Source organism: Cupressus sempervirens, chromosome 3, assembly GCF_028749045.1.
Source record: "Cupressus sempervirens isolate cs-2001-9-10 chromosome 3, ASM2874904v1, whole genome shotgun sequence".
NCBI classification, from domain to species: domain Eukaryota; kingdom Viridiplantae; phylum Streptophyta; class Pinopsida; order Cupressales; family Cupressaceae; genus Cupressus; species Cupressus sempervirens.
The window spans coordinates 171,649,798-171,721,886 of record NC_143120.1 but is presented as its reverse complement, the minus strand read 5'-3'; the positions used below and the strand labels follow the sequence as shown (position 1 = coordinate 171,721,886).

At 34.6% G+C, this 72,089-nt stretch overlaps 2 protein-coding genes across 3 annotated transcripts; one reads left to right on the top strand and one right to left on the bottom strand.

The window, feature by feature from the left end:
- Positions 1-12,453: 12,453 nt before the first annotated feature.
- Positions 12,454-35,691, top strand: LOC149565329 (delta(7)-sterol-C5(6)-desaturase-like). The gene is made up of 3 exons (XM_089818850.1): positions 12,454-13,131; positions 16,844-17,149; positions 35,243-35,691. Exons 1-3 carry the CDS (start codon positions 12,768-12,770, stop codon positions 35,539-35,541), a joined length of 969 nt encoding a protein of 322 aa, XP_089674976.1. The 5' UTR covers positions 12,454-12,767; the 3' UTR covers positions 35,542-35,691.
- Positions 35,692-57,908: 22,217 nt separating this feature from the next.
- Positions 57,909-62,367, bottom strand: LOC149565328 (peroxygenase-like). 2 transcript variants are annotated; one of them, XM_089818847.1, is made up of 5 exons: positions 62,165-62,367; positions 61,907-62,056; positions 60,068-60,153; positions 58,276-58,496; positions 57,909-58,171 (listed from the first exon to the last, which is right to left on the bottom strand). In XM_089818847.1, exons 1-5 carry the CDS (start codon positions 62,334-62,336, stop codon positions 58,024-58,026), a joined length of 777 nt encoding a protein of 258 aa, XP_089674973.1. In that variant the 5' UTR covers positions 62,337-62,367; the 3' UTR covers positions 57,909-58,023. The 2 variants fall into 2 exon arrangements, with proteins under 2 accessions (XP_089674973.1, XP_089674974.1); XM_089818848.1 differs by lacking the exon at positions 61,907-62,056.
- Between the last annotated feature and the right edge of the window lie 9,722 nt (positions 62,368-72,089).

Sequence of the window (72,089 nt, the reverse complement as noted above, 5' to 3'; positions counted from 1 at the left end):
ATGCAGGAGCTACCTATCAGCTAGCCATGACCACCATCTTCCATGACATGATGCACACCATCATGGAAGACTATGTAGATGATCTTCTTGCAAAGATCCATACCTACCAAGACCATTTGCCAATCTTAGACAAGATATTCACACCACTGGAAGCCTTCAAAGTTAGGTTAAATCCTAAGAAATGTGCATTTGGCATATAGTCAAGAAAGCTTCTAGGATACATTGTCCCGGCCAAAGGAATCGAGGTTGACCTTGAGAAAGTACAAGTTATTATTAATATGCAACCACCCAAGAACCTGAGTTAGCTATGCTCCCTATAGAGGAGACTTCAATCAGTTTGTCGCTTCATATCCTAGCTAGTAGAGAAATGTGTACCTTTCACCCATCTACTTCACAAGGATATAGTCTTCAAATGGGATGACCAGTGTTAGACAACCTTTGAACTTCTTAAGAGTTACCTGGTAAATCTACCCATGTTGGTGCCTCCAGTACCACACAAACCTTTGTTTCTCTATATCTCCCTAACCAAGAAATCAATAGGAGCCTTCTTGGCACAAAAAAAATGATCAGGGAAAAGAAAGAACCATTTATTACATCAACCAAACCCTGGTCAATCATGAGCTCAATTACATCTTTATTGAAAAGGCTTGCTTGGGCATAGTTTTTGCTTCCCAAAAGCTGCATCACTACCTGTTGACACACAAAGTTAAGCTCATTTCCAAAATTGATCCCCTCAAGTACCTTCTCAACAAAACAACATTAACTGGTAGATTGGCCAAATGCGTAATGATCCTGAGTGAGTTTGACATTGACTACATTAACATAAAGGCTATAAAAGGACAAACCATTGTCAATCAATTGGTAGATGCACCACTAGAAAGCTTAAATCCTATCCTAGAAGACTTTCCAGACATACACATTCTTTATACATAATCGATCATGTGTAAATTCTACTTTGATGGTTCCTACACACATCATTTTTTAGGTCCAGGAATATTGTTCATCACACCTCTAGGCGTCACCATCCCCAAGTCTTACAAACTACTCTTCCCATGCACCAACAATATGGTGGAATATGAGGCATTAGTTTTGGGTATCAAGCTTGCTTTAGAATGGAAGTTGATAGCATTAGAAGTTTATGGGGATTCATAACTAGTCATCAATCAGGTCATAGATATGTATCAAACCAAAGATGAAATTTTTTTACCTTACAAACATATGGTTGATACACTTAAGGCACTCTTTGTTCGCATCACTTTTGAGCAAATTCCTAGAGACAAGAATAGGGAAACCAATACCATGGCTACTTTGGCATCCCTACTTCAGCTACCAGAGCAGTATGAACGATATGAGTTCCTAGTAGAAGAGGTGGTTCAACCCGCGTTTACTCAACTTGATTCCTATACCATTTTCCATTTTAACACCCCTGACTCCCCTTGGTATGACTCCATTACCACTTACCTCCGTGATAACACTATCCCTTCTAATCTCTCACAAAACCAAAAAATGTAACTTCATTTAACATACCTCATGTTACACTTTGGTGGCTGATACGTTATATAAGAAAGGTACTTTATTTAGGTGTCTTGAAAAAGATGAGTCTAGGTTGCTCTGCAAGAGGTTCACATAGGTATGTTTGGGTCACATTCCAGTGGGTTTACACTAGCAAAGAACATTCTTAGAATAGGTTATTTCTGGCCAACCATGGAAAAGGATTCTATCAACTATGTAAAAACTTGTAAAAAATGTCAAATCCATGGTAATCTTATTCATGCACCAACACAAGAACTTAATCCATTAGCCACACTATGGCCTTTCTATCAGTGGGGTTTTGATTTAATTGGTGCAATCCACCCACCTTCCTCCAGCGAACATAAATGGATCATCACCACAACTGAATATTTCACCAAGTGGGTTGAATCAACACCACTTGCAGACTCCACCAAAAAGCATATCTCCTCATTCATACTAAACCATGTCATTTGTCGGTTTGGCATACCTCATGTCATCCTCACAGATAATGCCTTGTATTCAAGAATCAAATAGTTGACGAATTATGTGATAAGTTTCACATTATACACCATTCATTGTCAATCTACTACCCTCAAGGAAATGGCCAAGCAAAGGCCACCAACAAAAACATCATCAACATTCTCAACAGAACCATCAATGATACCAGTAGGGATTGGCACTTACAATTGAATCCTACCCTCTAGGCCTATAGGACTAGTGTTCGCATACCTACAGGTGCAACACTCTTTTCCTTTGTCTACGACAACAAAGCTATTATTCCTTTAGAAGTTGAAATCCCATCCCTTAGAGTCACCCTCTGTGACATCCTATCAAACAAAGACTATAGAGTCACCCATCTAGAACAACTAGAATTCCTAGATGAACATCAACGAACAACACATGAGCATTTCAAAATGTATCAGAACATATTATGTAGACATTACAACAAAAAGGTCAAACCCTATGTCTTTCAAATAGGATACTTAGTTCTCCAAGAAAACCCCAAAAATCAATCAATGAGGGAAAAGAAAGGAAAATGGGAAGCCAATTGGATTGGTCCCTACATCATCACAAAGTCCTTTGGAACCAGTACTTATAGACTCTTAGACTATGACGGTGAGGAACTAGTAGAACCTATCAACAACATCCATCTCAAACAATTCTATGTCTAAAGCTTTGAGGAAGCACCTTGTTGCTAAAAAATCCAAAAATCCAAAAAAAAAAAAAAAAACACCAGAAAACATTCAATTTTTTTTTTTTAAAATCTCGTATAAAAGGAGTCAGGAATAACACCTTTAGGTTTCCTAAAACAACACAAGTCTTTCAATGTTGAAATCAACAAGTCCAAGGTCCAATTTCAACTTAGGCACAAATTTTGCTCGTTTGTGGCCTTTTTCATCACTATATCTATCATAGTTGATAAAAAAATGGAATCAAGGGGTACAAAATGCCACACTTGAGTCAATCTTGCACATATCCAATTCAGAGATACTTGTGGGTCATAGTTCAATGGTTTCTTAGTAGTAGCAATAGTTCACAGTAAATAGGGGGCAACGTAGAGGAAATATGGAGTCTGATTATGTTTTGAGATACTATAGGCATGAATTGTAGGAAAATCAATGTACATCTCATCTATCCACCACCACCAGTTACTCCTACTCTCATAAATCTATGAGTGACCTCGCAAATCCTATTTTTATCCTTATGAGTCCATGTTTGGTTCCTAAAAATCCAATTTTCACCCTCATAACCCATATGTGTTCCAAATAATCCCTTTTGGCCCTTAAGTTTGCCTCAGTGATCCCTATGTTCGAACAAATCTCACTCACATCCTTTTTCACTACTTACCAGATCCAAAATGAGCAAAAACATTCAAACATTATCAAAACTATTCAAAAACATTAAGAAATAGTAAAAAATATTCAAAAATAGTAAAAAATTGTTAAAAAATATCAAAAATAGTAAAAAATTGTTTCATAAATTATAAAAAATCCTCAAAAACATTTAAAAAATCCCAACATACCAAAAATAGCCCAAACAATAATAAATACATCTCTAAGAGGCTTATTTAAATTATACAAATGAGGATTTCCTTGTCCTCCACTTTTCCACAAGAGATTAAGAAGTAGCCTAGTTATGTCTTGAAACATTACCTCAGGCTTGGAAAATCTGACACAACATAGATAGCTAAAGAGATACTGCTTGTGTCTCTTACACAAGAAAAACAACTCTCTATGGATTCCCATAGTTATTTATGTTGTAGGGACCATGATTGATCCCTTAGCCTTCAAAAAATATATCAATGATATCCTAAAATGCCCAAATATCCATTGGACTCTTTCATCGCCATCCACCAGGAGCCTAGAATAGGTAAGCATACATTTGAGAGAACACAGGGCCCCCAAGCACCCTTTTTAGGCCCTCAAGTGCCTTTTAGGGCTCTAGTGCCTTTTTCAAGGGCCAATCGCCTTTTTGGGCCCCCAATCACCTTTTTAGACCCCTAGTGCCTTTTTTAAGGCCTAGGCGTCCCTTTTGGGCCCCTAGCGCATTTTTAGGCCCTCTAGCAACTTTTCAAGACCCAAGTGCCCTTTTTGGCCCCCTAAGTGCCTTTCCAGGCTACTCTAGCGCCTTGTATAGGCCCAAATGCCTTTTTCAAGGCCCCACACACCTTTTTCAAGCTATCCAATGCCTTTTCAGGTCTCATAATGTCTTCCGAGCCCCAACACTTTTCATGGACCCCATAACCAATCTGTCTCAATGAACACCTAGAGAAACATCATGGCCTCGGTCCTCACTTGTCCACAAAGGCTATCAATATATACAAAATTTCCCAATTGAGCCTTGCTAGCCTTTCATGAGTTAACACTTCCTGCTTTTTCCACCTCATCCACTTTCACTCCCCAAATGTTGCACAAGTTCATGTTCATCTTTCATTGAAAGCCCACTGTTGATCTCCTCATCATAAGTGAAGTTTAATATTCCTCTCACTTAACACTATTTGTGGGCCTTGTCAAATGTTCAAATATCTATCAAAAATTCCAAAAACATTCAAATATCTTTCAAAAATTCCAAAAACATTCAAATATCCTTCAAAAATTCCAAAAACATTCATATATTCTTCAAAAATTCCAAAAACATCCAAATATTCTCCAAAAACATAAAAAACATCCAAAACATTACAAAAGGCCGCAACATGGACACACACACAAGCCTATAAAAAACACTCAGCCATGTTTATCAAACATCCTTTTGCCACAAAACAAACCATGCTTTTATTTATTGTAATGGCAAAAATACACATTACAACGACTATCTTTATTCTGGCCTTCCTCGTGGAGGTGGTATGCTAGGTCCTTTGTCTAGGCACATTCCCCTTGGCAAAGTCCTAGAAGATGAAGCTTTTGTTGAGGATCCTCTTGGCAACCAAATAACATCCATGGGTATCAGGAATCTCCTGCTACGCAATTGCATAGTCAACAATTGTGTAAACTCCTTATCTACAAATTGTGTCTCTCGTTGACGCTCTGTTGGGGTTGACAAATAATAAAGCCCCATGTAATAAGCACACTCCTAGTGTACCTTCGTCATCTTTTTCATATCTATGAATAGATTATCCACCAGCTTGTTGATACCTGGATCTGTAATCGCTTGTTGTGTCACATCTCATTCTTGTTGCATCTGATTAGTCACCATTTTCCAATGCTCCACCTCTGCTTTCACCTCACCCAGTCACTGTTGCAACTGTCTTACCTGTCCCTCACTAGCCGTTAATTGCTCTTGCCACTGCAAAGTTTTCGTGTTCATCTTTGCCACCGCATCCTTAAAAGACTCTGATTGCACTTGTAGTAACACCACCTCGTTCCGCACGCTCTCTAAACCAGCCTATGCTATCCTCAAAAAATCTTGTAGCCTTTGCACTCATGCTCGCTCTACCCAAAGCCCCGCATAATTTCCCTCTGCTTGTGAACTCTCCACTCACAATTCTACTTCCAACAATTGTGCTCGCGCTTGTTTTGGATCCAACATGCCTCAGAGTCTTTTGGCTTCTATTTGTGCTCCATCCTCCTAGGCCTTATCTATCAAACCTAACAAAAATGTGGCTTCTTGCTCCACATTCTTTGCTTGAATTCTTTTTGTGGCCAACACTTTCCATAACTCCTCCACTTCACGTGTCACTTCCGCCAACCTTTGATTTTGACTCAGACATGCCTACAACTCTTGTCTTCGCTTGTTGACCCGTGTATTGGGATCACGAAAATAATTAATTGATTCACAACACTTGTCACCTCAATGCCATTGACATCATCTATTGACTTACCCTCCTTTCCAATCATCTTCCCCGAAGAGCTCATTTTTCCCACACTAATTGACCCCTCGGGCATGCTTTTTGCTTCCCTGTGCAGGCTGTCCTCCACTTTCGTCACCAAATTGTCCCTCGTTTCTTCATGCTACGTTGCACTCCCTAACACCATTAACAATGCCACAAAAGGAGGCTCCTCCTCCCCAACTTTTGAGCCTCTAGGTTGCATCTACCTTGGCTCTATTTGACTTGCCTCACTACGTTCTTCCACCAACGCTTGTAGTTCAGATTGATACACAAGTCTTCTTGATGTCCATTGGGCATGTTTTGCCCTTCATCCTTGTCTCACCTAGCTTCCCTGAGCAACATCCCTTGCCTCTGCCTCTTGCTTCGACTGATCTAGTGAGCCTGATATATTGACAACCTAACACTTCTTCCAATCCGATCATCGGGAAATCTCTATGCAATATAACTCCTTATCACTTCACCATATCTCACTTCATGACCACCTACACATATCCTTATAAACATCTCTTCATTCACTTTACACTTCATCATCCTTGTCACGTACTCGTCCCCTGCAACTTGCTACACCAGTACTCAGTACACTTATTGCTCTACCTATAATAACGACGCCTTGCTTCCCTACTGACATATAGCTTCCAACACATCTGCCATACATTCTGTTGCATGCTTGCCACTAGTACACTACACATCCTGCTACAACATCACCCAACAACTTTGATCCAATAAGAATTGAACAAATTTGACACTATTGCACACAACTATCAGCACTGCTGGTCCACAAATAAGGGCTTTTCTCCGGTCATGAGCTTCTATTACCTCTATGATGCATTTGACTATAGATACTGGGATGAAGCCATGACCTTTTACTTGCTTTTGATTTTTACTATTCTACTCCAGTGATCCTTGGGTTGTGTGCCTTACTAGTATCCACTTGTAAGCGCCTCCTCTCATTTGGCAAGTCATGTGTACCTTAGCCAGTTTTGCATGACATCTCAGGTGAGGCTCATTTTTTAATCTGTGACTGTTTACGCATGTGTTTTCACTTTTTATAGCAAAAATTCTATTCCTGTTAGTTATCTTATCTTTCATGTATAGTATTCTTGTTTTGTTTGCAATAAAAGATTGACGTGATTAAGTATTCATATCACCATAGCCGAGCTAGTGGTGGTTGTACTATATCACTTGTTATTTCAAAGCTCAATGATGACATTTAATGTGCATCTCATTTTCAAAAGTGACGGTTAGTTGCATTCACTGCATTCATCTAGATTGCATTATCATATGGGTTCCTTTCACACACAGTTGATAAACACAAGGGGAATAATTTGGATATCATCTGAGGGATTAAGCACAACATCAACACATGGTAGTCAACAACCAAGGACAATGTCAATATTACAATGAACTTTCAGATCTGTTGTATCATGGATTCCACTTTTCATTACCACGTTTGATCATCTTTCACTCACTCATTGTCTCATCCATTACATGCCATCCCTTGCATTGTGTGACCTTTGTATCTCAAATAATTTTGGTCACCATTTCCTCATTAGTCAATATCCTTCATATCATCCATTGCATCACGTGACCTTCGAATCTCAAACAATTCTAGTCACTCTATCACACATCAATCAATATCAACCATCAAGTTATCCAACAAAATGATTCTATCGTACACCTATTATCGGTCCTACTCTGCATCCTAAGATAGACATGTTAGATTTCCCTACTTTGTATCTTGAGGGGGCACTTCTGTGCTATCTATCCAATATCGCCTAATTAATTTTACACATCACTTTGTGATTTTCCATTCAACTACAGACCATCTACCTATCGACTCTAATGGCCACAGATACAATATCTGAACCATGTGCTTTCACCCACGTACCTATTTCATCAAACAATCAAACAAAGACATAACTTTTCATTAGAGGTGATTATCACACATCAATCAACTATCAACATCAAGCTATCTAACTAATGGTTCTATCTTGAGCCTATTATTTATCCTACTATGTATCCGAAGATGAACATGCTAGTTTTCCCTACTCTGTATCTCAAGGGGGGTACTTTTGTTCTATCTATCCAACATCACCTGATTGATTATACACCTCACTTTGTTATCAATAGTCACTATTGTTTGATTCATTATGTGAACAAGTATTATCCAAACATCACTTATGTGACCTACATCCACTTAAATTTCTTATTAGATGTTTCAAAAATAAAATTGGAATACCCATTTTTTTTGCACATTACTTTTTTCAATTTTATTTCTGAGGGAGCAATATATAAACATCACATTAGGGCATCAAATTTTTTTGCAATATCAAAAATGCCATACCTTGGCTAAAATTTTAAACTTTAAATCACACAAAATCGGGGCATCCAAGCAAAACATCGCAATATCAAAACATTAAATAAGCAAAATCAACATCAAAACATAAAAAAATCATCAATCAGACATTCAATCATCAAAATTTGACCTAAAATTAGAGAATCAAGATAGTCTTTGAACAAATATGCTTCACATATTAGCTTAAAGAGGGGCATTTGTAGACCCCCAAAAATTGGCAAAGATCTAAACAACACAATTTTGATTAAACAACACAAATTAAGGATTAAATTAGAAGAAAACAATAGACCTTCAAATCAATTGTTACATCAAGTCATTAATCAATCAATCAAATATCAAATCAAAAGGACTTAAATCACTTTACAAAGAGGAAAAGCAATTCATAAATCATAAAATGAAATAAAAAAAAGGAAAAAGGAAAAGACAAAAAGTTAAAAATAAATAGAACAATAAATAAATCAATAAAATCCATTTATCCTCTCAAAACTGAAAATCCTCCTTTTTATGTTCAAAAGGATTGAAAAATCCTCTTTTATCCTCACAAACTAATTTTGTTGAACTTTTCCCCTTGGTCCCTTATGAGATATTTTCAGTTTCATCTCCATCCTCTAGTCAAAGGTAAAATTCTGATTCTTACCCCAACCCCCTCCTGAAATCCTATAAATAGGAGGGAGATTCAAGAGGAAAGGGACCCAAGTTTTATGCATCTACACTATAGGCATATTTAGAGTTATTCATGTTAGCATATTAACATTTTCATTATAACAAATTCATGTCATTCTAGTGTCATTTTAGCATTGTTATGTTGTTCATTTGATATCATTTAGCACTTATTTAGTCATTTGCATGCATATATCATAGCATTGTAGCATCATTATACTCATATAATCTGCATTTTCACTTAGATCTTGCATAACATTTGTAGATCTGCATTCATAACATACTCCTGTTTTAGAACTGCCACTGAGATGTTGGTCTGAGAGCAATCTTAGCTGTTGTAGTTAGGGAAACATGAGATGTTTGTGGAGTCTCTACTTGACAATGATTTCTTGGGTCTAGTTAGTTCGTTGTTATTCTATTTGCACTCTTCATTAAAGTCTCATGAATACGTGATTTAACCATGTACACTAACTTTTCCACTTTTTCGCATTTACAGAGATTTTTGTAGAACTCATAGAGTGAAAGGTGGTCTAAAAGTGTCATTTTCAAACATTCACTCGAAACTTGTTATGTTCACCCCCAAATAGCTGCTCATCAAAAAAATGGTATTCTTTGCACAAATGGACCAATCAACAATCAATGAAGTTAAAAAATGATTAACTATTAGTACATGTGTGATCGACTATTAGTGCATGTGCTATCATTTTTTGGACCTTTTTATTAGTGATAATTAAGAAAATCTATAATCATAGACGTAGCGATGGGATCGTGGGAGCTATTGGATCTCCAAAAAAACAACAAACAAGAAGGAAAAATAGGAATGATAAAATGCAAGTTATATGTCTTTCTATTATTAGCATATCCTTTAGATACAAGTGCTAATAAATATTTTTAGTTCTTGCCATGGTAGGAAACTTATGCATTCGTTAAAAGTGAATGATCTTATTAGTTTGTCCAATCAGAAGCTTTTATTTATTTATATCCACTTTCCACTATAGGCATATCTTTTTTTTGACATTTTTGCAAATTTAGTGTAATTTATTTTCATGCAATTTGATTGGTCTATGTGTGCTACAGTCATGAGTTTGCAAGTTTTTTATTTTTATTTTTTGCACATAAAATAATTTATTTTTCTCTTTTGTCAAACTTTAGATATTATTACTAAGAATAATAAATAATAATAGTACAGTCATGAGTTTGAAATTTTTTCATTTTTGTTGAGAGATGACATATGGGTCAACATTTGTCCTGTGAGCATTGATTATGGATGTCATTATATTCCATTTCTAACAAACCAACACAAACAAACAACACACTACAACATGATAAGCAATTTGAGAGATGACATATGGGTCAACATTTGTCCTGTGAGCATTGATTATGGATGCCATTATGGATGCCACAGAATATTTTTCTTTATCGTTGTGACTTATAAATTATTTTTAGGTCAACATTTGTCCTGTGTGAGCATTAATTATGAAATTCTCTAAAATTATTATTTCCTTATTTATAGTATTGGTTGATTATTTTTAATTCACATTTCTAAAAGCTTTCGTCTCTTGCTATTGGAGTACACGATATGTAGAGATTTCTCTATTCTTTTTATTTGAGATTATATTGTGTTCTAATTGTATTGTTTTTTATGATGATCATATTTACATGGAATCTTTTTGAAATGTATTGTTTAGAATATATTGTGTTGTAGTTGCATTGTTTTTTGTGATAATCATATTAACATGAAATTTATCTATGGAAGCTTGTCCAAATCTATTGTTTATAATCAATTTTTTGTAAAAGAGTTGAGTTTTTTGTTTGAAAATTTGAGATACATTTGTCAAAATTTGAGATCTATGATCTATTGTGTAGAATCAAGTTCTTGTAAAAGAATTGAATTTTTTTGCCAAGATTTGTGTAGATATTTTAGATCATAATAATTTAATGCACAAAATGGTTCAGAAGTTTGCCAAAACACAAGCAAACATGAATATGGTGAAGTTGTTGAGAAAACTCCCTTGAGAAAGGTTGAAAAGCCATTTAATGTACAAAATGGTTCAGAAGTTTACCAAAACACAATCAAACATGGATCTGGTGAAGTTGTTGGGAAAACTCCTTTGAGAAAGGTTGAAAAGCCAAACTCAATGAACTAACATAGCATCACTAGTAGCATATTGTGATTCCAGTGTGTTTGTGATTGTTGCCACTGGAACATTATGGTTCACAAATGTTTGTCATTAGAAATATCTCCAAGTTTTACGGAGATAAGGGTTGAATGAAAGAGTAGATCATTTTGTAGCGAATACAGAAGTGATACAGAAGCAGGCCTATGGAGTTTTCTACTCAAATAAATATGAAATACATGATTTTTCATATAAAATACATAAATAAATGAAAAATGAGGAATATAACTGAAATTAGAAATGAATTTTAGAGCCTTCAAACATAAAATGGTCTAAATATAACATAATTTTCTATTTGTTTAAGAAAGAATTTGGATTATGTATTTTGAAGTATTAGTTTTTATTTTGATTGAAATAAGAGATTTTCAAATAAAAAGGTGATAATAATATAGTATATTATTTAATATATTATTACTTTGAATTACTCATTAAGATTTTGCAATGTTTTATTAAATTCATATATTTAATCTACTATTGTTGTGAATTAATCATCAAGATTGATATTGTGCTATTGAAATACTAATATAAAAATTAATGTTTTAGACATATATTTGATGACATGAGAATTGTAGCAAAAGAACCAAGCTATGACTTACCAATAGTTAGATTCTACATTCCACTACTTAATATTTGTTCCATTAAAATATGTTGACTTGAGAATAGTCAGATTTTACATTCCACTAGTAGTATAGCAAACAAGATGAGAACCAATGGTTGTGAATACATCATGAATAGAGAATAGTGGAGCATCTTAAGTTTGACCTATAATGAAGATCATTTTTAAAAAAGGGCTTTATGCAATTGAAAACCTTATACGTTATTTATTGACTCCTTCTCAACAAATGGAGATTGAACAATTTCTCACAATAAAAGGTAAATATGACTAGTCACAAATTAACATTTATTTAAAATATGAAAAGCAAGTTATTATGAGACAATTACAATATACTAACATGCACAAAATGGAATTTGCAAGTATCCTGAACAACTATAAAGACATATCAAGCTATAAATAATGACAGTTACAAAAGATACTAGTGAATATAAAATAAAGTGTGTAAGCAAACAATGTATATGCACGAGTCTCATATCCAAGTACACTCTGTGTGTCATATATGTATAATGAAATAATGTATATCCATTTATATGCTATAAGACATACTTTTGCTCTATCAAATTGTATAATATGATTGAGTAGATGCTTTGCTAATATAAACTATTATTGAAATACAATGAAAAAGTGCACAATATATTTTATCTTATTGTATATCCAATATATAAAACACTATCTAAATTGTTATTTATCATATGCAAAAACTATATTTAGACATAAACTTTGACGCTTTGCGTCCTTTGTTTATTATTACTTTCCATTCGAAATCTTGAAAGCAAGCCATGATTTTTGCCCAAGATATTTCTCAAATCTAATCGAGACGACCAAAAAACGTCGTTGAGTCTAAATAGAAAATTCCGTACACGCCATTTTGTTTAATATCGTAGTTGTTGTCATCGATTGTCCTAAAAATAACATAGAGTTTATAGCTGTATTTTTGTAGTTTCGCGTGGTGTTGTTTCCAATTAAAAGTCTCCTGGTTTAGTCATATCCTGTGGCTGGCTGGTCTTGACTGCCTAGAAATCGCGACCTCATGCTGTCCTTTCAAAAGCCAGTAGGCTTAGATTCACATCATTCTTTCTCGACATTTGATCGACTTTGATCATAACCAAATTGCTAATCATGAAGGGATTTCAAAGAATTAATTTGGGTTTCCTTGTTTTCGTACTGTTCTGGTTATCTTTTTGGGATTCTTCGGCTGCATCTCAGTCTGCAAGTGTAAATGCTTCTTCATCCGACGTGAAGTTTTGGATCGTAAATGGCAAGCGGAGTTCTGAATACTTGCAGATGTTTGTGGAAGAGACAGATTGGTATAATAGCTTGGTGCTGGACTCACTTGTTCCAAGGTACATTTGGTCGCCATGGCCTAAAGTTTTACAAACATGGTTGCGCAATTACATTGCCGGGATTATTGTTTATTTCGCAAGCGGAGGCCTCTGGTGCTTTTATATATATTACTGGAATCGCAATGCTTATTTCACCGCAGGTATGCTATTTTTAAAAATCATCCTTTGAAAAATACATATTTCATTAGCCTAGTATCTGAATAGCAGGGTTTATTCAAGTTTGATCTCTAGGAAATAAGAATGGATCTCAGAAAGTGGGGAGTTTTTATTTTGAATTGTTTCTTTGCGTTTGTCATAGTAGGCCTGCTCGTCCACATGGCAAATACGATGCATTTTTTTGGCTTGTTTTATAAATGTTATTCATTCCAGCGAAATAGATGGGCATGATTTGGGTTTTGTTCGGGACAAAATTCATTGCATTGTAGGGTTGAATTTGCAGATTTTGTTTTGTGTGAGAAGATGAATTGGCCCTTTCAAAAGACTTTGTTAATTGACTAATGAGAGGGCTCAATTCTTATTAGGTCGCACATCCACATGACCAGTTAGGTGAATTATTGATCAATTCTGTTAACCTTCCAACTATATTTGAACAGTGTGAGTGTTATGTTGTTAAGTTGGATTGCTTTTTTAACCCGGTTGAGTATATAGTATATATATTCATATGCATCATTTTCAAGTCAATCTGCATTACTATCTTTCATGACTAACGGTTCGCAAGAATCCATCTCCCATTGATCCTAAATAGTCTACTTAACGTCATTGCATCTATGTGGTTCTCGCTCAGGAGATCATCCATCCCTGGCTCAATACACTTAAACATAGAGTTTCCTCCAAAATCAAGCCTACATACAACTAATTTTTTTTTCCAATTCTTGGGCTTGGGGAAAAGTTCTCTGTAGCTACATATCAAGATTCCATATACTGGAGCAAGCTCACAGTAACTATCAAAATTGCTAGCCAACCCTCCCTATTTTGATTACCACTTTATACTCTATCTATAATGTTTATGCTATGTATCACTAGAAGCAGGAATCTACAAGACACTTTTCATTGCCAGAGGTCCTCCATGAGGAACACCTAGGGCCACAATGACAATGCATATCTCCATTGCAGCCACCAAGATCTCCTTGATAATTCCGTCGGAGGCAGACTCATCCTCCTTGTCACTGTCAATCCCTTCATTTGCGTTGGTCAGCTTGACAGTGTTGTATGATGCATCTGGACATGCCAGTAGTTTGAACTCCACATGTTTCATAATTCACACCTCAGGAATAGATATGTTGTCCATAGCATAGAATTTCCCATATGTGGTGTCAACACTCATTTCAAGCTCTCTCATGACATCTGCTGGCATAATGTTCACTGCAGCCCCTGAGTCATTCATACAATTCTTGAACAACTTGTTATTTATTAACAATGTCAAATAAAAGGGATCCACTTGAGATGGGTTTTTAGTTACAGATGTCTCTATATACACTACAAGTGGTTCCTCAACAGTTTGTTTATGATCAGGGCCTTCTTTAATTGTTTCTCCCACACCAGATAATATCTTTAATGTTTCTTCTCTGTAATCGGGAAATTTCATAATTTCAAGTAAACCAAACAGCTTCTTCAGGAAAATGATGATGCAGCCAATGGACGGTTTACTTTCCTTATAATTTTCATGCTCCAGGGAAGAAGTTAATGGAAACATCTTTAACTCCCTGCCATGGAGCCACACCAATAGTAGCCTTATGGCAGCGGAATCCTTTTTATCCTTGTCCACATTCTCAATCCAAATGCATTATAGCTTACATATTAGTCCCCAAATCTTTTTACATCTGCACAATAACAAGGTCAATAAAGTACAAATGCAAATAGCACCGTGAATCTATCCATTTAGCCAAGGGACATATTCTGAGATTGGCTGTTAAGATGAATAATTTGTGCAGCAGAGTTAAGCATGTAGAGCTTGAAAGGAAATCCTTCTTGGACATTTTCCATGGAAGAAGGGCCTGTTAACCTAAATGGATACTCAAATCCAGTTTGGAATTATTTAGATATCAGAGAATGATGGTAGTCTTTAAATTAGGTTAGTGCCTTTTACTTGTCACTGGAAACAAGAGCCTACATGTAGCAGGAACATGTCCATCCAACATGGGGTGGTCTACTGAGAAGGGCAATCCATATCTGCCCCCTACTCGTGTCTCTTTATTAACCCACATGTGATTGTTTCCATCCTTTAGCTCACTTTTTAACCAACGAATGTATAGATTGGAGAGGAAGCACAATAGGACGCCTGATATCCATGTCACATAGATGAACATAATATATCAATGTGCAGATGCAGTGTGCAAATTCCCTTGCAATGTTTCTTAGTACATTGTCATTGCAGTTTCCATTTCTTACTTGTAACTGTAATTATCAAAATTGCTAGCCACCACTCCCTATTTTGATTACCACTGGATACTCTATCTATAATGCTAATGCTATGCATCACTAGAAGCAGGGACCCACCAGACACTGTTCATTTTCCAGAGGTCCTCCTGGTTGAGGACCATTCCTAGGAGGAACACCTACGGTGACAATGACGATGCACATTCTCATTGCAAGCACATCATCAGCCACTAAAATCTCCTTGATAATTCTGTTGGAGGTGGACTCGTCCTCCTCATCACTGTCAGTCCCTTCATTGCGTAGGGAACTTTTGATCTGCCCATCACCCTCATTCAGCGCAAAGCTAAACAGCTTCTTCAGGAAAATGATGATGGGCAATTTGCTTTCCTGATACTTTTCATGCTCCAGTGAAGAAGGTAATGGACCCATCTTTAACTCCCTGCCATCGCGTCGCACCAACAGTAGTCTTGCGGCAGTGGAATCTTCTTCTCCTTGTCCACATTCTAAATCTAAATGCATTATTAGCTTACATATTAGTCCCCAAAACTTTTGACATCTGCACAATAACATGGTCAATAAAACACAATTGCAAATAGCTTTGTGAATCTATCCATTTAGCTAAGGGACATATTCTGGGATCTACTATTAAGATGGATTGTTTGTGCAGCAGGGTTGAGCACGTAGAGCTTGAAAGGGAATCCTTCTTGGACATTTTCTGTGGAAGAAGAGCTTGTTAACCCAAATAGATACTCAAATCTATTTAGGCATTATTTAGATTGTAGAGAATGATGGTAGTCTTTAAATTAGGTTAGTGCCTTTTTACTTGTCACTGGACACAAGAGCCCACAAGTAGCAGGAACATTTCCAACCAACATGTGGTGGTGTACTGAGAAAGGGAATCCATATCTGCCCCCCTACTCATGTCTCCTTATTTACCCATATGTGACTCTTTCCATTCTTCAGTTCACTTTTTAGTTAATCATTGTAGAGATTGGAGAGGAAGCACAATAGGGTGCCCAATATCTATGTTACATAGATGAATAGAAATATATTGATATGCATGTGTGGTGTGCAAGTTCCCCAGCAATATTTCTTAGTACTTTGGCATTACAGTTGCCATCTCTTACTTATGACTATCCTCATTCCTTATTCATTACTCTTGTAACCTGATTTGTAATGGCATCTCCATTCCTGTACCAATACCCTCACATCTCCAGATGACTATGATCCTCAAATAACTGTACATATGGCTTCTTGATAATATTATTAGGGAATGTGCTCTGACGTTTATGTCTAAGAACTTGTCCAACATGTTATTCAGAATTTCAACTGAAGTTGGTCATTCACTTCCCATAAATTACTAACATTATTGCCATTTTTTTATCTGCACTTATGATTAAAGGTATGTGATATTTGTTTTATTTATTTGGTTGATGGGAGAATATTGAGTCTAATTGAATATTAATTATTTTACAGAGGATATACCTTCAAAAGAACCCATCTTCTTGCAGATAATGGTCTCTATGAAGGCCATGCCTTTGTATACTGCTCTTCCTACATTGTCAGAATATATGATTGAACATGGTTGGACAAAGTGTTATGCTCGTGTAAGTGATGCTGGCTGGCCTGCTTATATTGCATTGACTGCTTTATACTCAATAATGGTGGAGTTTGGGATTTACTGGATGCACAGAGAGTTGCATGACATAAAACCTTTGTACAAGCATCTTCATGCAACTCATCACATCTACAACAAGCAAAATACTTTATCACCTTTTGCAGGTATGCAGAATAATAATTTTCATTCTTTGTTTTATGAGAGTTTATGTGAACATATTATTTTTCTTATTTGAGCACTACAATGACTAGGTTGTTTCTTGATTTTCGAAGAAGAGCTGCATTTGTTTCCAAAATGCAATATTTTTGACACCTAGTTTAACATTACTTGTCTACAAGGATGTAGTAGAATGAATATGTGGTACATTGTGTTATTACTTTCAAGTGATCCTGTGTTCTGAGCTAGGATAATTAGATTTAGAGACATTAGTACAATGTTGCTACTAAGTTGAATTGAAGGGATATGCAAAATGACAATTTACCCTTACAGTTGACTGTCATATAAAAAAGGTGCTTCGTGATGAGGATGATAGCAGATAGACTTAAAAATAATCTTGCTGGACCTAAAACTTAAGGCTATAATGGATTAAAGTACTTGATAATGACACATGAATTATAACAGATTAACCTGTTGTTTTATGTGAAATGGATGGGCAAATTAATCAAGTAATATGATAGCCACTTTTCTGCTCCTTTCTGTATTCCGAGCCTGTTTTGATAGGATGTTGTGTTTGTTCCTTTTAGTGATTTTAGTAGGGTCACAACTCCCAGAAAATGGGTTGCGGTTATTCTTTAGGGTTTTGCATTTGTCATAACCTGCCAAAATTACTGTAAATAAGTTCTTTCCTATGCTAGTGGATTTGATCTGGATCTTTGTCTCTTATTTTCAGAAGTGGTAAAATTATTTGCAAACCGAACCCAATGAATGAGGAAACATAGAATATAGTCCTGTTCAGTAAGTAAGATCAAGCGAGGAATACCCAGTCAGAGAATTGACACTTAGCTATTTTAGTATGGCTTAGACCTAGATTTATAAAATTCAAAGAATTGTTTTTAAAGGACATGCCTTTTTAATATTCCTACATGAGAGATGGATAATCCATTATGTTTGTGGGCATGTGAACATCCCATTCAAACGGTGCCGTTTTGGCTCAACGCTTGGGTTTGTGGGAGATCAACGATTGGAAAAGCACTGAAGGTATATATAAAGAAGGGGATTTACAATTTTTATTACTGGCTAGGGCTGCTATGAACTTATCAACAGCCAAATGTATGCTCATTTGTTAGTATCCCATATCTATAAGTCATGTTTTAACCTCCTGCTATATGTTGAGTCCTTGTCAAGCATGGCTTTATCTGTATTCTAGTGGGACAATTATCATTTCTCAGATTACTGAGATGTGAAAAGCTATTATGAAACAAAAATTGGTACTGTGATGCATAATGGAGTCATGGATTAGAAACTAGAAATGGTGACTTTGGGATGTTTCAGTTTGGTGGTGTTGATGTAGAGTTCATAACTTTATACGCATCACAGTAAAAAGAAATAGTTCCTCTTGTTTTAGGAATCCTAGTTTACAGTGAGTTGCTGGATCACCACCCTGGACTCATTTACTTAAACAGAAGAAGATCCAGAACCTAAAAGATACTAAAACGAACAAAATGCCAATACATGATAATACATTTTCATACTGATTTAAAAATTGAATTGAAAAAAGAGTAGGGATAAGGAATAAAGATTCAATCAATGGATAATTTCCTTAATAATGGGATTTCCTTTCAGATCTCCTGAACCATAACTGGCATAAGTATTAGAAATCAAATAGAAGAAATGATGCTAAGTCTAATTGAATATTAGATCAATTACTCTTAAATGGTATTAAAAATTTAAACTAATATGAAACTGATTTTTTCAGCACTTTCTGTAGTATAAACTTGATAAACATGCAAAAGCTCATCTATTTCAGAGTTCAAACTAAACATGTAATAACCCTGTTAGGTTGTAGCTAAATCAAGCATCATTTTCTTTCACATTTCAATGGTTTGTCATTTGTCAAACACTTGGCAAGCAACCCAATTACCACTGAATATACGATGTCTTAAATTTTCAAACACAATATCAATATGTACAACAAACTGATTGTAAATTTATTTAATTTTGTCCTTATAAGTTTTGCATAAATAAATACCAAATGCCAATAAACAATTCTGAAATGAGTCACACCAGCATTTGAATTCATTCATTGACAAACCATACAACAATATAATGAAAAGAGAATTTAATTGTTGATTGATTGCTATAAATCAGAATTTGAAGCCAGCCTGTTATACTTTCAAACTATGTAATATAAACTGAATTTTACAAACTAAGAGCCTGGTCTTTGCTATAGAATGTAATTGCAAAGTCAAACTGAAAGCCGCTTGGTCCAATTTCAATCTGGTGTTCATAGTCTACCCTTACAAATACTGCCCAAAACTGATATAGAAATCACGCCAAATACAAGAACCCTTGGCATTCAAGCCGTAAATCCACCATACTAATTCTGATGCAAATCGAACAAACTGGGATATCCAGAATTACCAGACTTCAATTTGCAGATAAACCCTTGCCCATCAATAGAGATAATTGAAAATGAATTAAAACTAAATTCTTTAGCAAGCCAGTCACTTCTCAGCCATAGTAGACACAGTATGAGAAGTCTCTTCAATTTAGATTGAAAATTAAATCAATACCACTTTACCTCAGCAATGGATTGATGCACAATCTCAGTCTCAAACCCTTATACTTCAGCAAGGGCACATAAAATCAGAACTTTAGGAAACATCACAAAGACGTCAAAGCAAAATAAGATAATCAAATGATCAGATGCTTTTCTCGTCAAATGTCTTCATATTTATAATCTCCAAATGGCACTAGTTTCCCAAAAGAGCTCCACTTAAGAAGCTTCCTCTACACAACATTAAAATATAATAAAGTGCCATTAATATAATTTATTAATTGCTTTTGGCTCCAAAAAATGACCTTTTCCACCATAACTTAATATTCTGACATGCAAGACCACTGTTTCTTGTTCCCACGATTTAAAACTTTTCGTCCGGGTTCCAACGAGCTATGATACTGAGGTGACCAACATACAACACCAACAAAAATAGCAACCTTAGCGTATTTAGATGAATAATAATAATAATTCCCCCATCTTGCGAAAACAATTGAAGAAGCATCAAAATCAAAATCTGACAACACCAAAGTGATCTTGATGATGAAAGACGATGAATGAACCTGATGGGGTGACTTACTATAGAGAGACACTCCCTCCAAGATTCTTGGAGCCCAAACCAGAAGCCTGAAATAAAAACTAAGAGCATCACTCAACTCTTCTAACTCAATTGAGCTAATCAGAACCAACAAATTGACCTACTATAAATAGTAAGTCCCTCAAACGGAGCCAAAAGACACCATAGGCTACTAGAAAGCCTATAACCACACAATTGAGACCCTCAAATCCCACTCTTAGCTCATGAGGGTCACGATGGTGAACTGACCTAGCCAACTATAGGAACCTGCTAAAAATGGGTACATTACAGTGCTCCCTCCTAAGATTGCTCGTCTCCAAGCAATCTCGGAGCAAAATGAACATCACAGTCCACTTGGATCCCATGGGTAGAATTGCGTACTATCCCTGCTGTGTACAAGCAACTCCTGTAGCAACGTCACCCAAATAACTGATATCAATGATATAATCATCTGAAAATTGACCAATTCATCAGAACTGAGCCCCAATTGAAATACCAACTTTGTACACACCTGGATCCCCACCAAATTGATACTCACACCCAACTGTACTGTGGAGATAACAATGACCATATGAACTTGAATTACTATCACCAACTCCAACTTCTGATAAGCTGTCCTAGGTGTGTGGGTACATCAAGTGGTCTAACTTGCAACTGTCAATTCAATTTGAGAAAGATGGTGCTAACCCACATCGACGGGAAAACAAATCCTCTACTTGTGGGCCAAAAAAGAAGTGATGAGCACTCATAGTGTAATGCCAATAAAAACACCCAATCTCTGTCAAGGGCTCATCAACATCAATCTGGGAATCAAAAGATGACTTCAACTCCGACTCTGAATTGCTGGTTTGGTAGGATCCTAGGCAACTGTCTCAACATATCGAATCTCAAAATCCCTGTGGGGAAGCATAGTAGACAAAGTCTCTACAATCCTTCCCACCAACCTCTGAATGACATGAGAGCCTCGAATGAGAGTACCATCAGACACTCTGTATGAATCCTCCCGCACATCCGAACTCTCCAAAAGATACTCCATAAAAGACTGTGCAGTAGAAATTATATGTGGAAGCATCATCCTGCTCCCCTGCGACCCACAACTGATCCCTCTGAAAATGTGGCACCGCAAACTGTCCAATGCTATCAGCGGTATGAAATGAAGAAATAGATTCGCTTTTAGCAAAAGAAAGCTAATCAACATGAGAGCTCGATTCCACTAATACTCTTACCTCATCCATACCTATTGCACCCATATCTTGGACGAATGTGTCTACCACATCATCACGTCCTTCATCCCCAATCGTGGAAGCAAACTCACCACTAGCCACAATATGTAACTGTACAGGGCCTGGGGTTGGTGTTAACTATACCCGCTTTAACTCATGGTAACCTCATCCAATAGTGACTGTGAACTTTGTGAGCCAATTGAGTACATTGAAGAGAGTCCACCTCAAGGTTCTGGGTGAGCTCGACCACCTCCTCCTCTTTCCCTAACAACGTCTCATAATAGGTGCTACCCCACTCCAGAAGGTAATCCCTCTCAGCAACTAAGAGTAACTATGCTTCAAGATCCTGACAACCTCTCGAAGTGCATGAACCTCTGCTAGGGAAAGGCTACTATCACCATGCTTATCTGACATAGGAGTACCCCAACCAGATGTAGCTAGCATTTGATGGGTAGCAGCATAATTCTCAAGAGCTGAAGAAATGTCACTATCACTCCCCTTCAGTTGACTGGGCACATGATGCCTCTATAACCCCTACCTTATATGCAAACTCTCTATCTCACTAATTGCACTATGATAAGAAACTGAATCAAGACTACCTACCACAAGATTAGTCACTGCATGTGTGCAACTGACCTCACACACATCTGCAATCGAGGTACAACTACTCAACACCTCAACCAACATAGAGGCTCTCACAGTATCAATCTCCTTGCATGTCTCAGCTTCTGCCTTAATAGTAAAATCCTGTAAATACCGATCTTGGGACCCATCCAAAACTTCCTCTAAGTCATCAGCTGATACTTGGCAAGGGATATCATACCCGGTGCAACTCATAGAATCATCAAATGGATCATCAAATGTGTTCATACTATCTGCATCCACATCTCCTGACTTTGTTGTAACACCCATATCACCAACATCACAGTTGGTTGACTCCATACGTGCCTCAGTCCCACCTAAGGAAGCAACTGCCTCTTGCATTGGAACAACACTACGATAGCTGACATATAAGTTTCCAATAACAACTCCCTCCTCGGGAGAGTCTGAAAAGTCAGTGACAACTACATCATTAGCCGCCTTTGAACTAACTGTAGTGACTACTCTGGGAGGCTCAACTTGTTGAAGCTTAGTGCTGCTGTCCATTTAGGGCATTGACACATCCACAAGTTCTTGTGAAATAAGTCGATTATCAATACTGCAAATAGGACTAGCAGGTGTCGTACTAAATATACGTACATCTGCATCATGGACACCTGTTGGAAAAAACTCAAGCTTCCTTCCCTACAATCTCGATATTGGCCTTCTAAATGCTGCCCTCTCAATTGTCTCTGGATTTGACAAGCTATTCGCTAACCTCTGTTGACGAAACTTAAGTTTCTCCATACTCTCTTGCAAAGCATTCATTTTCATGCTAACTTCATCATCATTCCATTGACTTCTAGAACTACTAGTCCTCCCTATGTTTGTCCATGGCTAGAAAATGCTTGAGTGTTGGTCACTCCAAATGCAACAACAAATCTGAAAATAAAATAACTTTCCTACCCCACAGGATGGTAGGAAACTGCTTTGATACCACTGCAATAACCCTGCTGGTTATAGCTAAATCAAGCATCAATTTTTTTCACATTTCAATGGTTTGACATTTTGTCAAACACTTGGCAAACAACCCAATTACCACTGAATATATGCTGTCATAAATTTTCAAACATAATATTAGGATGTACAACAAGCTGATCACAAATTTATTTAATTTTGGCCTTATAAGTTTTGCATAAATAAATACCAAACGCCAATAAACAATTCTGAAATGATTCACACCAGCATTTGAATTCATTCATTGACAAACCATACAACAATATAATGAAAAGGGAATTTAATTGTTGATTGATTGCTATAAATCAGAATTTGAAGCTAGCCTGTTATACTTTCAAACTATGTAATATAAACTGAATTTTACAAATTAAAAACCTAGTCTTTGCTGTAGAATGTAAATGCAAAGTCAAATTGAAAGCTGCCTGGTCCAATTTCAATCTGGCGTTCACAGTCTACCCTTACAAATGCTGCCCAAAACTGATATAGAAATTGCGCCAAATACAAGAACCCTTGGCATTCAAGCTGTAAATCCAACACACTAATTTTGAATCAAATCGAATAAATTGGGATATCTAGAATTACCAAACTCCAATTAGTAGACTAAACCCTCGCCCATCAATAGAGATAATTGAAAATGAATTAAAACTAAATTCCTCAGCGAGCTAGTCGATTCTCAGCCACAGTAGACACAGTATGAGAAGTCTCTTCAATTTAGATTGAAAATTAAATCAATATCACTTTACCTCAACAGTGGATTGATGCACAAACTCAGTCAAAAACCCTTATACTTCAGCAAGGGCACATAAAATCAAAACTTTAGGAAATGTCACAGGCGGCAAAGCAAAATAAGATAATCAAATGATCGGATGTTTTTCTCATCAAATGTCCTCATTTATAAAATCCAAATGGCACCAGTTTCCCAAAAGAACTCCACTTAAGAAGTTTCCTCTACACAACATTAAGATATAATAAAGTGCCATTAATATAATTTATTAATTGCTTTTGGCTCCAAAAAATGACCTTTTCCACCATAACTTAATATTTTGACATGTAAGACTACTATTTCTTATTCTCACGATTTAAAACTTTTTGTTCCGATTCCAACAAGCTATGATACTGAGGTGACCAACATACAACACCAACAAAAATAGCAACCTCAGTGTATTTAGATGAATAATAATAATAATTCACCTATCTTGTGAAAACAACTGAAGAAGCATCGGAATCAAAATCTGACAACACCAAAGTGATCCTGATGATGAAAAACGATGAATGAATCTGATGGGGTGACTTATTATAAATAGACGCTCCCTCTAAGATTCTTGGAGCCCAAACTAGAAGCCTGAAATAAAAACTGAGATCATCACTCAACTCTTTTAACTCAACTAAGCTCATCGAAACCAACAGATTGACCTACTATAAATAGTACGTCCCTCAAATGGAGCCAAAACACACCATAGGCTGCTGGAAAGCCTATAACCACACAACTGAGACCCTCGAATCTCACTGTCAGCTCACGAGGGTCATGATGGTCAACTGACCTAGCCAACTGTAGGAACTTGCTAAAAATGGGGACATTACAAAACAATAGTAAAAATTCAGTGAATCTTTGAGGCTGGAAAGCATTGTCATGCACATTTTTTCAATTTACCAAGTCCACAGTGAAATCCAAAAGTTCACATTTCAAGTAACTTTTTTTGATATTGAAATAGTTTAGAGTCTACACAATTCAGTACAACATAGTCGGCTGAACAGGATTCAGCCAAAGAGAGTTATCAACAGCCATATACCAGTGTTGAAGTCAACCAAAAACTAGAACTTAGTGCCAAACAGCTAGAGAGAATTAGTGATAACGCCCAGAACAGTTTACAAAATGGGGGGAAAAGAGCAGCCTAAACTAAAGATAAGCACTAAACTTCAGACTGAGATCAACAAAATTTAACATGAATATTTTGCAACCATTCAGGGGATTGTTTTAAATGCCCCAGCCATCATTTGCCTTAAGGTCTTCAAGTTCTTTCGCTGAGAGTAATTCTCCATTACATCCAGCAATATCATAGTCCTGTTCACCTAATTCTGGAGCAGAGAAAACACTATGAACAGGCTGAGATTCAAGTGTTCCAGAAGCACAGTCTATAGGAGAGGCCTTTTCCAAGTTGTCATTCTGAGAGATTTTAAGCTCCTTCATCATCTTTTCCAACTGCATCAGTTCATTTTCATCCAGTGTGGATTTATATTGGTCCAGGTAGCAAACTGCTCTTAAGTCATCTTTATATATAAGAGTAGATCCTTCTCGAACTAAAATCATAAACAGGCTAAGTGGTATTTCCAAGGAGAGAGAAACCTGTGATATAATAAAGAAATGTGTGAGTTTAAAGTTAAAGTCGGTAAGTCTTTGATCCTTCTTTTGAAAGACTTCCTCATTTCTCGCTTTCCATAAGAACCAACACACTTCACATGGTAGAATGTGTTGGTTCCCGAAACCGCAGATTGGAATCCTACAAGCCCTTCGTGCTCGATGTTGGGATATCCAACCGATTAAGGCCAACTTGGCGAGATTGATCGATGCGATCCAAATCCCCTGTGCTTCCGGCTTTGCAAAACCGAGGCAGGTGTACCTGATCTTGGACAACAACCTTAAATCCAAGATGCTTAAAGCAGATTGGTTAGAACACGAATACAATGAAAGTTTTCTTAATGGCAAGAATTATAGAAAACTTCAAATTTGTGAATTACGAATTAAGAATAATAAAAGAATATATGAATGTTTTAAATAAAAGTACTTATTATAGATGATTACAACAAATGAATATATTATTTCTTCAAAGGAAAGATATGAAGTAATTGCCAGCGTATGGATTGTGAATTATGAAAAAATATAAAGATCAGTGCCGAAGGGCAATAGAGTAAGAATTATAAGTTTAAAACGTACAACTTTATAAAATTCTACGCGCATTAATTACAAACCATTTAATAATCAAGATGCGACAGATCAAATATATGGATGCAATTTTAAAACAGTCTGGAATGTATTTTAAATCCTGTGGTTTGGAGACAAACTAGACACAGATTCAGAAACAATTAAATATTTCTCAATATCTATGTTGTTCGATTTTAAAATGCTATAATTGATCTTGTCCACTTATCTATCATATAAATTATTTATAAAATTAAAATAATAACTATAAAGGATGAAACTATATAATATTTTGACTCTAAAGCTTCAAGCAAATAAAATAAATATTTTTTATTGATCATGCCGGAAATAAAATTGCATTGAAGACACTCCTTACGGATGATCCATCCGATGCAATTTTAACTCCAGAATCTCATAAGAATTTATTCAATAACCCACAATCCATAGACTTAGTTCAAAACTTCATTTCTCTGCCAATAAAAGAATATAATCTATCATAGTGCATCATAATATATAAAACTTTAGAATATCAATATGAATTGTCCATTGTGTTTTACATCTCATATATTTATAAATGCGAAAGGGTGCGTGGGTGAATAGACACACCCATTCGGCTCCTAATCTTTTCAAAATGATGTAACTCTTCATGACTAATAACTGACCAATATTAAGTGTTTGATATGATTTTAATTATATCCAAAGATAATTGCTGGTTTAATTATTCCTGTCCAGTATTCTTCATCGCCGTGTATTCATGCCCTTGCTAGAAACTCATTTGGTGCCTTTCCTTTGCCTTCGTATCCACCTGTTTGGGTGTTATATTGGTGGTTTGTATGACCCAAGCCTTTATCTCCAGGGAGTCGGGTGCATCTTTTCAATTCCCGCGTGCATCTTCAGACCTGACGGCACCATAAAGCGAAAATGTCACCTAACGCATCATTCTTTCTCCTGTGCCTGGGTTCGCAAATAATCTTCAACGGTATGTTCAAGTTCTCCATCCTCTGCTCGAGTGCCTGAAGACAACAATCTGTCCATACTTGCTCAATTCACCTCTTCCTTATCTGCTACAAATACAAAGCAACGTCAGATATAAATTTATCATGGAGTCACAAGTATGTTCCTCTTTTTCATACGGCTTTGGACTAAAATCCCAATGCTCGCAGAATGAAGAGCATAGACGGAGTCACACCAAAACACTTAAAAATCTCTTGGAAGACCATTCTTCAGCAACCGAGGCTCATGCTTACTTTCATATCCACATCCATGTTTACTTTGTATGCAGATTGCTTTGGGTGCTTTTTAATCCACGTGATAGAGATCCCATATTTGCTCCACAAATTCTAGTTACTCCATTTTGCACATGGTTACATACAGCAAATGCAAATAATGTATGGTTTGACACCACATGCCCAACCAATGCTATTACAGAACAAAAAGTCTGATGATTTTCCCATAAATATACTAGAAAATACTTTGATCACTTCTGAATTTCACATGCCTCACGAAAGTTTATTCCAGATATTTAAAACACAAAGTGCCTTGCCTTCAAGTCAGGCAGAGGGATGCAGATACTTTTGTTCAAACATCTCAGATTAATAATGCACAGGATGTTTATAACTGCCAGCACAAGCTTATAACAATTGTGACTCATACCCTGCCCCAAGTGTAGTATTTCCTGTAGCAGGAGGATCATATAAAAGAGCAGTTTTCCAGGGCTTCCATATTTTTGCCTGTTAGGTGATTCACTCTAAGTTTTTAACAATTCATGCAATTTGTGCTTTTACATCCTTACACAAGGAGGATGCTGATAAAGATTGCAGAAAATCTCTCTATGTTTGTTGAGTGCGTTTGTCTGAAAGCTTTTCATCATATGTATTTTATGTACTCCTCAAAATCAATTCTCTTACATTCTGCTGCTTTCTTCTAAACAGATTGAATAGAACTGCATTGTAATAGATACCGCCTGCTAAACATTGACAAGAAAGGCACATGCTAATACTGTAATCAGAGATTTTAGCTACTCTTGTATGAAAATTCTTCAGTAGACGTCATTATATAGAAACCAAACGACTCCCATCAATTGTTTTATTTTCAGCATCAATCTCTAGGCTTTAGTTATCTATTTGGCTGCCAAAGCTACAATGATGAAATATAAGAGAAATAAGACCATTGCTGTAAAAATAAGCCTGATCCAAAGGACGCAAATGGAGGCTAAAATTCTAAATTTTGGGCTCCATCAGAATGGACCAAAATTTATTAAGTCTATAATGAAAAGGTTCCACATAACCAGCAAGAACTTCACTCTAGGACAGACCAGGCAATTTCCCAATAATATAGACCAAATTTTATTGGCAAAGACACATTAGAAAAAACATGCTCAAAGGATTCGGGAACATTACACAATTTATAATAAACAGAGTTGACTCCAAGGGAATCCAAATTAGAACCAATAGCTATTTTTTTTAATAGCAGGAGTCATCTAAAACAGAGCTTCTTGGGTTTCGCACCCGGTTGCCAAACATAATGAAAAAAGAAAGACCAACCAGAAAAAGGACAATGAAAACCCCAAGCCTGGTTACTCTTTGGATGATGTCTGAATCTGAAACTAGCAATCTTATAGATCTGCTTTGTTGACACTTCACTGAGATTAGAACCATCAATCCATTTTATTTGATGCAAATAAGAAGTTGAGTCATACATCTTAGAAAGAGAAGAATTTCCCACAGCTTTCAAGATAAGAGAGTATGCCTTTTTTTGAGTTCGGGGAATACCAAATTTACTCCCGATTTCCTCCCAAGATCACAACCTATTATGAATAAATAAATCACTGATCAAAAGGATACCAAGACTGTTCCAATGCTTAGCTAAGCAGCTCTGAGTCAGAGGCAATGGTTTATCATTAAGATATAATCCCCACCAAATAAACCTATCCACCACTGCATAAGAAGGGTGGGAGCCAATTGCAACTCTGTCTAACAGGAGCAGTTTAACATGAGACCACACCTTCCATAATGACTTAAATGCTGTAGACCCAAAACGTTAATCTTAAAATCACCCAGTAGAATATCACTGAAAGGAACATTTTCCCATTTTTAACCTTTAGAAATGAAGTGCCTTTCTACATTGTTCCTATTTGGAACCTTCAAAGTTTATTTCCATCAATTGCTTTTAGAATCCATTTTGAGGCCAGAGCTATTCCATGTAAGTTGATATCCTTTAATCCTAGTCCACCATACTGTTTAGGGTTACAACACCAATTCCAATTCATACAGTGCCTCTTTTTATTGCCAACATCATCAGACCATTAAAATTCCCTAAGAATGTGTTCAATCTTATCCATATGATAATTAGCAAATAGCCAAGCAGAAGCAAAATAAATATGATGTGAAGCAAGCACTTTTTGAATCAGTTGTAGTCTATTAGCCAGAGAAAGATGATGTGTTTGTCATTTGATATATTTATGTTGAATCTTTTAATAAAGCTACTCCCACATAGCTTTAGCAGATGGCTCAATAGAAAAAGGGATGCCTAGGTATCTCACAATAGAATTAGGGCCTTTCCACTGCCATCCATGGTTTGTTAACCAACTAGGAGGGGACTCCGACCGCCCTAAACTAAGGACTTATTGGAGACAACTTTGGCTTCATAGGCTTTACAAAAGAACCTAAGTCTATCCATAGCATTGCTAAAATTAGCTTCCAACAATTCCAAAAACAATGAGGTATCATCAGCGAACTGAGAATTAATGCGTTCTTCACCATTTGGTAGAGAGAAACCTGTAAGAGGGCGGCCTAGAAAAGGAGTCCTAAGAATATAGAACAGAGCATCAACAACAATGAGAAGAGGGAAGGGGCTATAGGACAGCCTTGACCGATAGATCTCTGAAGGGGGATAGGGTCAGATAAACTACTATTAACATCAATAACTGTAGAAGAGTCCTGAAAGAGTACTTGAATCCATTTACAAAAATAATCAGGAAATCCAAATGCCTTCAACATTCCAATAATAAATGGCCACTCAATCTTGTCATATGCTTTTTCAAAATCTAACAATACCATAGCAACATTTTGATCTTGTACTTTAGCCCAATGCATGGCTTCCAATCCTATTATCTGGTTTCTAAAATATATCTGCCTTTTATAATTCCTGTCTGAGTCACAGAGATGAATTTGTCTAATATGTCTGAAATTCTCTTTGCCAACAATTTGGAGAAAATTTTATAGGAAATATTTAGTAAAGTAATTGGCCTCCAATTCTTGACTAAAGTTTTGTCTCCAATATTAGGAATTAGTTTGATTAACCCCATATTAATAGTAGGACCCGAAGATCCTCTAGAAAAGGCATCTTCATACAAAGCTAAGAGATCCTCACAGATCCAGTCCATGTTGATTCTATAGAATTCAGCAGTAAAGCCATCTTGGCCAAGGAACTAATGGCGCTAAATGAAAATGAAATCTGGGCAAGGATATAGGCCTTAAACCCATTTAAATCCCAAATTTTTAAAGAAATCAAGTTCAAGCTAGGAGATTAAGGCCATTTTGTAAAAAAAATTCAGAATTCCAAGATCTTGAAGTTGTCCAATTTAACTAAGTCATCTTTTAAGAAAAGACTTTGGCGACCTCATTATCGTGCTAAGCAAGGTCATGGGAGAGCCATAGGGATCCATTTTTGAACCTTGGATGTTCTACTCCATGGACAAGATATCTGCATGAGAGGTTATGATTGAATGTGCTAAGATAATTTGTAACAACCTTGATCTCCAATTGAGGATGATAAAGAACACATAGACATTTCACACAACTTCCTATTTCGGCCATGGTATCTAAGTTTCTAGGTTTGACTAGCTTGGGACAATGTGGAGCTGCAATAGGTGAACTCCATGTACATGAGTGCTATCCATAGCTACTCCTTCATAACAACAAGCACTTCAAGATCTTCAACGATGCATTTGCTATGAGTTGTAAGAAGACTACATGAGGCTCCACATAGAAGATTATCCGAGGAGGCGGAGAAGCTAATCAAGAAGCAAGGATCATGATAATCCAATATCCCAAATTCACATACATTCAAGTGTTGGGAAATACTTGTCCTAGGAAGCTACCAAGGTACCCTACCAACAAAATTGGTGATCATGGAACTGGCAATGCAACTAATTGCCTATGATAAGTTTCAAAAGCACAAACACAAGCTAGGGGTTGGATTTCAATTTAATCTTGGAAGTGATTTGCTTGTCCTAAGTAGTAAGTAAAGCTGTAGAGAAAGAGTTTGAATTCTAAGGCTTGTGTTATTATGAGACGAAAGAAAAATTTGATCCTGAAAAGAAAATCAAGAGAACATATGGAAACAAATACCTTCACATCCCACACATAGAAGATTATTGGGCAGATGCAAACGATAATTTGGAGATCAGGGAGAGAATGTTCTCAAGGCTAACATTGGATATGATCAGAAATTACAAATGGAAGCAAATCCAATTCCTTGATTAAATGGAGGAAGATGATAGAGTTACTAGGAGTGGTTTTGGAACAACTACAAATTAGGAGTTGGAAGTTATCAATTGGCTTGATGATAAGAAGATCAACCTAGACGCCTTAATGATCCCAATTACTCTTTTCCCCTAGGAATGGCGAGATACAAAGATGACAAGTTCGGAAAGGAGGGTAATCCCATTGACATATGAGAAGATGAAGGAGGTAGAGGAAGTTGAAGAAGAATCATCTGGGCAGCCCCGAGCATCAAGTGAAAGGCAACAAGGTGAGGTTAGCTAAAAGAGAAGGAATCTTGGTAAGGCCCTGCCCATAAGGATTCAAGACATAAAGATATTAGGATTGAGTAGCCACAAGCTAAGAAGCAAAGATCAAATGCTCCCCCATCAAAGGAAAGCGCTACTTCTAAACAAGAAAAGACTATTCCAACAGAGGGAGAAGAAGTGAATCAAGTGTTTACTTCTGAATTAGCGGACAATGTTAGCTGAAGTTCATCCGAATATTCTCCTCTAAGTGTAATTGAGATAGTAGGAAACCTTCCTCTACAAGGTAAGATGGCAATGGAATCATAGATATTGAGGATTCTCTTGAAGAAGGTGAAATCCCAGCTTCAAACGAAGGTCCAAGCGAAGATATAGCCATCATACCAATTGAAGAGAATGCACAAAACCTACCTGGTTGAGAGGAATATTGCATGAGAAGGAGATCATAGATCTAGACCCAATTGAAAATATTGAAGACATCGTGCAAAATCTTAAGAAGGAAAAGGAAAGTCATCTTGCAAGGAGGTTAGTCAAAGTCATTAGAGAAGATTTAGGAATTTGCAGGGTCTAAATTGCCATTCCAAAAGTAGATAAAGAAAGGGGTAACATTGTTCTACAAGATTATGAGATCATTGAACATGATTTGTGAGTTACTACAATGAAGCAAGAGTTCGAGGATGCCCATGGTGCCATTCACATATTATAGGAAAGAGTGAACAAAGAGGTAGGGAAGAAGAAGAAATACAAGGAAGAAAGTGGAGGATTTAGGGAACACCTCAAGCACATCTTCAATCCTATCCAATAGAGAAATCATACATTTGCACCACCTCTCACCCTTGAGAGAGAATTGGTAGACAATTTGGAGAACTTTAAGATGTTATTCTAAGAATCAAAAGCGCAAATGGAAGTTGTTGTGCAAGAAGTAATTACCTTCCTTTTGGAATTCTTGAAACAATATCATTCATTTACATCAATTAGAGCAAGACTCCAAACCTTGGATACACTTTGTGAAGGATTTCTTTCTATTAGAGAGAAAACCATCCTTCAATTGCAAACAATGAGAAAAATTCTTGAACAACAGTTGGAGAATAGCAAGGTGATAAAAGCAAGCGGGATGCAAGATGTTAATGAATGGTACTTTGCTTTGGTCTTTAGGCAGGATAGTTCAGAGAAGACAAGGAATGGTTGTTACCACCTCAAATCCACCATGCAAGCAATTTGTGATGAGGCTGAGGAAGAAGTGGCAATAGCATTTTCTCTTTTGATGAGAAAAGAGAAGAAATCATGAATTTGTAAACATTGAAGGAAAGCTTGAGAGCTCTCAACTTTGAAGATTATAACTCCATCAGGAGGGAGCAATTGAGAAATTTTGCAGCGTTCACAACTTTCAGGGCTTCAAGACAAGAAATCATGCTAGATTGGGAGTAGACTATTTCCACAAGTACAAATGAGTTAAACATGGTTGATTGGAATTTGCAAAGACCACCTATGCCTCCAATGGATGAACTTAACTATGTTTTGTCGAGGTTGGTTGAGTTAGTAAATAGAGAAAAGAACAAAGTAAATTATCTTCTAAAGGAAGATTTGATATAAGCCTAAGTGGCAATTAATTTTCTCATTGAAATGATTGGCCCATTGTTTGGTGCCTTTTGATTAGTTGATAAAACTTTGTAATTTTCCTATTGGCCCGTTTGAAGGTGCTTTAACTTCGTTGGATAATGGGGTGGAAACCCTAATTAGGGTTTGCATTTTCTTAATGTTGGCTATTCATTGTAAGTAAGCCCCTTATGTATGTAAGGCTTGCACTCCTCATTTGTAAGAAAGAATTGTTGCTAAAATACTGCCAAATTTGCTCCACTATTCATTGTTATGTCTTACATGGTGAATTAGGTGATTAAATTGGGAGTATTACATGGTGATTTACATTCCTCACTTAGAATAGATTTGATTTCAAGTTGTTAAGTTAGAATTTGCTTTAAGTAATTTAGTTGGATAAAAGCAACTATGAATGCATACTTGCTAGAGTCAATCATGGACAAAACCACTAACTACTTAGTGATTGCGAGTCTTGCCTTGTGTGGACGAACGACATTTGAATGCATTCAATTCATTTGTATTTGATCTTTAATTTGCATCTATTGATGGGATTGAAGAAAGTGCATTGATATGAAAATCATTTGGACAAACCCTAGAAACTTGCCCTAGGTGAGTGAAGTCGATGAAAAGACTGCATCTAGTAGATTCCAAGTATATTTTCTCTTCCCTGTATCCTTGGATAGGAGTAGAATTAGTTAGATTCCCAAGTTTAAGCCAACCTCCATAAGTTGAAGATCAAAATATATGTTCACTGCACATCATGGAGCCAAATCTTTAGAATCAGTTGACAAGCCTTAGAAAACAGCATAAGTCCCCTTAGTGATCTAGTAAATTACATCATTTCAACTGAGCAAATGTCCACATTAATAAGGAACCTCAAAGTCACCTTATGATATTTCATTGCAGTCTTAGCATAAGAAGTATCTTTATGCAAGAGAGAATTGGATAGTTGGCGTTTCACCTTGAAACATGAAGTGTTTGATTCTGTACTCAACAGAACCAAGAGTGGATATCATCCCTCGTCGTCATCACGTGGCTCTTGCTATCCATATGAGGGGGTGTACCTAGTGAGGAGTCCATATTTGGTCAATCCTCTACCCTAGGCCCAAGATTAGATATCACTTCTCTTGGCCATCATGTGGCACTTTAACATCCATATGAGGTGGTGTACGTAGTGAGGAATTTCATAGCATTCCCCCTATCATTGCCACCCTTATCGTTCTCCTTATGATTAGAAGTTTCTTTCATGAGTTTTAGCTACTTTGTGTGCTAGTATTTTTTGAATTATTGATTGATTGACACACTCAAATTCACACTCATTGAAGAATTACATACCCATGGCCTATATACTGATAATGATGTGCTATGCAGAGCAGCGATTTTTAACTTTAATGTATATTTCTTGAGTTTTGTCCCTTGGGTCAATATTCTTGTGGGGGAAATTCTGTCATATCAAGACTATTATTTCCTTTGAATTAGTTGTGGCTTATTTTGCTTTGATTTTTCAGGTTACTTTCTAATCAGATTTTGCTTGACTGCATTCTTTTTTGGTGTTTATCTTATCATGTTAGAATATATATTCTTTGTTTGAATGAGCATTGCAAGTGCTGCAAAGATTACATGATAGATAGATATATTCTTCTGAGGTTCGAAATAGCCAATCCTGTTTTCTGGTGGAATTTCTTTTGTCTGATTGTTGAATATTGGAAATAGTAAATGCTTTCTTGTTTCTGTTGTTTTATCATTTTGTGTCCATGTTCATCACAGTTACCCTGGCCAGCTTATTTTGTTTTAAGTGCAGTCTCAAAATATGATGAATGTATGAACTGACTTGAGCGATATTTAAAAGGAATGCTTTTCTAACTGCTAATAGTCTTCTCCAGGATTGGCTTTCCATCCTCTTGATGGGATTTTGCAGGCTATTCCCCATGTGATCGCTTTGTTTATAATTCCAGTACACTTTTTTTCTCACGAGTTTCTTCTATTTTGTGAGGGAGTTTGGACAACTAACATTCATGACTGCATACATGGTAAGGTCTGGCCAATTATGGGGGCTGGTTATCACACTATCCATCATACAACATATCGACACAATTATGGTCACTACACAATTTGGATGGACTGGATGTTTGGAACACTTCGTGATCCAGTTCTTGATGCAAAGAACTTGAAGGAAATGTAATGCCTGACAATCCTATATATAATGGGGATTGATTGTGTCTCACTTGGCTGTGTTGTTTTCAGTATTACACATTTATTTATCAGATTTATGTTTAAATTTGGAATTAATTTGATCATTTTACTATAATATGTATATATGATTTTTAAAACATCTGCATGGTTGCATATGTGAGGCTGCATAATGCATGTTGCCACTTCTCATGTTTTTGGCAATGACTCCTTGTGGGATGATTAATTTTAAATTTTCAAATGTCTGTAGATGTTTGAAAGAAGGTAGCTGGAAACTTGAAAGCATAACAATTAATATATATCAAGCATATAAAGAAAAGTTACATGAGCTTGGCTTAAAAATTCATAGAATTTTATGTAGCTATTTTATAATACCTCCAAATTTGGTCTAATGACAGACATTTTTCTCTGTCACAGCAATGTATAAAATAGCTATCTGAATCATTCATCTAGAACAGTAGTATATCTCTCAACAGGTTTTGGTAGTGAATAGTAGCTGCCAAGAGTGTGCTTATGAGGTTGCAAGTAGAGTGGGTTTTACTATGGAGGAAACTCCGTAGTTAAGCGCGCTGGAGCTGGATTAGTATTGGGATGGGTGACCTCCCGGGAAGTCCTGGTGCTTTACCTCTGTGAACATCACCTACATCCAATGAGTATTAAGTATTCTATTTATTCTCACGAGAGATGGGTTCATGTGAGCCAGTACTCATGAAACGTGGATCAATGAGTTTGACTCAAAAATTATATAGTTGAATCCTGATAGCAATATCACAATGTACCTTATCCTGTCTTTTTTGTTCACAAGTTAGTTTCAATTGGTGAGAATGCCAGCTTCTTTGGGGCATGATTTCTATTTAGTAATGTCCAATTGATCTACCTTCTTCATAAATTGGTTTGTTCTTGTTGTCTATCATACCTTCAAAGTTGGTCTCATCAAAGTAAGTAAACATTTTTCTTTGGCATAGTCAAACCAAAAAGCCATCCAACTCATTATCTAAAACAGTGGCACATTCCTAACACCTTGTTGGCAGGGAACTGTAGCTGCCACTAAAACAGTGGCACATTCCTATCAGTTTGTTGGTAGGGAACTGTATCTGCCAAAAGTGGATACAGTGATACTTAGCTGTAGCTTCTGCTGTTCTTTTTCCTGGCATAAGATAGTTTCATTTAGTGAGGATGCCAACTTTGTTGGGGTCATCTTTTCTACTTGGTAATATTTGATTGATCTATCATCTTGGTAATATTTGCCTGAATCAGTGCAATAACAAATCTATAAACTTTTCCAGTGGCCTTCCACAATACCAAACATGCAATGAAAATTGAAGCATAGAAGTAAAGTAAATAAAGCATACACACATGCAACAAGAGAACACCAATATTTTTCACGTTGAACCCTTGGTCAAAGAGGAAAACCATGGTGGGAATTAGTACCTACAAATCTCAGTACTGCAGTAATAAGTTTTCCCTGTTAGGAGCATTACATTCACACTGTTAGGGGCATACCCTGTTAAGAGTATCTTTAGCTCAGTTAAAAGCTTTCAATTAGACCTGTTAGGACCTACCAGGTTAAGGGATTTGAAAACTTCTTTTGAGAGTCACTTTGTTAGTGGATTTGTTCTTCAAACTTGTTAGGATCTTGCTCACCCTATTAGTAGTGACCCAAATAAGGGATTTAGCTTGCCTATTTCTTAGAATCAACTAGTGAAAGTAACCTGATAATAGCACTCTATTGCTTGACAGATCCATTGCACTTCTGCTCAATTGCTTTTTTTTGAATTGCTCAAACAACACTTCTGCACTAGTTCAAGCATCACTGCTGCAGCATCAATGACAGTATTGCAACCCAATCTTACAACTCCATTTATACTTGTTTTAAGGTGGTGGAAAAACTCTAAAACGTATTACCATGGGTTGGCTACACAAGCAATTCAAATTTCATGAGTGGGTGCCTATCCATAGACTTAAATGCCTTGATGTCTGCCCAAAACAGTTCCCCAGAAATCTAATCCAGCCTTTGACTTTGACTCTATGAGATTACCTATTCAACACAACTAACTCTGTCAGTTGCTCTATTCTATCTGCTGACACCGGTTCAAGTCATCAACTCTCTGTTTGTACTTTACTCCGGAGGGTGAGATTCAAATCATAGACTTATATGACTTTGATGATGCTTCCACATCAACTGCACACCCTGAAACATCAAACTACTCATCGAACATCACAAAAACTATAACCGACTATCCAGTTGCAAATAACTATACCTGCAAATAAAGTGCAAACTTGATAGTAACCTGTGATTAAAATTAAAAGAAACATACAGTCTGGTAGAAACTTAATTCATTTACAATGGCTATGATGATTATTGACATTCTAGCATTCTAGGTATAGGTCTATTTTTTCTTCAGGATGTAATGATATTTTTGATCTAGAGACTATCCTATTATTATTTCTCTAGGCATAGTCTTATTTTGTTTTAGGTGTCTAAGATAGCTTCAGCAGATGTATTTATTCTTATTTTTTCTTTTGTGCTTACGGGGTTTTAGAAAGAGCTTGTTTAAAGGGAAGTGCATAGAATCAATGCCCCTATTTGTATCTTTTCTAAGTCTTTGAATATTTATTGACCGTGTTTTATTTCAACACACATCTTCACAATTGTTACGTCCAACTCAAATTGGGAGCAAAATATAAAGGGGAAAGTTGTAGACATTGCAGTTTTCCCCATTCCTTTTGGGTTCATTTTTGATAGTGTCATTCACAATGTAATTATTAATGTGCAATACAATGTATTTTTGCATGGAGGTGGACAGATGATTTAACTCTAACATCATCGTAATTTAACTCTAACTTCATCTTATCACACCCCCAGAGACTGGCCTTGATTCTGCGTTATGCATTCCTTATCTTTGTGGGTTAGTTTCTTATGGTCATGATTGACCCCCAGAATCTTAGATTTTCAATATAAAATTGGGTTTATTTTACAACTAGTTGTTATGAGCCAATTAAGGCACAAAACATTTGAGATGTTATGCTAGGGTTTTGTATAGGAGGGCAAAATCCAAATTCATTTGATTAGTCAGAATCTTGTACACGAGCACCATTACACACTGTGTTACTTTTAGAGAATGACATTAATATGACTCAATATGCTAGTCTACTTGACTGCTTATTTGTTTTGAGTCATTTTGTATTGTTGACTAGATAATAGGGGTTTAATGGAATGAGAATAATCCTAGCCTTCCAAAGACAGGTTCTAAATATCAAGGCAATCAGTTCCAGCACAGTTAGATCCAAAGCAAGGTGTAGCACTATAGGTGCGAGGTTGATTTTGTATGTGAAAAATGGGGTCAAATTTATAGACATCTACTTTTCAACTCTTAAAGCAATCATCCATTTTGTTAATGTTGTTTGCCACATTTTACAAATCAATTAACGACATCTATCTTGAGTTAAGTAGTATTATTTCATTAAACTCTATGCATCGACTAGTCCAACTGCTTACCTTAAATTAGATTGTCATTTATTATGAATTGATTAGTTTGATTACAATGTTTATAAAATATATATCCTTCTCAGTACTCATCTTCTTCTTCATTCTGACATTTATTTTCTTGTTGGAGTTTACAAATTTTTAATGCTTGACTGTAATTTTTGCTTCATTCTTGTGAAATCATTTTTCATCACTAAGTTTGAATTCATACTCGCAATAAGTACAAAAAATTGTCTGTATTGCAAACCCACAGATGAAGGTGAGAATATTTATATTTTGATATATCTTTTTATGTATTTTGTAGCTCGTAATGTTTGTCATGATTCATTTTACTAGCCCAAGTCAAGGAGCATATAACATTTCTTGCATTCTTGGCGTGCTTCATTCAAACTGAATTTGTTAATATATTCCTAACATATAGTTTCAGTTTGAATGAAGCATATGTGTTAGACACTTGCAAGGTAAACATGTTAACAAATTAACAAACTATATGTCAGGAATATATTAACAAATTACTAACATATGTGTTAGACACTTGCAAAGTAAACATGTTAGTATGTAATAGCATGTACAAGAACATATGAATGAAAACACAAAGTAGACACATTAATGCATGAAGACGCGATGCAAACATGAGGTAGACACATGAATGCATGAAGACACAAAGAAGACACAAAATAGACATATTAATGTATGAAGACACGATGTAGACACATAGTATACATGTTATAAACTTGCGTACAATTTGAAATAAGAAAAAAGGTAAGGAAATGTTTTATCACTTTGATCTTAAATGTTGTGCTCTTTTCCCTTGTCTCGAAATCAAAAGTTTTTGAAGATGCATATTTTTAAAAACTTTTCTATAGCTTGTACTATAATAGGGTGTATAATTCCATAGTGGATGGTGTTGTGAGGTTTTCACATCATCACCCCAAAATTTTTTGGGGACCCCCTTTTTCAGTTGCTTTAGTAAATTTTTTTCGAGTTGTCCAAAGATTTTCTATTGAAAATTTTACATCTTGGATACCTTCGGGTCAGGAGGGATTTGATTTGGTTTGTTTTTCACTCGGTGCGAAAGCTTGATTTTTTGAAGCATGTAATTTCATCCCATAGGCTAAATAGAATTCAAAGAACAACATTTTTTGATGGTTAAAACAATATTTGGCAGGATAAAATTGCGAATTTTTGGACTTAGATGGATTTTGAAAATTTGATATAATTGTATAAACTTGAGCATTTTCAAAAATGAAATTGTTAGATTTAATCATTTTGGAAAATTTTGAATTTTTTCGGTGAAAAAGGAAATTTTTGATAGTGAAATTGCAATTGGAATTTGAATTTTGATTGCTAGGAAAAGGATTAATTTTGTTAAAAAAAGAGGGGAAAAATTAAAATTGTATTGCAAAATTGAAATTGGATTAAATTGCAAAATTGCATTAATTTGGTGGAAATATTGCTGATAAAGGAAATTGGTAAATTGGAATTGAAAATTGATTTTAGCTTGCTAAATTCAATTTTAATGATATTTTAATTGCCAAAATATTAAATAAAATTTTTGACATCTCCTAGGCTTACCTTATTTCTATTTTGCAAATTTTGATCAAAACTAGCAATTAAATAAGCCAATTTCACTATGGGCTAAGTAATTTTAACATTGCATGTAAATCTGGGCCATTAATTAAGGGGCTAATTTAATTTTGTATTCCCTCCAGGTAGGTCAGCCCACTTGGAGAGGCAAAAAGTGTCGTATAAGAGGGGCTTCCTCTCTTTTTATTTTCTCATTATTTTTCCCTTCTCCTCCTTCAGTGAGTGATTTTCTTTCTAAGAGAAGTGATTTCCAGCTTGGGCGATTTTGGGGTAGAATTTTTCCTTTTTTCAGTGACTTTTTTCTCCTTGCTTGGGTGAATTTTTGCCTTAAGGCAATTTTTGGAGTAGATTTGATTTTTTTTTAGCTAGGGCGATTTTTTGTGAAGTCTGATTTTCCATTTCTTGGCAGCGATTTCTCCTTCCAGAATTGGGCGATTTTATTTGGTGAAGAGGCAATATGATTTGAGGTTTAATTTTGGCAAGCGTGGGCATCATTATTTGCAAGGAGGATTGAAATTTTTGAGATATGATCCGAACGTGAAGAGGACCCGGTTATTGGTAAAGACAGATTTAAGGTAAAATTCTATTCATTTTTGGAGGTGAAGATTGGTTTAAAGGTGGATTCTATTCCTTGTTCTTGCTTGGTTCGTTTCTCTTATTTTCTTCTTGCACTCATCATCCACCACTTCATCATTCTATTGATAGATTGAAGTTGAGAGATATAAGTGTAGATTTCATGATAGGACATTTGGAAAGACAGAACAAGTTATACCACCCTAGGATTGAAGTTGGGAGATATAAGTGTAGTCCATCTTAAGGTAACGAAAAGGTAGAAATAAGTGGTAGTCCTATCCCTAAGAAAGAAGGTTGGAGATTGATAAGTGTAGAGATATGATTTGGAGAGGCAGAAATAAGTTAGATTCCATCGATAGAAAGAAAGTTAGAGATCAATAAGTGTAGTGCATATTAGTTAGAACGAAAGAACAGAAATAAGTGTTTAGAATGGTAGATGTTAGTGCAAGCAAGAACCTAAAGAGAACAAATGCCAAAAAAGACAAGGAAGACATGATGCCTAAGACCACCTTCTTCTCGAAAGTGAGGCGAATAAGTAATACCAATATCAACATGGTGAACATGGTACAGTTGAAGGATAGATTGAAGGAAGGACAATCCACTATGGTGAAGAAGATCTACAAGAGCAGAATTGGTTACACGAAGGCAAGAAGGGAGTTACGAGGTCATCAAAGCTCACCAGGTCAAATTTCAAATCAGAGTATGACGATCTAATTATGCTTCTTAGTCGAATCATGGGCGTGACTCAAGGTATGCAATTCGAGAATTGGATGTACTTCTGTATTGATGAAATTGAAAATGGAAAGAGAACGGGGCATATCTTAGAGCTTGTGTGAAATATGAATGTGATTCTAGGTCCTCTAGGACCATGTTATGGAGACCTAAAATAACCTCTCTCACTTTTTGGAGATCTTACTCTGTTTTGATTTTGCAATGCTATCTCGAGTGATGTTGAAACTCGTAGTGTTGGTTAGTACAAAGTTGCCAACTATCAAATCTCCCTCACCATTCGTCATGTGATTAAACTATTTATTTTGTTAGCTCCAGATGGTCGAGTAAACCTTAGCCCTAAGCTCATCTCATCCCGTTGAGCACTCGAATGTTCTCGGGCATGTTAAACAAAAATGTCCCTAAGGGTCACTAAATGCTATAGGGTAGCAATCTTTGACGGGGCATATCTCGAAGCTCATGTGAGGTATTGATACGATTCTAGGTCCTATAAGACTGTGTTGTAAATACCTACAATAACCTCTCACTTTTTGGAGATCTTACTCTATTTTGATTTTGTGATGCCATCTCAGGTGATGCTGAAACTCGTAATGTGTGCTAGTACAAAGTTGCCAACTGCCAAATTTTCCTCACCATTTGTCATGGGATCGAACTATTTGTTTTTTTAGCTTTGAGTGGCCAGGTAAACCCTAGCCCCAAGCTTGTCCCATCCTGTTGAGCACTCAAACGTTCTCGAGCACGCCGAACTTAAATGTCCCTAAGGGTCACTAAATGCCATAGGGCAACGATCTTTGACGAGGTATATCTCGGACCTCATGCGAGGTATGGATGTGATTTTAGGTCCTATAGGACCGTGTTGTGGAGACCTACAATAACCTCTCTCACTTTTTGGATATCTTAATCCATTTTGATTTTGCGATGCCATCTCAGGTGATGCTGAAACTCGTAGTGTTGGCCAGTGCAAAGTTGCCAACTGCCAAATCTCCCTCATCGTTCATCATGGGAACGAATTGTCTATTCTGTTAGTTTCGGGTGGATTGGTAAACACTATCCCCAAGCTCATCCCATCCTGTTAAGCGCTCGAATGTTCTTGGGCATGTCAAACTGAAACGTCCCTAAGGGTCACTAAATGCCATAGGGCAGTGATCTTTGACGGGGCATATCTCAGAGCTCATGTGAGATATGGATGCGATTCTAGGTCCTAAAGGACTATGTTGCAGAGACCTACAAGAACCCTTCTCACTTTTTGGAAATCTTACTTTGTTTTGATTTTGTGACACCATCTTGGGTGATGCTGAAACTCATAGTGTTGGCTAGTACAAAGTTGCCAACTGCCAAATCTCCTTCACAATTCATCGTGGGATCAAACTATCTATTCCATTAGCTTTGAGTGGTTGAGTAAACCCTAGCCCCAAACTTGTCCCGTCCCATTGAGTGCTCGAACGTTCTCGGGCACGCCGAACCGAAATGTCCTTAAGGGTCACTAAATGCCACAGGGCAACGATCTTTGATAGGGCATATCTCGAAGCTCGTACGAGGTATGAATGCGATTCTAGGTCCTATAGGACCACGTTGCAAAGACCTACAATAACTTCTCTCTCTTTTTGGAGATCTTACTCTGTTTTGATTTTGCGATGCCATCTCGAGTGATGCTGAAACTTGTAGTGTTGGCCAATACAAAGTTGCCAACTGTCAAATCTCTCTCACCTTTTGTCGTCGGATTGAATTGTTTATTCCATTAGCTCTAGGTGGCTAGGTAAAAACTAGCCCCAAGCTCATCCTATCTTGTTGAGTGCTTGAACGTTCTCAGGCATGCCGAACCAAAACGTCCCTAAGGGTCACTAAATGCCATAGGGCAGCGATCTTTGACTGTGGCAACTAGATATGTCATCTCATCCAATGATGGAGACTCATGATAGAAGGTAAAGAGGTGATCATACACATCATTTTGAACATGTTTTTTTTTATGGTAATAAGGTAATCCTCAAATCTTTCTACTTAATCCCATGCCCTATTTTGATACTTTTTCAACCTTGGGTTTTTCACATTTAATATTCCCCTAACATGAAGGCTCGACAATTCCTACCAACAAGGCCTCATACTCCATTGTTGTATTTGTGTTGTTTTATTCTAATTTAAAAGAATAAGAAAATTTATCACCTTGTGGTGATATCAACACTACACCAACTCCTATACTATTGGATGAACATATACAAGGTAACCCAATATCCTATAGGGAATCCTTATTATTAAGTTTAGATTCAACAACCTCTTCTCCTCCTAAAATAATGTAGTTAGAAATTTAACACCTAGTGCATAGACGGGGATCTTCTGATGAAAGGAATGTACATAGACTTTCCATTTGGTTGGAGTGTCACAATTTCATTACCCACTAGTATAGTATCTTGGGACCAATCCAATTTAACTTTTCCTCCTAGGTCCCTACAAAAACTCTTTCTCGACATGTCATTACTAACTAGGATATTAGGAACCAAAATAGTTATCTTTATTGTCTTGCCTAGATGAATGGCTAATGCAAATTGAGCATTTTTTATTTGTTGTACTAGGGGGGCCTTCTTATAATCCATAAAAGACCATTTACCAAAGATTTTAGTTAGGGGGGAGGGGGGTGGATCTAAGGATTTTAGAACATACAAGGCATTGTGTTGTCAGAGGCCCTAGAGTCAATTATACAATTATTGATCTTATGGTTGTGTGTGAACATAGAAATATAGAATGGTTTGAGCTTCATATTTAACAAGACATATTTGTCATATGAACCAACTTTAGCCTCAAATTTAAAAATAGACGAATGAATTGCATAATTTTGACCAATTTCTAAAGATAAAACATTAGTTAATTATTTATCAACAACTTTAGGCACAAATTGATGACCTATGACATATTCAATCAACTTATCCAATTTGTTAGGGTTTGATCTAAGGTACTCATAGGGGGGAGATTTTAACTTTTGGATGACTTACAAAAGTATGGGATTTTTTAGCAAATGAGATTTTGGAGTCATTGAACTTTGAAATTTTGAACCAAAGGTTTGACGAAAGTGATGTTTACCTTTGTTCAACTACTTTGGGCACAATGTATTGCCCTGAGTCTTAAGGATCTGTTGGCTTCTTGTTGGAATAGTGCATGACGGATATTCTGACGTTACAAGGATATTGCCCTATTCTTTTACATCAAATTTATATTCAAGATGACAATTTATAGAGTCGACAAACATTTAAGGATTTCCTACATTTTCAACCATCTCTTGATAGGAATTACCATTGAACTTGGGCAAGATTTCCTTAGCTCCTTTGGGTAGGTTGTTTAGATTAGCACTTAAGAGGCGGAAGCTCTCCATAGTTGAGCCATTGTAGCAATTAGAGTTGAGATAATGACTTTAGGGGGAAGATTTGTCCCATGTAAAGTTTAAGTTTTCCAAATAGTAGGGTGGGAGTTGATTGGGTTTCCTTCAAAGGAGATGAAGGTCTACTTTTTGCTTTTCTCCTAGACCCTATAAGGTTTGGTGAGAAGTTAAGGTCTTGTAATTATTGAAATATAGAATTAGGGATACCTTCCCTTTTTTGAGATCTACTGTATTGTCTAGAGAATACAAACTCCAATTTTCCCAACAATGGTTCATAGACTAAGATATTTGGGATTTTGGGTTTCTAGAGGTTATTTGGTTTTGTCTTTGTCTTTGTTGTTGTAGTTGTCTAAGAATATCATCTATATCTTCTTCCTCCTTAAGAACTCTACTATCTCTATGCTAATCTTCTCGAGTTCTCGTAGACTGCAAAGCAAAAATATTTAACTAACTAAGAATATCTTCTTTCTTGTTGTGAAAATCAATATTGGGTTCTAACATAGGTATAATATTTTCATGTACTTTGTAAAGAAGCTTTGAAAAAGCCCTAAAACCTATCTCTAACCTGAGGAGCAACCTATTTATGCTTGGAGGAACCCTAGTCAAGGGTTGGCGACTCATTTCTTGTACGAATCCATACTGTTGGAATGTATGCAACAGATTGTGACTGTTTTAGCGCAGATTTTGCTGGTTTTTAATCTTGTTTGGAAGCAAATCACGTGGCTATTATCATTTTGTTGCATGTTGTAGTTTTCTTATTGTTTTTTTTTTTTTTTTTTTTCATTTTTCATGCATTAGTTATAGTTTGTGACCAAGTTTTGAAAGGTTTTGTAAATTTCTTCAAGGATACCTGTCTGCTGCCAGTTTTGGAGTTGTATATCATGAAAGGGCTATAAGTCTTGTCTCCACCGTGGAAATTCCATGGTCTTTTGGATTTCAAGGCTACAAAACCTAATGTATTATATTATGCATGCAAGGGCCCTGAAAGTGAGTGCAAATAATTCTTTGACCAAGCCCTAGGTGAGCTAGGCAATGCCCAGCTAGGGATTGTCAGCAAAGGAAAAGTTATCGAGAGTAAAGCTTGAAGAATGAAGACTTGTCCTTCTAAGGGATTGAAGAGGGGTATGAGGAGGTTCTAACTTGTGGAGGAGTCTTGATGAAGTTTGGAAAGTTTCTTAAAAGTGGGGACAATAGGCAGCCAAGAAAACCCTACCAAACCCTCAATTTTGCTATTTTTGTTGTACAACCTATACGCACCCTGAGACCCTAAAAATCCTTGAGCATGGGTCCTATGTATCAATTTTTCTTAAGGTTAGAGGTGTTGAAACTCTAAGACAAAGGAGCTATTGGCCCTAGAAATTCGTGTGGAGGCCTAATTAGGGGCTCTCCTTGTAGCCCTTTTGTGAAGAAATCTTGAAATTGAGTACAAACCCATTGTTGTTATCCATTCAAGCATAATACAAGTGTTCCAATAACACCTTAGGATATCATCATGGAAACCTTGGTTGGATTGGGAAGTGCTATGGTACCCTAGTAGACCTATAAAACCTTTAGAGGGATATTGTTCCTAGAAGAGTAAGGGAGTGGTGTTGCAAGTTTGGATCAGTTAACTTGGTGAGGAGGTTGGGCAAGTTTATGGGATGTTCTAAGTAGCAAGAGATCCTATAGATCACATAGGTGTAGAGAAAACACTAAGATCCACATATAATATTACAAGGTTGTACAGGAACGGGGTTACTTGGGGTACTTAGGGTACGAGTATGGGTATGGGTATAGGTACAACTATTTTTTATAATAGGGGAAGGGGGTACTTGGGTATGTCAAACTTTATTTTTGATTATACTTTTATATTTATAGAAAACCTAAATTTATGAATCATGATAATGATTTTTCAAATCAAGAATGGTGATAAAGTTTGCAAATGTAATGTATTGTTTTCAGTTTCAGATTTGTTATATGTTTGTAATAATAATTTATGATAAATGTTTAGATGCATAACATAGAAGGTAGACTTTATACATGAACAAGAAGATCATAAATCATATGACAATGACATATTGCAAATGATAAATTTTTAGCTTTAACACTCATAAAGTTTATTGTTGATCAATATTGTATTAAAGTTTCAAATTGATTAGGTATTGAATTAAAAACCAAAAAAAATAATCTGAAATCTCAATCAAGGTCCTTAGCTATGATGCTCTCCAACGAGTACTTGGTACTTGGGATATGTGTACTTGGTACTTGGGTACATGGGTACAAGTACCAGGGGTGTGGGTACAAGTACCCATGCAACCTCATAATATATTATGATAACCACTAATGTCATACATGAACAAACATATAATATATTATGATAACCAGTAATGTCATACATGAATGAAAATATAATATATTATGATAACCAATAATGTCATACAAGAACAAACATATAATATAAAATGATAACTTATGGTTATACATTAACAAACACATAATATATTATGATAACCAATAATGTCATACATGAACAAACATATCATATATTAACCAATAATGTCATAAGTCTAATAGTGTCATGCATCAAATAAATGTCATACATCAAATATAAAATGTCATATATACATCAAATGTATATCGAATATGTCCACTGACATAAAATCCAACATATATGTCCACTGATGCCTATATATGCGTGTCTATCAACTATATCTTCTCCTTCCCATGAGGGGAAGGAAACAAATCTCTAGAGGTCTTTGGTCGTCGTATGGAGGGAGACGATGGGGATGATGGGGTCTTCCTCACATGCTTGCTCATTCTCTTGTTGAGGCTCTTCTCTAACTCGAGCTGATACAAACAAAGTAGATATGAATCCATAATTATTATACATGGAAATCAATATCTGTACACACAAAATTAATGATTTTCTTACTGCCATCAAATAGTCGCTTTCCAAGTCCACCTCAAAGGCTCATGGACGATCAGGTGTAACAAGACCCTACAACAATTCAATCAATATAATCACTTATAAATAACATTAGAAATTTCGATACTAACTATTATAAACAACAACTAAAACCAAGAAAATTCTTCCATACCTTAGTCAATGACTCTGAACTAGCCATAGATGCAAGCCACTCCACGATCAATGGACTACCGAAGATGAGGAGGAGTCTCAGATGTCAAGAGTTGCATGTCATACAATACATGTTACATGTAACATGAAACATGAAACAAATATAATCAAATGAATTAAATTAACATGAAACAAATGTACTTCTATGAAGCTCATTTCGCATCTAGGCTCAGAGTCCCTAGTGAATGTCAACAGTCTTGTAGAGAATTGATGCACATGCATAAATTTTTTTGTCGATCATTCATATGATTACTTAATAAAAATATATATTAATTTAAATGATTAAATTGATGCATACCTCTAGACTCGTCGATGGGACTAAAAATGGGGTTGGAGAATTGCTACTAGGGCTGCCAACACTCTGACCCTGAATTTTGAACAATGTCAATACATGCTAATTAATTAGTCATTCACTATACATATGAAATGTGATCAAATTAGTTTATTATAATTGTAATTTACCTATGTGTCAATGCCAAATGTCTCATTTAGGAATTAATCTGTGACTAGCCCATCATCTGCACCATCTCTAGCATGGCTGCCAAATGTGCATAAGGATCCGCATGATGTGCACATGTGACCACGATGCATAGAAAGCTCCTCCTCAACTAATGGATTCGTGCAATGAATGAGGGTCTGCGTCAAAGCATTAATAGTCCCTAGAGTGCTGGCCTCTACATGTTCCTTCACAACTAAAGGAATAGTCACATGTTCACCACGTAGCTTGGCCATAGGTGTTCGAACTACATTAGGGTCATGACATGCCCTCGGCCTCTCAAATGATGACCCCCCACCTCTACCTTGAGATTCTAATATGTTGAAATTGTGGAAGGATAATGTGGGAAAATAGAGATATAATCTTTCCAAAGAAGGTATTTTGATTGCTTATGTGGAAGATTTTACTCGATGTCTTACAAATGATAAAGAAGTAAAATAAACTTCAAGCCTTGATGCCCATATGCGTTTATTTGAGGAACCTATAGAGAAATGCATCTGCCTACAACTAGTAAATGGAAGGATGCAACATTCAATTAAAATGTGATTTCTAGCTCTAAGAGATGTTAATAACCAGCTAGTAGAATGACATGAATACAAGTGCCCTAATTACCCAAGGATGACGTACAAAATAGAGTGATGAGAATAGAATAGTTCTAAGATTTTAGTTTTAAATTTTCTTTAATTTAATGATTCAACGAACATGGTTTGGCTAAAAAATTGCCATTTTGAAATATTGAAAATTTAGGCTAGTTTAAATGCAATCAATAATTAATGGAAATGACTTGATTTGCGAGCACTTTAGATGCACTAGAATCTAGGAATAAATTAACATCTTAAAAAAAATAAGATTATTTATTTATTATTATTCATGTTTTATAAATCTAAGATTTTATTTAAAATAAAAATACTTCTTATATTTATTTGAGGTTAAATTTTAAATTTGCTAATGAAAAAGAGACATGTAAAAAATAATTGAACTGATTTATGAAATATTTTTCAGATAGAATATAGATCAGAATTTGTTTTAATAAGAGAAAAATTATTTGATATTTATAATATTTTCTATGCACTTAAACATTTTTAGATTATATTTTGTTAACTAAGATTTTAAAAAATATATATTTAATTTTTAAAATTGATTATTTAAAAAACTATAAAAGATTAAATCGAATAACCATAATTATACATTAGTTTATGTGAAATATAAAAAAATTAACAAAAGAGTGTTTTTGTCTAAGTTAGAAAATTCCAATCACAAGCGAGGTATACATATAGAACTCAACATGATGAGGAATATAATAATAATTATTAGTTCATTGAAACCTAATTGAACTATAGTTGTTAGAAGCTTTCATGTAGGTAAGATAAATATATGACAAAATAATTGAAATCAAGCTATGAGACATGTGGATAATTATTGCAATTAGCTCTATTGAGATGAGCATTGCATTCCTTTTGAACATGGACCTTTAGCTAGAAATCAAAATTCATTCATTGTTTGATATACTATTAAAAAATAAATTTAAATTTTAGGAAAATGAAATTGGTAGGCATAAATCCAAAATTTCAAGTGTTCTCAGAGCCTTGTACCACAATATGAGCTTTTGAAATTGCTTATGGATATTGATAGTATAATTTTTTTTGTAGTTGCTACCAATTTGGACCATATTGTAGTAACAACTACTTCTCCCCCAAAAACTATTTGGAAGACTTTTGGTCTCCAACATGCTTTGGGTCATTTTCACAATGGTACAATTCTTTCTTTCAATAATGCCTTTTTGTTGAGGTGTATATGTAGCAGTGAGTTGTCTTTGTATGCCATGTTGAAGACAGAAAAAAAAAACTTAATAGAAGTAAAATCTACCCTTCTATCAGTTCTGAGTATCTTGATAGAGTACATGCTTTGTTGTTCAACCACTGCCTTAAAATTCTTGAAGCATGCAAAGGCTTTAGATTTTTGCTTCAAAAAATAAACCCATGTGTGGCGTGAATACTCATTAATGAAGGTCAAAAAATAAAGGTTCTTACCTAATGAAAACTCTACCATGTCACCACATATGTGATAATGTACAAGCTCTATAGGAGATTTGGCTCTCCAATATTTGATTTTCTTTGTTTCTTGGTATGCAGTTTGTAGAGTCTCCCATGCATCTTTTAATTTTGTTAAACTAGAAATTCAGGTAAAATTTGAAACATCCAAGGAAGATTAAATGGTGAAAAGACCTGTGTTATCCTTCTTTTTATCTTCTTTTAGTTGAGTTTTATGTTGTGGTGTCGATGTATTGAATACATTATGATCTATAGGTTTTGTGTATCCTCCTTCAACAAATTCCCAAAGATCTTGGGTTAAAAGTAGGATCTTCATTTTGATACTCCAATAATCATAGTTTTCTCCAATAAATAATGGAAGCTAAAATGATATATACTTTCCATTAGCCATCTAGCTCGACAACTATTGTCTACACAATCAAAACATATTGCAACTTACTTCGATACCAAATGAAAGATTATATAATAAAAAATATAAAATTTCTAAAAGACTGCAATTAAATTTTAGAACTACAATTTTGATATGAAAAGTTTTTAAAGAACAATTACACAATCTCTAATATAAAGAGATCTGATTCCCAAAACTAAAATAATAAAGAAAATATTCATAAAAAAAAAGTAAAAATATTATTTTAGAACTTACTAAAAGAAGAAAAAAAACTAAAACAACTTCCTTCACTGCCTAAATAGTAGTTGTTACAAAGCATATAAAAGAAAGACAAGAAATTGTTTTAAAAACATCCAACTCAACTCCAACACATCAAGCATACCTGCAATGTATGCAAAATGTGGACATGTTGAAAGTGTGAATACGATATTAATTGGAATATCTACATGCAATGTGATCCTTTGATATATAACTATTTTAGTGTATAGACTCATGTTATTTCTTATATAGGTAATTAAAACTTTGTATGGTAGCCCTTGTCGAAACTAAATTGTGTACCTCCTTCGAACAACCCTACTCCAAATGCTAGGATTTCTCAATGGGCTTAAGGAATAGTTGAATATATTCTAAATAATTAAATAAATGTTAACCTTGATCTCATTTTTGAAGTTGGATACTTGTTCTACTTTAAAATTAACCTTTTCCTTCTTGTCAATATGAAATATAATTTTTAATGGATGGTTATTAAATTTATTAGAGTTATTTTGTTGAGTCATTATCCAGACAATTGTGTTGAGTTTCAAGTTGTAGAAAATATATATATTCACCATAAAATGCCTACTTTAACTGACATTGGGTGTAAAGGTTGTTTTCATAATCTTGAATTTAAGCATGCTTGCTAACACTGACTATAGTCTAACGCAATCCAAGGTGTTCTATAATTATTTTTCTTGTCAATATATTTCATTTCGTAAAGGCATTGATTTGAAAAGACTAATATTTAAACTATGTTATATATGGAGGTTACTTTTGACCAATTGACAAGACTGATATTTAAAATATGTTATATATGGAGGTTACATTTGACCACTCTCTTTAACTAGCAGCTGAAAACACTTAGATTTAGTATTATGTTATATACAGAGGTTACATTTAACCAACTGAGAAGACTAATAATTAAATTATGTTATATATGGAGGTTACATTTTGCCAGCTAAAAACACTTAGATTTAGTATACCACATAATAGATAATGTATAAAGGCTTACTGGTGACAAACTAAGATATTATGAAATATTTATTTAATTTTTTAATCATCACATGAAATAACATTACATGAGTTGTTTTTAATCAAATTTTATTCTCTTTAAATAAACATGTTTTCATATCCTCTTTCAATATTTCTTACTTCTCATTCCTTGCACATGGTAGGGACTTGAGCTCTGTAGAGCCCTTGCTATACAAATGTTCTTACCTAGCATCCTAGGCATGACAAATGGTGTCATTCTTTTGCATGAGATGATTTTTTAATTTTTTTTGCATGTGTGAGGGGATTTTATTATTACAATTACTAGGAAACCTTTTTGTTTTCTCTTTTGTATGAAAAATCGATTAGTATTTGCATGCAAATTGTTTTTATCTTCTTAAAAAGTAACTACTAAACTTGTAATACTGTGCGCATACATTAATTTTCTAAATAATAAAAAATAAATTGAAAGTTCAAATCAATAGGGTGATGTTACAAGTTTATGCACTCAAAGCTTATAAAGTGTCAATTTAGGTGGTTTTGTTCTTATGAACATTATTTTCCCCAAACCATCTTGGCCAACTTCACAATAAATGTATTAATCTTACATTATTGTCTCTCCAACAACCCAACTCTATTTTTTACATATTTTATACTCCATCTCTCTATCCAATATCGCTAGAACCCTAATAGTTGGTTGCAAGTTAATTATTTTTGGATAAGGGACAATCAAAATTGATACTACTTATTTTGAAATCTTCTTATACATTCTTGGCTTGAGACAAAATATCATGTTTTTTTATCAACTTACTGATCAAGTACTATAGGGTAGTTCAAAAATACTTTAGCCATCATTAAAGACTTTCTCACTCAAGAAATTATTAATTTCAAAGAGCTTGATAATAGTTTGAGAGTCTACACATTCTTTAATTTTATGCTTGCTAATTCAAAAGCACTAGTTAATTCTTCTCAATCTACTATAAAATTTATCTACTTGATGCTACTTCATAATATCATGATGCTACTAGTAGAGCCTTTGTTGACTCCATATGAAAAATCATCAATGTGTGCATTATTGGAACTAAGTTCTTTCAAATTTCATTTCCTATTTTTTAAATTGTATTGTTCCTTTATTTTCTAGATTCTATTGCCACGTCTTTTGTATTACTTCATCAAAATTTTGAGGCACTTCTCTTGGAGCATCCAATGAAATATGCTTATTATTTTTATTAGCTTATTATTTTTCAATTGTTGAAGGCATGACATTTTAGTTTTGAAACTTGTTTTTCTTCCAAGGATTATTTTTAGCTAGACAAAGCTTGAGCTTTGGATCAACGTCAATTTAAAAATAATCTTTTAGCTTGGCACCAAAAGTTCCTACTTTTCATTTATTTGGAAGATTTTTTATTCACTCGGTTTTCTTCCTTTCCCCACTTCATAATAGTTTTCCTTTAGTATCACCTAAGGGGTAAGTGCACAAAGATGTGGTGACAAAAGGGAGGCTTAAGTTGCAGCTATTTTTTTTTTCTAAATTAGTAATTTCTGAAATTTGACTAGAAATTGAAGATAGTCAAAGTCAAAATTTCAAGATGAAATATTTAAAAAACTAGTACTCCTCGAAATCTATTTTGTAAACTACTATTCTTTTTGTTAAATGGTGGAGCTTAAGGTCTTGAAAAAGATGGACCAGACAAAGTGGTACTATTTTTTAGTAAAAACATAACATAGGGTCAAGTGTGGCCCACCTAAAATGTAATTAAAAATAAAATAAATCTTTGGCCTAAAGTCACATAACACCATATAGTTTATCCCATATTTTTAAACTAATTTTTTAATGTACATTGTTTAATTTTTATAGTTTTTTTTCAGTGGACACATCTCGAAAATGTGAAATATCTTTGTACACCCCTAGAAATCACTAAAAAGTTATCAAATATTTTTTTTTCTAAAGTGTGTAGAATGTAGTCTAGTACTAAAAAACCAACTTATTGCAAAATTTAATGAATGAGGCAAAATATGACTCCCAAATACTACACATAGATTTTTGACAAAAAATGGACATACATTCAAAATAAAATATAGTTGAAAGGCGTGAAATATTATAAATGCAAACTAAATTAAATGGTAAGATAGCTAACAAAACTACAACATAATGTAACCCAATTTTCTCAATAATGATGATCGAGGAAACTTAATGAAAGGCACAAACAAAAAGTTAAGCATTTTTGGATGTTTGTTAGAAAACACATCTTAGACCTGTTTAAGACCACCAAGCCTTAGGCTTCATGAATTCCAATGAGTTATCAAGTTTGTTCACTCTATAGGATGATTTCACTATAATGTGTTCATGCTATGTAAATATAAGCACACACACTATAGAGATATCACATTATATAGTGTACACACTAATTATGAAATCTACAAAGATGTGTGTGTGTGTGTGTGTGTGTGTGTGAGAGAGAGAGAGAGAGAGAGAGAGAGAGAGAGAGAGAGAGAGAGAGAGAGATGGATCTTTAATATGACTATAGTATTGCACTTAATAGAAAATATTGTGTGTGAGATTGGATTTCCTTTTTAATGCAAGATATTTTTTGGAATCTTTTAAATCTGAGAGGAGAGGGTTATTTGATATCTCTCTTGAATGTTGTTTTCCTATCTTTATTGATTTTGTATGTCAATTTGATGTTTTGTTGTGGAAGTATTACTATGATATTTGGTGGGAGCCCAAACTGTGTAATCAAGGTCAATGAAGGGTGGATTGTTCAATATTTTAACCTATATTTTAGTTATGGGATTTCATTTGGATATTGTATCGTGTATAATTAGAGTGTGTTGATTTAAGTCAGGTATCCTGTAATTCAAGTCAAAGGTGGATCTATATTTATTTGTGGATTTTATTTCATTATGGTTGAATTTGTTTCACAATGTCTTGTTGATGAATACACTATGCTATTAAATGTTTGGATCCAAAGGAAGGGGGGCTATGCATGACTTATTTGGTACCTAGTTTATTATTTATGAATTGGGAACTTAGTGATGTTCCTTTGAGATGCTCAGTATACAACATTTATGAAAAGGATTATGACTCCCCTTCTACTTTGATGACATAGTTTGAATCTTAGTGACGATTTTGAACTATGCTCCAAGATCTTCTAAGTGATTATCTTGACTATGAAGAGTTATGAATATCTTTTGTTGGTTATTTGATAGCGAAAATTTATTTTAATTTTAGTTTGGAGGATAGGAGGGTCTTGCTAGGACCATATTGTGAAGGGTGGCTCACAATAGGGGTTGGGGCCCAAAGTGGTCAATCTAGGTTTACCCCTTGTGGAGTTTAACCAAGGGTTAACTTAATAAAAATTAATGGGATTATTATTTTACACTGATAAAAGATAAACGTGCCTCATCCATTCCTAGAGTATGGATGCATTCTTTTGTGACGATGGGTTGAGAAGGCTTGGCCATTTAAGGGGTGTGGAATTCATAGTACGAAACCTCAGAGAAATGAAGTGGTTGTTTCCACATGTGATACACACTTAGGCACCAAGTATGTAAAGGCTATAGGGTGGCATTGGATTGGAACCATGTGATGACACTCTCTCATTTGTATTGTAGGATTCCATCATGTTTGTTTTAGATTTTCCCCTAGTATAGTACATGTGAACATCTTTGTGTTCTTTCTATGATCTTTTTGTTTACCCTTGTAATTCCCATGTTACTGGATATTTCATGGTTTATGACTTTCTTGTGAGTTTTTTCTTGGTGTGGGGCCTTTTGTTATCTCCTAGCTCTACGGAATGGGTCCTAGGGCCCAAGGTGGTCTATCCATCAAATATATTTTGGAGATTTTCAAGAGCCTTGGACGATCATTCTATGATACATATTTTTCCTCATGCAACTTCTTGATCATGTGGCCAGATATCTTCGATCAGTCATCATGTCTTATTATGTGAATTTTTATGGATGTATCATGATTTTATCATCACATTGATGTATTGATGATGTACTGTGATCTCCTTCTAGAGAAACAATGCAAAATATGTGTAATTACTTGTAACTTGTGATGGAAATGTGTGCCTATGATTTCGCATGATGAATGAAAGAAGTGGTTAAGATTTATAACCTAGATTTTTTCTTATGACCATTTGTACTTGGCTTGCATCATGCTTATGCAAGTGTCCCTTTTGTATTAATGATCCTAGTTGCATGGTGATCTAAGAGGAACAAGCTTGCATTTTATGTGTTGCTAGTAGCAATATTGGTGAACCTTAGAAGACCATGTATGTGACTATTTCTCAATATTCATGTTTGTAAAATTAATGTAATGCATTATTGATGAGTTTTTATTTTATTTTAAAGAGGGGTAAACGCTTTGACCTGGAGCTATGAACCAGTGAGGCCACAAACGGGGGACCTCATCCCCATGAGATTTGAACCTTGATGGCAAGGATAACAATACAACAACTTAACCATCACAACATGCCACTATTGGCAAAGGATTTTTGGTAAACCTAGTGTGACTCGAACCGGAGTTGATGCGTAGCACCGGGATCATTAGCCTAACACTACGCCTCACGACTCGCCTTCACACCAACTCGGCTACTCACTCACCCTTCATTATTGATGAGTTAAGGTTATATGCAAATTGTAATTGTGTTACCCTTGTTCAAAAAAAAAATATGTGCATCTTTACATTATGATTTGTGTTGTCCTTTTGGGTTCTTACTAGGGAATTACAACATAGGTAAAAGTGTTTGGTTGTGTCTCATGGAAAAATAGATGTATTGCAATAGGTATGCCCTCACTATGGTCACAAATGTTATGGTTAGAAGCATGCAAGCCAAATATTGAAGCATAGACAAGGAAAACAAATTCGTTGACATATTCTTAATTTTGTAGAATTCAAATGATCATTGGATTTGCAGAAAACCAAGGGCCTTTAAAGCTTCCACAAATATATCATGACTTATATGAGTTCTTTGTCATAATCCACAAATAATTTCATTTAAAACATTAGCAACAACTTATTTGATAAAAAAATCACAAAACATTAAGATGATTTTATAAATAAATGTAAATATAGAATAAACATTGAAAATCTTGATTTGGGAGTTTGGATATGCTAGTGTAACCCATAAATACTTACTATTTATATAAAACTTATGATAAACGTAGTATATTTATATCTTCATATTCTCTAACTAAGTGACAGAAATAATAAATTGAATGACTTATAAATGACTGAAAGGTCACTAAGTTCTGGAGAAAGGGATGTATTCATACTGATAGCTGCACTTATATCTATATATCGACACTGTATAGAAATCATAAGAGTTTGAGCATTTCAGTTTCTATAACAACTTGAACTTTGAAAATGTAGATGATACATATATAAATAGAGTCTATTATCTCAGTCCAGCTTTCAAGCTCCTTATATCAGCGTTGCTTTTTCTGTGTGTTTTTTTTCTCCAGCATTTCAAACAAACTGCCATCAAACATTGCCCTCACTTGTTCTTTTTCAATGAAGCCTCTCTTGTTCCTTATCAGAATATAGATGAACACCCATTCAAGCTCCGCTGCAAGCCTGTGTTAGACATATTATTTGACGTAGTAAGTATATGTGAGAAACTGGAAAAACATTAAACAAAATCTAATTGTTTAGAGTGTTCTAATATTATTGTAACTCACCATCCAAAAAAATCATTTAAATTTCTATTTCCTCTCAGCATGGACTGCATCTCCCAGAATGAGAGCATATCTGGATGTTTATGGGCATATTTAGTGAAAATTGCATCAAACTTGGCTGGATCGAATCTTCCTTCAGTGTCATAAGTCTCTGAGTCACTTCCATGCTTTGCTTTGTGAATGTTACTTACATAAATTGGCAACAACAATGAAGGTATCCATCCCTGTATGTGAATGTTAGTTATAAGAATCATTTAACTGTCTACTTTTAATTTTAACTGTTACATTCAGATGGTGTCTCTAGAGTTGAAAATTCGATATTTAGGAGAGGTCACTCATCTTATTAATACTTTAATTTAGTTAAGTTTAGTCATGGAGTTTCTACCAAGGTACTATATTATGGTACTATATCATGAAATTTTATTAGAGATGAGCTCTTGTCAACATCTATTTATGAAACAGGGATCGATAAATTTAACTTAAAATTACATAATTGAATTTTGATAGTAATATCACAATTTGTATTTCTTAAAAAAATAAAAATCAGCTGTAACAAGTACTAAAAGACTTAAGACTGCATATAATAGAGTCATAGGCCAAATATATATATATATTAAAAAGAAAACAGCAAAGCAAAGCAATCAAATCAACAATACATGAAAATAGAATGTGAGTCAAAAACACTTAAGACTTGGTATAATGGCTTCATATGCAAAGGGAATTATTAAAAGAGATATTTAAAGCAACTACATTGAAGTAATAAAATATAAGAATAAATATACATCAAAATAATATGATTATTTGGATTTAGAAAGTTCCTAATCAACTAAAATTGTAATACGTTGTGACAAATATTTAGCATAGTAATATAAATGTTTAAAAGTGTTGTATGTATTTATTAAGTTGTTACAATTTGTTATTAATAATACTAATATTACTAATAATAATAATAATAATAAATTGTCATAGTATATATCAAAAGATTTTAAATAAGAAAAGAATTGTAGAGTTTTGTTTCTAATTTTAAATACATAATTTATTTTACTACAATATATGAATTTGTCTATATGTATAGGTATGTGTACACATATATATACACATACACACGCATATAGACATGCATACATATAGTCTTAATTTGTCTTAAAAAGATCATAATATAATATTTTAATAATATGTAGAATATCATATCTAATTTGATATCATAATTTAATAAATAAAAATATTAATCAAAAAATTATTCACACATTATTTCTAAATAATAGTTGATTTCAATAACTATAAATAATATTATATATATATATATATATATATATATATATATATATATATATAATATACTTTCCACAAAAACATTCATTAACAACTTAGCAATACCATTATTCATCTCAATAAAAGTAGAGTTCATCAATGATTTCCATCATGTATTTAGCTTTTTTAGAGAGAAGATAATAAATATTTTAAATAATTAGAAAGGAGATAATATGGAAAAATGTGATGTAGTTGATTGTAAGAAAGTTAGTCACATTTTTAATTGAAAATGATGAAAATGAATTGTTAATTGTATATCATAAAAAAATAGTATTATCTTATTAATAAAGACAAACTATATGTAGGTGTATTTTTATTATTCTATAAAAGATAATATTGTTGATCTTTTATTTACATTTAAAAAATATGATCATATTTGTCTTCTATATACTTCGTATAGCTGTAATTATAGTAAATATAATATAAACAAATGTAATGCATTATTTTAGTACAAATATAATCTTAACAAATGCAATTTACTCACAGGTTGAGTGGCAAAGCTAAATCCCACGTGGATAATTATTGCAGAAAGGATTGAAAGAAAAACATTAAATCCTATTACATGAAAACCTGCATAACACCACATAGAAACTAATAATTGATTAGTTATATTTAACTAAAATAAAATGTAATCATCAAATAATTTTTGGCTCTAGTGCACTCCATAAAAGATTAAGGTTTCAAGTGCTTATGTAACCTAATTGATACGACTAGAAGTTAGAATTTAAAATTCTATTGTCACCTAATAAAGATAGACAAGAAATCATGGAATATGATGGACAAGATAAATAAAATATTGAAGGTCAAGTAATATTCCTCTATTCTGTATTTTAAGTATCATTTGGTTATTTATAAATTTTAAAATCGGACATAAAAATAAATGATCAAATTGTGTAAATATGAATACTTCTAATTTTTTTCATAAAATAAATTATAACAATATCTTGATGATTTCTAATCAAAATGTACATGCAAAAAATGAATAGGGATGACCATATCTATGTAATCTGATTGACACCATTATATGTTAATTGTGAAAATACATGTAGGAACTTTAAGTCAAGTTAAAAGTCTATCCACTTCTAACATTAGCTTTTTCCTATTTATGAAATCTAAAAGTTAAAAACTTAAATATAACAATAAATAATGTGTGTGTGTGTGTGTGTAATAATCTTATAGTGTGAAAACATATGTTGGACCTTTAGGTCAAGTTTAATGTCTACCCACTTCTTGCATTAGCTTTTTCCTTATTAAATCTAAAAGTTAAAACACACACACATAATATCATAATAATCTTATAGTGTGAAAACAAATATAGGAACTTCAAGTCAAGTTAAAAGTCTACCTAATTCTTACATTAGCTTTTTCCTATTTATGGAATCTAAAAGTTAAAACTTAAATATAATAATAAAAAATTGATAATCTTATACTGTGGAAACAATGTAGTGACTTTAAGTCAAGTTAAAAGTCTACCCACTTCTTACATTAGCTTTTTCCTATTGATGAAATCTAAAAATTAAAACTTAAATATAACAACAAATTATGTGTGTTTGTGTATATCTATTTATATACATATAGATATGTGTATACATATCTAAAATATAACAACAAATTATATGTATGTATGTATGTATGTATGTATGTATGTATACACACACACACACACACACACACACACACACACACACACACACACACACACACACATATATATCTATATCTATATATCTATGTATAAATATATGTGTTTGTGTGTGTGTGTGTGTGTGTATGTGTATACATATATATATGTGTATGCACACACACACACACATTATTATAATCTTATACTATGAAAACAAATGTAGGAACTTTAAGTCAAGTTAAAAGTCTACCCACTTCTTACATTAGTTTTTTCCTATTTATGAAATCTAAAAGTTAAAACATTTTTTTCCATACATTAAATTATAGTACTAAAATATCCATATTTAAGCTATAAATCATCTTTTGACTATTTTGATGCAATGAAATTATTTATTAAGATCATACAAAAGTTAACTTTATTTAATCACGTCTTTCAAAGATTTCAATTCTATTGAATGATATAATCTAGAAACATATTAAATCCTATCAAATCACCTTAATTATATTACAAGATTTTAGACAAGAGCCATATTAAATCCTATCAAATCACCTTAATTATATTACAAGATTTTAAACAAGAGCCTTTATATGGAAGAGGTCTGAACTCAATTTTTTTTTCCTAAATTGTTAAATATAATAAAAATATTACATTAATAAACTGATTTTTAGTATATAAAAATAAAGAGAGAGGAGTTGAGACCTTTGTAAGTATCAATGGGGTAGATAATCCCATCCTTGTTTTTATCAAAGAAAGCAACATGTTGTTGAAGGACGCTCATGTTGTTGTCTTGGTGGTCAGGAGATCCATTTATGTACTTTGGATCAACTGCTGCTAATGCCCTTGCAAGATCTAATGAGAAAAAGAGAAAACCAACATCAATATATATATATATGATTTTACTGAATCATAAAATATGAAAAAACAGATTGTTGGGAAATGTATAGTATAGAAACATACATGGTTTTGGCATTTGCTCATCCAGATGGGTATTCAGTTTTCTCTCAGCAGTAATGGGGGCAAGCAATGCTACTGTTTCCAACGATCTCTCTGATGGTGCCGGTGGCTCCATTTTGCAGCTCACTCTTTTCTTCTCAACAAAGAAATATATAACCAGTGTGAGAAAATTCATAAACAAAGCGGGACTATATATCAAAACAAAATGGGATTATATAGAAAAACCAAAATATTCAGGTGCAACTTATTTTACGAAATCCTGTGAGAAAGTGATTACGTGTAGGCAAGGATTGTTTTCTCATTAATTTTCTCTGAGGATTTGGTGGTTTGAAACAAATCTTATTTACTGCCTGCTTTCCTGTCTTTTTGGTTACGTTATTTGTTTGAAAAGATGTTTAAAACGAGGGTACAAATAAATTTGTAAATACTTAGCTAATGGCTGCAGGTTGCGTCTATTAAAGTATTGAAAAGAGTGAGTGAATTTGAGAAAATAGAAACAAGAAGAACTGTTCAATACAGGAATAGTCTGGCATTATATGCAGGCAGCAAAAGAGTTTCGTGCAAGAAATGAAGTATGATTGGAAGAAGCTAGAGATGAAGATGATTAGATTTGAATAGACAAAAGGAAAGAGAAAACACAAGGTGAGTCGATGATATAACAGAGTTCCTTGCATGACATCATTGATGATTGAAAGGGGAGAAAAATAGGCATAGCGGTTGAGAGGAGTATCATCTATATTTTAGTTCTGGTAAATTAGATTTTGTAAATAGATTTACCTATTAGAAAATTATCTATAAATTATTAGTTATTAGGTTTTTTAAGGAAAAAGTTAATAGTGAAATAAATTGTGTAAATTTATTGGTATAATCTTTCAGATTGTTATGGGTATTAAGTTAGCTATGACCCATTCTAATTGGCTTCTCTTATTACTAATAAGTTTGATGCGAGATAATTGATATATGGTAAGTGTGTTTGATTTTCCTTTATATTAAAAAAACAATTTGACATTATCATCATATATGTACTTAATTTGATTTATTTTTAGTCTTGGTTGAGCATGGATCTATTTAAGCACATAACATATGAGTACATTGATCCATCAATGTTTTCAAGTATGAAGTCAATGATGATTAGACTATGTTGGATGACAAATTTTAATTTCTCTTTTCAATGACTTTAATTTTTTATAACTAAAAGACTAATGTTGTAATGTGTGTGTGTGTGCACGCACGTGTAGATAGATATACACATAGTATATAAGCTTATATAAAAGTCTATGGGAAACGCCATTGCATTAAAAATCTGAAATAAAACTATAATGTCAAAACAAAGAGCTATATCTATGACCTATGTTAAACTTCAGATTTGAATTCTAAAACCATAGGAGTTGAGGAGGAGAGACTAGCCTCTCCTATATCATTTTCTTCCTCTTCGACATCGATCTCCAACTTCCTTCTTTTACCTCTACATAAGAATCCACCATCCTCTATAAGTAGCCAGTTGACACAGTTCTCCATGCTTGAATTTGTGAGATTCTTGTGGAGACAACATTACCACATGCATTTCTCACCATTCTAGATCCCATTGTTTAATGTCTTGCAAAGGAGGGCCTTGGGTATAAAAAATTGTCAATAGCCCAATTTCCATATCACTTAATCTCTAAGCACCTTCATTTGCTATAGCTAAGTTGTGGAATATGAGGAAGTTCGTAACCCAAGTAAGTCATTCGTTGTAATGAATCTTATGTAATTTCATCAGGATATCAATCTCATATATGATGTGTAGCCTCATGTATCTGAAGATCCTTTGGTCATTTAAGATTGAATATCTCACTAGTGCTTGCACCAAGAGTGGGTGCCAGGGTATAGTAGATAGTTATATGAGGTAAATCATTTGAAGAATGTATAATCATTTTAATAATGTATAATCATTTGATAGATTATCCTATTTTTGTCCATCGCTAGCTCATTGTGAACTTGGGTGGACTCAGATCATGGTCTTCAATGGCTTGAAGACCTCTCATCTTCACTTTACCTATCAGGAACAGGGAATTGAGATTGTCTCATCATACACTTACCTTGGGGTTAAGTTCTTCGGTTCCACATTCAACATGAGGCCAGCTTGCCTAACTAGGGTTTCCAAGGGGATGGGATCCCTTGCCCTATTGGAGAGACAATGCTTCTGGCATCACTTTCAGGACACCGAGTCCAAGTTATCACTTATGGACTCTCCGGTCAGACCGACAACTCTTTATGGCTTTGTGGTTTGGGGACCTTCACTTCTAAATTCTAACTAGGCATTAGTTGAGTAGGTCCATACCCTTCTCCTTTGTCGGATCACCAAATGTCATTGGTACACCTAACATAATGTTATCTTGGTTGAGTTTGGGCCCCATCCCTTCAAACTTAGTGTTATCTTCAACTTGATTTGGTTTCTCCACCGCCTTAGGGGCTTTTCTAACTTCATGAGCAATTGCCACATATACTCCTACCTCACCTATTACTCCTTCATTGATATCACCAGCTTTGATTTGAGATCCAGAGCTCATGGCTGGTATGCCCATGCCATTGCCTTACTTAGCTCGATAGGGATTGATATCAATTATCTCCCTCCTTATCATTTCTCATTAGATGTTAGTTTGTGGTGACTAACCAGGGAAGTACTATACATACTTCATAACTTAAAAAAAATTTGGGCCATGGCCGACGTTGTGGCTGACATATGGCCAACATATGGTTGACATGTTGTAACCCTAAAGTGGCATAAAAATACTTGTATAAAAGGGATTATGGTTAGGGATTGTTTTATTGTGGTGATCTGAAATTGGTTCTTGGAGTGGTATTGAGCTATAAGGGATTACAGATTGTAATCAAGTTGTAATCATTGGATCATAATAATATCAAACTTGTTGTTTGGTGGACGTAGCTTAGGGATTGGGTGAACCACATTAAATCTTGGTGTCTTGTGTTCTTTTCTATGTGTTCTATTATTTTCTATTATTGGTTATATTTGCATGTAATTGTCAAATGTGTTTGTGGTTTAATCCTAACAAGTGGTATTAGAGTGAGGTTGTTCTTTCAGTTATTCTCTGCAGGAAAGTCTCATAGTTGAGTGGGATTCTCACGATTGAGTGGGAGCAATGGTAGACAAAGGTAAGATGAGGGTTGATAGGTTTAATGGGAAAAAATTTTAGTTATGGAAGATGCAAATGGAATACTATCTTTATTAGAAGGATTTATGGAAGCCATTGGAAGGTAAAACCAAGAATCAGGGATCTATGTCAAATGACTAATGGGATCTTTTAGATAGAAAGGCACTTGGAAGCATTCGATTATGCTTGGCATCATCAGTGGCATTTAATATTAAAAAAATGAAGACAACAAAAGAGTTGATGAAAGCCCTAGCGACACTGTATGAAAACCCCTTCGCTTCAAACAAGGTATTTCTCATGAAGCGTTTATTTAATATGAAAATGGCAGAAGGTGGATCTATTACAAATCATTTAAATGAATTTAATACTATTACTAGTTAGTTATCTTCTATGGGTGTCAATTTTGATGAAGAAGTTAGGGCTCTCTTGATTTTGTGTTCTTTGCCTAAAAGCTAGAATGGCTTTGTAATGGTTTTGAGTAATTCAGTTCCTAGATCTAGTACCCTAAAATATGATGATGTGCTCAGTGTTATTTTGAGTGAGGAAACTTGTAGGAAATCCTCAGGTGGATCTACATTAGGAAGTTCTTTGAATGCACAAAGTCGAGGTAGAACGATTGAGGAAATAATTTTGGAAATCATGAGAAATCAAGAGAAAAGTCAAAGGGGAGGAGGTCTCAATCGAGAGGACCAAACGACTGCTCTTACTATGGGAAACCAGGGCATAAAAAGAAAGATTGTTGGACTTGAAAGAAAAATGAAGGAGATAAACCAGATGGAGAAAATGAGGCAAATGTGGTAAGTAACAAATCCGAAGAGGATGCTTTGCTTCTATCTTTAGAAAGTGTTGATGATTCATGGGTTTTAGATTTTGGTGCTTCATTTCATGCTACGCTTCATAGAGGTTATTTCATTGATTATGTCCAAGAGGATTTTGGGCTTATTTATTTGGGGGATAATAAACCCTATCAAATTGTTGGAAAGGGAAAAGTTAAGATCAAGTTGTTGAATGGGAATCATTGGCTACTACATGAGGTGCGACATGTTCCAAGGCTGAGTAGGAATTTAATTTCAGCAGGGCAACTAAGTGATGAGGGTTGTGTAGTTACTTTTAATGATTAAAATTGGAAGGTTACAAAAGGTTCCCTTGTAGTAGCAAAAGGTGTGAAAGTAGGCACCTTATATCTTTGTACATGACATATTGTTTCTTCTACTTTAATTGTTTTAGAGAAAAATGAATGTTCAGGAATAGTTGTTGTAGATGATCAAGAAGAACAAATAGCTATTGTAAATTCTGATACAGTGTTGTGGCACAATAGACTTGGGCACATGACTGGGAAAGGTATGAAAGTACTTCAATCAAAGAATGTTTTACCAGGTTTGAAATGTGTTGATATGGATTTCTGTGAAAGTTGTGTGTATGGAAAACAAAAGAGAGTGAGTTTTGTGAAGAGTGGGAAGGAAAAAAAAAATGAGAAATTAGAGCTTGTGCATATCAATGTATGGGGATTGGCTCAGGTATCTTTCTTTGGAGGCTCTCATTATTATGTTACATTTATTGATGATGCAACTAGAAAGGTATGGATTTATTTCCTTAGACATAAATATGATGTATTTTAAACTTTTAAGAAATGGAAATGCTTGGTTGAAAATGAGACTGGTAAGAAATTAAAATATCTCAGATATGATAATGATGGTGAGTATTGTAGTCATGAATTCAAAGATTATTGCTCCACTAATGGTATTCGTAGATAGAAAACTATTCCAAGGACTCCACAAGAAAATGGAGTGGCTGAATGTATGAACATGACTATAATGGAGTATGCAAGGAGCATGAGGTTGCATGCTGGGTTACCCTTGCACATGTGGGTAGAGGCTATCAATACTGTAGTATATTTGATTAATAGAGGTCCCTCTACTCCTTTAGGTTGTGGTATTCTAGAGGAAGCATGGATTGGTAAGAAGGTGAGTTATTCTTTTCTCAAGACCTTCAGTTGTGAAGCATTTGCTCACATAGATTCTAAAAATAGAACCAAGTTCGAAGCTAAGTCAAAGAAATGTGTATTTTTTGGATATGGCATTAATGAATTTGGTTATAGGCTTCGGGATTTTGAAAATCATAAAATTATAAGAAGCAGGGGTGTCATATTCAATGAGAAAGTGTTGTACAAAGATTTGTTGTAGCAACATGAGAAGAAAAAAGATGATTATGTAGTGCAAGATGATGTTCCAGCAATTCCCCATGATGTGCAACAACCACAACAACAAATACCACACACACCAGTGAATGTTAGATGGTCAATAAGGAAAATTAGACCTCCAGAAAGATTTTCTCCCTCTTTGTATTCAATTTTACTTACTGATGCTGGTAAACCTAAATGTTATGATGAAGTTGTGCAGGTGGATACTAAGATTTAGTGGGAGTTTGCAATGAAAGATGAAATGGACTCTTTGCTAAAGAATAAGACATGAGATTTATGCAAGTTGCCTACATGTAAAAAGGCTTTACAAAATAAGCGGGTTTAAAAGTTGAAAGAAGAGGAAGGAGGTAAGAAAAGATTTAAAGCCAGGTTAGCTATAAAAGGATTTGCACAGAAAAAAAGAATCAATTTTGATGAGATATTTTCTCCTATTGTTAAGATGACTTCTATCTGTACTGTTTTAAGTATTGTGGCTACCGAGGATTTGCATTTAGAGAAACTTGATGTTAAAACAACCTTTCTTCATGCTGATTTGGATGAAGAGATATATATAGCTCAGCCACAGGGATTTGAGGTCAAAGGTAAGGAGAACTTAGTGTGCAAATTGAAGAAAAGTTTATATGGCTTGAAGCAAGCACCTCGGCAATGGTATCTAAAATTTGACAGTTTATGCATGAGCATGGGTACAATAGGTGTCATTTAGATCATTGTGTTTACATTAAGAGGTTGGGTGATGACAGGTACGGTATTTTATATTTATATGTTGATGATATGCTTGTAGCTAGGTCTAACATGGATCACATTAAGGGGCTAAAACGCCAATTAGCACATGCATTTGCTATGAAGGATTTGTGGGTAACCAAACAAATCCTTGGTATGAAGATTTGTAGAGATAGGAAGAATAGGAAATTGATGCTATCTCAGGCTTACTATACATACCTCATAAATTCTTTTGGGTTCAGGACAACACGTCAAATTTTTTTTTGGGCCATGGTTGACATATGGCCAATATATGGCTGACATGTTCTAAGCCTAAAGTGGCATAAAAATACTTGTATAAAAGGGATTAGGGTTAGGGATTGTTTTATTATGTTGATCCGAAATTGGTTCTTGCGATGGTATTGAGCTGTAAGGGATTACAGATTGTAATCAGGTTGTAATCACTGGATCGTAATAATATCAGACTTGTTGTTTGGTGGAGGTAGTCTAGGGATTGGGTGAACCACATTAAATCTTGGTGTCTAGTGTTCTTTTCTGTGTGTTCTATTATTTTTTGTTATTGGTTATATTTGCATGTAATTGTTATTTCTGTTCGTGGTTTAATCCTGACATTGGATGCTCCCATTCATCTACTTCCCTCACAGGGTGAGTTGAATGGGCATGTTAGACTCAAAATTTGCAGATAGTACATCACCACAACCTGGGTTAACCCACACAGAGTTCTGCGCTTGCAGATGGCCTTCTACTTAGAACATTTTCTTGAGATCCATGAGGGGAGTATTGTGCACCCTTTCTACTTGAGTCGATATTGAAGCCATGTCCTTCGTACCTCCTTGGAGTCCTTTAGAGTGGGTTCACATAGACAGTGTTGCTAGATCGATCACCACTTGGTCAGAGACAATCAGAACTTCAAATGTCCCATCTACTATGAGATCAAAGGCAGGTTTCACTGCCTATTCAAAAATTGTAGATCTTTATCAGTGTTCTTCAGCTACCAAGACCAACAGTGTTTAGCCCTCTACCTACATGAGACTTTGCAGCTCTATGACCACACTTTACTGCCCACATTTCCTTAGAGTCAGGCTCTGACCACCTTCTTCCCCCACCTTTTCACCCTCTAGGGGCAAGAAATGACCATTGAATACACTTGCACTGGGACACACTAGATCGGTTAGATCACGTCACGAATTCATCAAGCAATGACATTCTACTCTCAGGGCTACTCAGGTTCGGGCGCAGGCTCCTAGTCTCCCTGGACCTTATCCCTCGATGATGGATTTCTTTGTATCGAGAAAGGGTATCTAGTCCTCTCATTTGTTCATTCTCATTTCCTCTCTTCACTTTGTTTTGTTGCTCATCCTTTTTTAGACAGTGTTTGGTGCTCCCATTGGGTTATTTGTTTTCCTTATTGTATCTTCTAGTCCCTTAGACCCTTCGTTGATCTTTTGTCAGACATTAATATCATTATCTTATCTTATACTAGTTTCAATAGCCTAATCTTCTATTAGCTGCATCATAGTTTATATTTAACTAAACCATTCCCCATCAACTCGATTTCCTACTCTCAAATATAAATTTTACTCAATCTAATTGCCTGCAAATTTAATGACCTAATAGTAGTTAACTACAATGATAGTAGTCTTGTAATTACCTGCAACATTAAATTTCATATTCTTGCATTTCTAATTTCAAAAGACTTAAAAGGAAAAGTAAGTCACATTATACACCAAATAAGGTACGGGAAGTGTTTGTTGTGTGAAGGGAAGATATAACCAAATATTTTGTAAGAGGTGGTTGAGATTTTCAAATATGTGAAGAGGCCTTGAAATGCATGTACACTGCCCTTTTCAATATGTTTGGCATAAATTTGACTAATTTTTTTTCAATTCTTGCACACATACATGTGTGTGCATGTATCTATGTAAATAAATATAGAAGTAGAAAGTACATATGCATTATATATACAGTCTCAACATCAATGCCTATACACAACATAGTAATCATAGTGGTGCAAGATCAAGTACATTGTTTACTTGGGTGAAACTGCATACATGTTAGAGAACTCTCTTATTCAACATTTTTATATTATTCATTTTGATTAGGAAGATTTTCTTGAACGAAGATGAAAGAGAGATACATTTATTAAGCTTGTTAGCAGACATCACATACCCCCATTTTGTCAATATTTGATCATACATTGGCCTTTTTCCAAAAGTTTTTATATTAATGCATGCAATGCAAATATGCAATGGCACCTTAATTTGAGATGCATTTGCTTCTTATTGTAGAAAATACACTCATCTCTTGTTCATGAATAAAAATAGGATGCACCATTGTGTTGAATTGAATAGTGAAAGCAATTTAAAATTGCAGTCCTCCACATGAATATAAAGTAGAAAATAATTTAGCATTTAAATAGTTGTCAAAGGCATAGAAGATAAAGAGGATAAAACGATTGATATAAATGGTCTAAATCCAAACAATGAGACTTGTGCAAGCTTAATCTCCTTTGACTACTTTTTTTTCTTCATTGCTTTCCAAGGTTTGTAGTATTAATTGAGTTCTTAAAAAAATACACTAGTCTTGTAAAAAGTCTATTTGTAGAGCTATTTCTTTGATATATCTTTAAATGGTTTCCCTTAAACATTTCAGAAATTAGGAATACAAGATCTTGGCTTAAATACTAATTGCTTTGATGACAATGATGGGTTGCCCATGCTTATTGCAGCATTGCTATACAATTGCAAGAATCGTAAGAAATGTAGACATCCATTGCACAAATGTTGTAAAAACAAGTCATTTTAGTTATATTTAGATCACCTATATTTTTAGTGAGAAGTTTTGTTAGACATTTGTAAAAACAAGTCTTGTTAGCCACATTTAGATCACCTATATTTTTATTGAGAAGTTTTCTTGGACATTTAATGTTAGAATTTGTATTGCAAAAGCCCTTATTTAGGTAAGAAGATTGTGATGGAGAGACTAAGACAAATTTAGAATCTCATCCATACTATCCCCGCACTCCTCTTATAAGGAATGATGCATAAGTGATTTCAAGTATGGAGTTTTAACTAGTGTATCATTCAAGCATGCCATCATATTCAAACCCAAGACTATGGGGAACTACCTACAACTTTAAGCCTCTTATATTAACGAGGCAAACTTATCTTTATTGTTAAAATTTGTTTGTGTCAATAGACTTGATAGAGTTTATTATGCTAGATGTAAAAGGTGAATCATTCACTTCCTTTTATCATATTCTCACAACACAAATAATTTAATTTAATAATTTTGAATTTTTTAAAAGATATTAAAAATAAAATAAATATCTATATATATTTTTATAAAAAACATTGATATCCATAAAATTCTTATTATCTAAAATGCCAATTCTCAAAGAAAATCAAATTTATTAAACTTACACTTTCTCTAATTTACAATCTAAATTATATTTTAGAATAAAGATTTAATAAAAGATCTTATTTGTAAAAATTAAGAAACTATTAGAATCGATTTTAAATTTAAATTTAAAATTGAATGTCATAAAATATAAAAATATCAAATATAATTATTATATAAATTCAAAAAAAAATTTAAATCTAACACTGACATAGTGATCCCTACACAAAAATCTAAAATTATATCTTCATAAATTCTAAGGTTACATCTTTACACAAAAATCTAACACTAACATAATAATCCCTATATTAAATGCAAAATAAATTCAATAGTTCCATAAATAGTAGTAAAAAGCGATAGCGTGCATTTTCAACCCTTATGAGTGGACATTTGAACACCCAAAATTGAAATCACGAAAATTTTCTGAGAAAACTAGGTAGATTATTATTAAGTCTTC

Excerpts from the sequence above, each read along its gene's own strand:
- LOC149565329 (XM_089818850.1), top strand. The coding sequence starts at position 12,768 with ATGAAGGGATTTCAAAGAATTAATTTGGGTTTCCTTGTTTTCGTACTG. Across the intron at positions 13,132-16,843 it reads CAATGCTTATTTCACCGCAG|AGGATATACCTTCAAAAGAA; the intron begins GTATGCTATTTT and ends ATTATTTTACAG. Across the intron at positions 17,150-35,242 it reads TACTTTATCACCTTTTGCAG|GATTGGCTTTCCATCCTCTT; the intron begins GTATGCAGAATA and ends AGTCTTCTCCAG.
- LOC149565328 (XM_089818847.1), bottom strand. The coding sequence starts at position 62,336 with ATGAATTTTCTCACACTGGTTATATATTTCTTTGTTGAGAAGAAAAGA. Across the intron at positions 60,154-61,906 it reads CCCCATTGATACTTACAAAG|GTTTTCATGTAATAGGATTT; the intron begins GTCTCAACTCCT and ends GGTGTTATGCAG. Across the intron at positions 58,172-58,275 it reads TTAAATGATTTTTTTGGATG|GCTTGCAGCGGAGCTTGAAT; the intron begins GTGAGTTACAAT and ends TGTCTAACACAG.